This window comes from Notothenia rossii (assembly GCF_949606895.1).
Source record: "Notothenia rossii genome assembly, chromosome: 1".
Taxonomy (NCBI): Eukaryota; Metazoa; Chordata; class Actinopteri; order Perciformes; family Nototheniidae; genus Notothenia; species Notothenia rossii.
Genome location: NC_136912.1, coordinates 83403254 through 83475342, shown reverse-complemented (window position 1 = coordinate 83475342; position 72089 = coordinate 83403254). Strand labels below are relative to the sequence as shown.

Sequence of the window (72089 nt, the reverse complement as noted above, 5' to 3'; positions counted from 1 at the left end):
ACAGAAAGAAGAAGTTGGTGCACATTTCAGTAGTGTTTGCATGTTTAGAATTTAGTCCCTCGCCCGGATTTAGTGGTTAGAAGGGCTGCGTTTGGAATATACTTGAAGTTTTGTGTAGTCATTATTAATTATGATGTCTTTGTATCGCCCTCGCTCAGAAGGAGAGTCTTTTAGATTTGTAGTCTGGAGTACAGATGTGTAGAAGATAATGAGGATTTGTTGCATCACTTGCAGATTGTGCGGCACGTTGAATGGCTAATAGGCCCAAATGTTATGTACTGTAACCACGGTGATTTGCCTGGGACAAGCAGCCGCAGCCTTTTTTTTTCACCGCACTCTAGGTATAAGTGCCAGGGAGATTGTGGATGTGCCAATAATAACACATCTACTTCATGTGTTCAGTTGGGTTTTATTTAATGTTAATATATCATAAAACTACTGTAGGACCTCAGTTAAGTACAGTATGTAATGTCAATAGGGAGAAACGCAGTGTTATATGATTTGTAGTTTACTTGGCTCTGTGTACTACCCCCCCATTTGATAATACTAGACATTTAAAGACGGCAGTGTTTCAGCACACGGTGCATTCTCTAAGCCTGACTAACAAGTGTAGCAGCAATGCTACGCTAAATCTACTTAACCCCCCCCAATACACTGAACATCACAATGCCAAATGTCTTTTTTTGCCTGATTTCATTTGTGTTCAGATATTCAGTATTTTTTTCATTAAAAGGTGAGATTTTTTTATTTTACATAGCAATAAAAAGTTTAAACACATGCATTTCCTCTTTTTCTCATTTGTTTTCTTCAAGTAGACATTATTTGAACATAAAATTATTTTTAACCTGCAGAGAGTTTCGAATGAACAACTTGGTTGCTCTCTATTTTCATGATGCAACAACGGTCCCTACTGAAATTCAAATGGGTATGTTGTGGTGATGAAAACATAAAACTGCTTCAAAGGTCATGAGAGAAATCAATGCAGTACAGACTCAAGGTAATTGGTAATGGTGCTAAATTCTCCAAATCCATGATTTCTTTGACATTTCATTTTTAGCTCATGAATTGATTCGATTTAAAATAATATTTGTTCTGCACTGAAAGCTATAGTATGTCATAAGACTATTGAGTCTAATTTTGTAAACATTAAGGAGAATCATCACTTTTGCCTTTAATTTTAATGATAGGAATATAAAGCAAATTTGATAAATTATCATTTATTATGAAAATCGGGACAGACTATAATAGCCTATACATTTAGCCAATACAATTTATATCAATTTAAATTATTTATTAATATTCTTTGCAAAATGTGCAGCGTATAAGCAACAGTTTTTTTTTAACAAAAAATAAGGAGCACTTTCAACCTGTTTGATTAACAATTAATTATCTGAGAATCAATGAAAGTAGGAAATAATAAATAAATAATTGAGCTAAATCAAGTGGAACTAATTAGAACCATTGAATTTAATTGCTCTTGATTCAATGGTAATACAACTTCCTGTCCACATGATATTATTACTTGAGGAGCTCTCAGGCTATCTGGGTCAGCCTCTGAGTGATATCACATTTCACACCAGAGGGGCCTCAGTGGACAGGTGACACTCCTGAACTGTCACTCGCCTCCATAATGGAAGGGCTTCTGGGTACACACACTCATCTTGACCCCGAAAGCCTCCCTGCACGGAGGATCATGTGAGCCCCCACGCCTTTGCTCAAGAAGAACAGAGTGGGTTTTATTTAGACCTGGAACAGCAGCATGGGGTCCAGCTTCTGGTGACCTTTTCACCCCCCATCCCTCTCTCCGTCCCTCTTTCTGTCAGCAGAAGAGGTGCAGGGCCGTGACCTTGAGGCTCTCCGGCCTCTTCTATAGCCGCAGCCCCTGTAACCAAAGAGAGCGGAGGCTGACAGTCTGGCACTGCGACCCAGACGTGCTGTCCAAAAATATCTCCCCCAGCAACGGGGCTGCGCTGTTCTGTCCTGACCTTTCCACTCATCACTCTCCTCAGCCTCGTCGCCATCAATGGCTTCCCTCCTCCACCTGAGCGTGGTCCAGGCAGCGCTGCAGCCACAATCCAGCTTTTTACTTTTTTTTTCAACCCCAGGTGACCCAATTTCAGGGCCCTGAGCCGACCTCTTGGCTTGGAGAGTATAAAAGCGAGCGGGAGCTGTGTGAGAGAGGTGGATGGTTCAGATGAGATAAGGAAACACACATACACACACCCACACACAAGCTCTCGCAGCAAACACATGATGGCCGACCCTTAAAAAAAAAATGCAGTTTTTTTGTGTGCACTTAATCCACTATTTCAAATGACATGGAGGGAAAAGAGCAGTGTGATTTGTTCGGTAATTATGACTGGCTGACTGAGGTGTCCAGAGCCTCCTTTCCTTTTCTAGTGAAGCTCTAAAAGTGGAGCCTGTGGTGTTTTTTGTGCTTTCAAATAACAAAAATGACCTTTCTTATCAGACACATTTTGCCTGTGTACAGCCCGTGTATAAAAAAGGTGTGTATGTGCAGGATTATGTATCTCTCCTACCCACTGTGTGAAATGCCAGCATGTACCGTGCTGTATGTATATGTGTGTGTGTGTGTGTGTGTGTGTGTGTATAGCATGCTCACATATGTTCACTGCTGTGTTTTATTACTTTTCCGGGCCTCACACCTGTCTCTGTGCCTTGACATTTGTGTGTTTGTGTGTTCTATGTGTATTCTCAAAGGGACACATTCAATGACACCCGCTGCAATACATTATCTGCGGAGCCTCGTTGACAACATCTTTGCTCTCAGCAGGGGTCCTGCTTGTAACTGACACATAAACCAACAGATAAACACACACACACACACACACACACACACACACACACACACACACACACACACACACACACACACACACACACACACACACACACACACACACACACACACACACACACACACACACACACACACACACACACACACACACACACACACACGAGCCTGGATGGTCTTCACTCAGCCGGTCCCACTGGCTCGGGTTATTTACTGCAAACACATTTCTGTTTACTCTGCGACACATTTCATTTTCTCTTTAACTAAAATGAATTCTGCTGGACTGTTCAGGCAGGGAGTAAAACTATTAAAATCTCATTTTTGCTTGTTTGTTTATTTGTTTAATTCACATGGTGGTTGTAGATTATTTAAATACTCATAGAGTAACATCATTAGGGGATTCAGTTGTATACAACTAAACACTAATTCATTAGTAAATCATCACTAAACTAATAAAGAAGCCATTTTAATGAGTTTTCTAAGTCATTTTTCAAGTAAAAATGGAAAAAAAATAACATGATCATCTTTTCTCAAATAAGAACAGCGAGGGTTGCCACAGTGGATGTGAGTGGATGCATATAAAAGGGGTGCTAGAATATGACAAAAATCCCTTTAAATTGGAGCCATTTGTAAAGTATTGTTTAAACAAAGACACAAATGAAAAGTGTCACCATTGATAATTGATATACTAAATAATTAAAAGAACACTCCATACTAAAACTAAAGCAGATAAGTTAACAATGAAAAGTCATATTAATTACAGCCCGTTTGGACTTTCCAGCTCAATTCAACCTCTATCATGGAGATTTGATCATTTAGTTCAGAGATGAAAAACAGGGCCCATGAATGACGCTGACTGACAGATTTTTACCTATTAGAGAATGAGCTGCAGATTGTAATGGATTCCAGTCCTTTTTAAATCAAATCAATATCAATCAAATAAGAAAATATTTGCTGCCTCCAGCTTCTCAAATGGGAGGATTTGAAGCTCTTCTTTGCCATATATTATATTGAGATGAATACATTTTTATTTTGCCATTTTCTTTCAACAAAAAAACAAGTTGAATATGCTTTCTAGAGCTCTATGACATTTTATAGACAAAATTAGAAAATTAATAAATAATGAAAATAATTTAAACAGCTCTATTCTTTTCTGATTTGTAATACATTATTAAATTCAACTGTGATTCAAACATACGAGGTGCAGTTTAAGAGAAAGTCATATTTGCTAGATGGAATATGTTTGACATCCACACCGTCAGCTAATTGAACCAAGGTGACAGCCTTCGTCTCATTGTCTTAATTATTTACACCCACCCACCCACCCACCCACCCCCACCCACACACCCCCCCCCCCCACACACACACACACCCCCCCCCCCACACACACACACACACACACACACACACACACACACACACACACACACACACACACACACACACACACACACACACACACACACACACACACACACACACACACACACACACACACACACACACACACACACACACACACACACACACACACACACACACACACACACACACACACACACACACACACACACACTTCAAGGTAATGTGTCTTTAATCATAATCATGCAGAGGTCATCACACTTCAGGCTTTCTTCAACGAGCACAAAAGGCTACATTAATCAACACACTATAGAAAATATATAGTGTCCTTACACTTCTTTTGGAGATGTATTGGTAAGCTGGGGTTGGTCTGGTTGCCTCTATTTACCAGGGGGAGGGTTATGCTGAGTGTGCATGCTCTTTACTCTTCCAGATAAACACACTTTCACACCTGAGCAGCGAGTTCCTCATTCACCTTCCCTTCCAGACATTTAAACACACTCACACACATAAATATAAACCAGTGACCTTCTGCCTATTAACCCACTTCACTAACCTTTATGGACCTGTCGACCCTGTATCTCTCCGCAGAGCCGCTGGATCACACTGCACTGCACCAATTCAAAATGTTCACCTTGGTTTCAACACTCAAGGAGTCTACTGCACTTTGTTCCACCCACAGGGGGTTACAGATGAGCACATTTCTGCATATGGCCATCATTCACAGCCCTGGGCTCCCCCTGAGTGTGTGTCTTGAGTGTGTGTAACAAATGGAGCCGAGCAGTGAAGGTATTAATGTGAAGGAACGAGCCCTGTGGTGGAAGTGCAGTGGGAAGTCACTTTCTCTCCTATATGGCCCCTAACAAGATGGAGAGGAGCAGGCAGGTGTGAGCGGTGGTCCACACCTCCACTGGCTTGATTAGCACTTCTGATGGGAGAGAAGAGAGGAGGACGATCCTCGGCGTGAGGCTGTCATTCTCCTCTTCCTCGTACATCTCCTCTGCCCCTCACTCTGCAGAGAGTGTGAGAGGGGAGACTCAAAATGAGAATAAATGAGGTGTGGGGAAGGCGTTCGGGCAGTGGCTGTTTGTGTGAATGTATCTGGCTTCTATGGCGTTCAGATCTCTTCCTCTAGCTGCAGCTGTGGAGCCAAAAGACCGTCCGGGGACTCTTCGTGCAGGAGCTGCTGAACGCCCCGGGGGACGGATTGAGCAGGCTGGGATATTATCAATACAGCCCCTCCAGGCAGCCTGGGAGACTAAAGACAGAGCCATTGACTCGTTCTGCCTATTAGTCTACTGCTGAGCATCAGTGTTGGGAGAGTAGGGGGGCTCAGCCAACCAGACCTCCATCTTCGCCTCATCCATTCCTGCTCATGGTCTTTCTGAACCTCCTCCTTCTTTCGATTGTTTCCTTCTTCCACATCCTTAAATGTACTGTCCCTCCTCTGGCCTTACTCCATCTCTCACAGATCTTCTTTATAATTTTAACACCATTATTCCGCTTTTTTTCTTGCCCTTTCCCCTCCCAGCCGTCGACGGTGCCAAGGTGCGCCCACATTTGCAACGAGCTGCCCGCTGCTGTAATTACACGCGCCTCTTCTTAAGAGCTTTGCTTCTCGGGGAATGCTTTTTGAACCGCTCTCGTATCATTACTTTGTATTTCTAAATCCTCCATCTCTACTTTGCCTCACAGTTATTTGAAATTCCATTTGCGTAATGAGTTTGACCTTGTGTTTGTTGAACAGAAGCCAAAGAACTCGACATTCATTCTTTCTCTAAAATGGTTTGAAATTGTTGTTTTTTTATGAATGTATTTTCTGTCTTCTGAAAGATACAGATGTGTATAGATGAAAACACATCTCAACAGGCTTTATATGTAAAATATAGATCCAATATAGATTTACGGGGTAATAAATGTATCCCTCACTGAGGAACTGTCTAATGTTCAACGTATGGTCATTATTTCAGCTTTCCCCTCTCATTGCTGCCAGCTACACGAATGCCAAATCATTCCCAATCTTTCCTTTAACCTTGATGATTCACAGGGACAGCTCTCTGGCCGATCTGCTCTCAGCGCCTGCATGAAGGAAACTGGAGAAACCCTCAACAGAAACCACAGCTTGGTCTCTGGAGCCAGCAGCCATTTTGAATCCCCCTTAGATGGCTTAAACAGCCGTGTCTGTGACCTCATCGCTTGGAAGAAAAAAACAGGAGGAATACAAAAATGGTAACCCTGCGAACCCTCTTAAAAACTGAAAGCTTTTCCCCTCCCTACCTCTGTGCAATCCCTTTTGCCTTTCTGACTCCACTTCACAAGTCTCACTGTCTCTGTTATGACTCCCCAGTTCCATTTTGTCCAAGCCATTATCGTGCAGCAATAAGCCGACACAGGTCACCGGTGTTAATGACCTCTCTGGTGATCCTTTGGGTGCTCAGGTCCTCTCTGGTAAAGTGAAGACAAACATGTCTGGTGTGCTAAATATCCCAGAGTGACCCACAACTCTGCCAGAGAGTGATCCACATATCTTGTATATAATGTCCGCTGTCACATCGTGAGTCTGATTTGTTCGTTTGTGTAAGTCCTTAGAGGGGACATGTTGTGATGTTTTACTTCACAGCAGTTTTCTCACTTAAATAAATGCAGGACTTTCTTTTAAAAACGTGAGAGGCTAAACACGTGATGAGACTCCCTAGATTTAGTCAGATTTGTGTGTGCATTTATGTTTTGGAGTGTTTATATGTGTGTGTATGTGTGCTCACTGTGTTTATTTAAGCAAATCAGTGTTTGTGCTTCACTGGCAGTGTGATAATTTTGCATGAAATCACTTTAGTAAATATAGCTGTTATCTTGCTCCCATTATGTCTCAGAAAGCCACTCTTTGGAAGCTGACATTTTAAATGTACGTACCCACAGGAAGATGCGCACCACTCAAGGTCCCTCAAACTTTTGTTTTCTTTCAGCGGTGGGGAAACTGGTGTCGCAGCTGCTCGAAATACTTTAGAAGTTAAGGTAGTACATCAAAGTAGCTTACGTAAATGGGTGGCTAAAAAACAAACTTTCTTTCAAATGTAAGGCTGACGTTAATTAGCCTAGGTACTCAATGGGTGAAAATTGTTCTGGAGTATCTGCAGCTTTTCAGCAACTGAACAAGCTCAGCTTTGGATAATTAGTGGAGCATTCTCACAGCCTCTGAAACTGGAAATAATTGGCTTCGCAGACTGCCGGTGTGTCTGCAGCTCTCAGCCTGTACAGCTTCATCCTTGAACCCGATGCTTTTCCTGCGCAACGTCACTCCGATGATAACTGACATTATTTATCATGAAACAGCATGCACACTTACAAAGTTCAATACAATTACATAAAACACAGAAGTGTCATTAATTCAACGCCTTCTTAGCATGCCAATCACTAACGGGGGTGAAATGTAGCTTTGTCTCACTTGCTTGTAGATTTTCTTTTTGTTTTATTTACAGTGGTGGAATTTACTCAAGCTCTAAACTAGAAATAGAACAATTAGGATGTACTTTTACTTGTAGAGCTGCTCATATCAGCTATAACCACCAATCAGTCATATATCAGTATCAGTATATATATATTTTCTTTTTCCTGTCACACTTTGGGTTAGCGGACATTTAGATTAAAACCACTGACAACATGCATGTTGTTGTTGTTGAATAGTACACAAAGTACATCTTACTCAATGTTTTAGCATTTAACATAACACAGTAAATGTCACTCCTCACTGGTCGCTGTTCAGAAAAAGCCAGAAAATTCAGCCATAATTAGGAAAAGAAAGATTTCTCATTAATATGTATTTATTATAGTGCTCTTGCTACTATTACTTGAATACTGTACATTATCTGAATATGTATTCCAACAGAGTGGTTATTGATACTCTAATAGCCATTCGTTCGATTTAGCTAACATTTACACAAAAATAAATAATCAATAGATTTATTTTGGACTTTATAGCTGATCTTAAAAGCATTAACAACAGTGGAGCAGTGTTACTCTGCTTTCAGACATAATGGACACAGACTATAGTTCAGCCATCAAAAGACCCGTCACACACACTGAAACTTGTAATAATGATGATAAATTAAAAACATTGCTGTTTTGCTGAAGATCTTACACCACTTATATTGTGACACTACAGCTTAGTGAGAGCTAGTGCAGATAATCACATGATAAAGCATTAGAGGATAAAGACTGGGGATATATTTATATTTTTTGTCAACTAATCCCATGAAAAGACCAAATCCAACAATGATTTGATCCTACTATTAAGTATTTTCTGTGTAGTTAAAGCCTGATGTGGCTTATTCCTCTTTGCCATAGAGCTTAAATACATACTGTTGCACTAGGTGACATGTTCCCTCCTCATTACCATGAACAAACAGTTTATAATATGTGTAAATCCCACGTACACCACCTAAATACTTACTCAAGCACCACATTTGTATTCATCTGCAGTTGTAAATAGTCTTCAACAAATGCACTTTTAATATTACTATTTATCCCTGTTTAAGTAATGTTTGCCAGAATTTACTGGGCTTTTTTTTTTCTTTCTGCGTATGTCTTCAGTAGGATCATATCAGACATTATTGTGAGCCCTTTTGAATTGATATGTTAACATAAAAAAAAAGTATGAAAAAAACTACTGTAGACCTGGTTTTGCACATAGATGTGAAATAGGATAATTATTTTTGTTTTTGACAGAAAACTTGGGAACAAGACACTCAGATTTTCCCCCCAAACTAATTACAATAAAGGTGCAACATATTATTCTCGCAAGCCAATCAGAGCAGACTAGGCTTTTATGGGAGGGATTTCAAAGAGACGTGGGCTCTAACGGAGCGTTTCAGTCAGAGGGAGTACAGAACTTTATTAAGACAGACAGTATGAGGAAAAATAACGTGTTTTCTTACAATGAAAGCGTGTACATACAGTATGTTCTAGTAGTAGTCCTTAAAAAAAGAGAATACCTACTGTCAAGTATGTCCCCTTTAAAGTGGAGATATCATGCTATATTTGAAAAGTATACTGTAGGGCCATACCTATATAAACATGTCTGCGAAGTTTTTTTTTCAAAATACCAAACAGATCACCCATTGTATCCATGCCTCATACTGCTCAAACCCCTTTTTTGCCGCCCTGTTAGAGAAACGCGGATTTTGGGTCCTCAGCTTGAAAAAAAGAAAAGAAGAGGAGGCCGAGCTAATGCCTGATCAGAATTCTACCGGAGATAAAGTTAAATTAGGTTGTGAAAAAACGCCATCCTGTTTAAACCACGTCAAGGATTATTTCTGAAACAGTATGGAGCTCAAATGCCTTTTCTCTTGCAGGTTTATCACAAGGTGAGTTCTTTTTTTATTTCCTGCTTTTTAAAAACACATGCGCTCTTCAGTACAGGTTAGCTCTGAGTGTTAGCGAGGCTTTCTAATGTAAACAAAGACGAGATTACGTCCAAAACACGTGAGGCATTGTTTCAGAAACTTTCTGTGGGTCCGCCGCCGCTATGACTCGACAGCGGATGGACACGTCACATCGGATGGAAATCTGTATCCGCTCGTTGTACACCCATTTTTAAAAGATTTGGGTACGGAGGAAGAGAGAGAGGGTTTTATTTTCTGACGCTGCGTGAGTTCCCTGACGCACCGGGGACACATATTTATGTATAAAAGACATCACAAAGTGCATTTTGCATGATAGGTCCCCTTTAAGAAAACGTAAACAGATATATATTATTTAAAATATGAATACTACACAGCATTCCCATGAGTTTTTTGAAGGACAGTGAAGATGAGTAGGTGTTTAAATCTACTCAGTAATTTAGGAATCCACATGGATATGATGCCAGGCTAATGGGTAAGGGTGTCAGAACAACGATAGCCCGGGGTTACAGCTGTGGGTGCAGATCTCTTGCGTTAGCCTGTCACTGGGGGATGAATGACCGGATTAATAATCTATTTCTGTTCCTTTTTTGTCATCGAGGAATATATGCACTTAGGCTATAGGCTCTGCAGCTCTAGGAAGTGAAAGTCCTGGTTTTGTTAGCGTTGTTGCACCAGAGACGATAAGCATCTCTGCTGCAATGCGGGACTTTCAATGCAAACGAATGGGACAAAGTAAAGTCAAGCAAAGGGTACGTTTTTAACATGATATCTAAATGAGCATCCTTTGCTGTGCATTTATTTCCAAGGCCTTGCACAGATTGAAACTTCACAAATCACATGAGGTTTTCAAGGGCTTAAAACTCCATCAATAGTGGAAGGCAAAGAGAGAGAGCTGAATCTTGCATTACAAATGTGAGCAAGATCCTCTTCTGTCTCTTTATCCTTCTGAATGACCAACTGCTGTCAGTAGTAATGTAAGGCGGAAATGAAAAGTATCAGATAATGACACAGAGACACATAGCTGGCTCTCCCTGACAGACAGACCGAGAGACAGATGGGGAGCACAATATTTTTTGGGGGGAAGTAAACACGTCAATACACAAGTAACAAGCCTGCACCAGCACCAGACTGTACGCATAAAACACAACTTTAGTGTTTCATGTTTAAAAATCTAATTGTGTGAATAGCTCCATCTCCATCCTTACAACCAGTGTTAATCGCAGTCACCCGGGTAACAACCTAACAGAGCTCAAACAGAAAAAATGTTAGCTGCTGCCATGGCAACGTGACCAGCGCGAGGCATCCACTTCCTTTATGGTGGAGGACCGCTGCCACGTGTCATTTTGTGGGTTAGTGTGTGTACAGTACATCTGCAGAACATTACATATCATTTCTCTGTAGCATCGTGTACTGAGCATGTTGCTGACCTTCCACATGGTCAGTAAATCAGAGAAACAGAGAGACAAAAAGGTTTGAAAAGCTGTAGTAGGAGTCATTAGAGGCCATTGAGAAGGTACAGCAGAGCGCTTGTTACAATGATAACCAATTTTCTGAATTCAAGCTAATCTTCAAGCTAATCAAGCTAATCTCTTTTTCCATCCAGTGTTGTTTGTATATCTTCTATGTTGGCTGGCAGGTGCAAACACTTGCATGAGGGAAAACGTGCTGAACTTACAAAAACTATGTAAATATAAAAACACAAATGAGCCAAAACACATGCAAATGAACAAACATCTTCAGCAACTTAAAGGTAGGGTAGTTAAGAATGGAGAAACAAGCTCAAGTACGGTAGAATTTGAAAATACGCAGCCAAAAAAATTCTGCCCCTTCCTTCAGACTTCCTTACAGAGCCCCTCCTCCAACACACACAAACGCTTACATGACCAATGAGAGCACGAGATAAGTGTGTGCACAGATGGAAGGCTGACAGGCAGGTAGGCCATCAAGTTATTTTAGCCGGGCCGGCTCAGATGATTGGTCGTGCTTTTTACAGCGCCACGGCTTCCACAGATGACATTTTTGTATGTATTTATTGTCAAAGCATTTCATGTATTCATTGCTATTGAGATGTTAAGAGCATTGCATGGAATACAACAAAAAGTGTTTCTGAAGTAAATTACTTACCCCACCTTTAACAACAGGAAAGGAAACATTTGCCAACTAGACGAAACATGCGCAGGACTGGGACTAACTACAAGCACTGCATAAACGAAACGCTGCAAACACAAAACAGTGAAGCTTAAAACGCGCCGGGAACGGGGACTTTGGAAAGTGATGCACACAGCTAGGATTGGTGCGCTTGTTGCCGTTTCAAGGTTTAAAGTTGGCCAACTGTCACTGTTGCAGAGGTAGTCTGTTTCATAATTGTTAGTGTTTTGTCAGTATGAAGGTTAGCTAAGTTAGCTATCTAGCTGAAAGAAGATCTGAAATAATTGTTAGAAGACTTTATTTGCATGGTTTTTGAAACTGATGTTTGTTTCTTCAAATGAAAGTGTAAAGGGCCGTTGTAACAAGTTTGCTGCTGAGTGCAACCATATTCATCTGTTTGTTATTGTGCCATAAGATGTGGTCACTGCACATTTGTATTAAAGACTCATTTCAGGACACTTCAGTCCCAGCAGCTTTTTCTGTAGCTCTGGGATTATTATCACTGTACATTTCTTTTTCAAATGTATTCTATATTATCCTCAGTGTTACACATAAAAAAACACATCTACTGGATAATTACATTACATTTCATTTAGCTGACACTTTTATCCAAAGCGACTTACAATGACGAATTACAGGGACATTCTGCCTGGAGTAACCAGGGGCTAAGTGCCTTACTCAAGGGCACACTAGTGGTGGTGTTCCTGGCTGGATTTGAACTCACAACTTTCCGATCTTCAGCCCACCTCACTATCTATTAGACCACCACTACCCCAATAATCTAACAATACTTTAAGACAGTTTTAAATACTTCTCATAAGTTTGTGAGAAATCATTCCTTTGGCTTTAATTGGTTTGATTTTGATTAAATGTGAACAGTACCGTTGTCTTGAGAGATAAAGTTAAATCCTATTCTTCTTGTCAAACAAAACATCAGACTACTGTCTTGCCTTTGGCTTCATAAGTAGTGGGAAAGTGTGTCTCGACTTATATTGAATTTGCATCTAAGTACATGAGTGTGTGAGCTGTGTCACTGTATTTCAGTGTGAACAATGTGCCCTCTCAGAGCATCTCAAAGTGGATGAGCCCGAGGGGCCCGTAGGGGTTGGTAAAAATAGCCCCGAGGCTGATTAGGAGCGAGGCGGCGAGGGGATTTTAAAAACCTGCTCATTACAGCACCTGTAAGGCCTCTTTAAGTAGCCCTTCTGCAGAGCCCAGCTGCTCACATCTGCCAAGAGCTGTTCGCCATGCCCGTAAACTCCTCTCACACATCCTCCAGGGGCGGGACATCACAATGCAAGACGACGAGAATGCTGGGTAAAAACTCTGGCCTCAATACATCCCCCAACGCAAAAAGTAACTTCATCTGTGCTAAACTGGCGTGCTGCTTGAATTTTTAATAACATCCTCATTTTCCTATATCCTTTTTCCATATGGAACAGGAAAGTTTTACGTTAACCTTCAAATTAAAAACTATCTTCATCAGATTGTTCTCCGTTCCCCGTATTGAGGCCATACAGTAAATGTTGCAAGTTGTGGAAAGTTTTGAGGCATTCCCTTTACACCTAAATAAAATCTGACAGTCAAAAAACAACAGACATACTACTCCTTTAAAACAATAACACAAACAGCTCACCCATGGCTGATTAAAGTTGTCCTCTATAAAGGGTACACAAACTCCCCGACACCGTTATTGAACCAGCAATCTGTGGGGTCTGAAGAGGCTATGCCCCTCTGTCAAACTACTGCTCTGAAGTCTCAGCCTGCCCTGACCCCGGTTGACTCCCATCAAGCCTCCTGCTGGGACAGTAAAACAAACGAACCCCCCATAGACAGGCTGTTTAGAGATGCGCTGTACTGAAGCCTGTCCCTGAATGCCTTTTGGAGGGAGAAAGAAAGAAAAAGACAGGTACAGTGAGAAAACAAGACTGTGATAGCTGTGAGAAAATGCTAATTGTTTTTACCGGTGATTACAAATGTGATCAAACTATTCTTGTTATCAAAAATGTTTTCATGCAAGTGCGTTAGGATGATAGAAAGAGCAGTGTTTTTCCTGGGCTTGAATTACAGCACTTTGTAGCAACAATTTACCAGACATTTTCTGATGTTTGGATGTTGGTTGATGTCAGCTCTGTAAGTGACATAGCTGGTTATTTGGTTCCTGGCATGAGTTTTGGCAAACAACTCGGTTTGGATTCAGTTCAGGATGTGGTGGACGATTTGACGCTGCTGCCATGTTTTCTGCTGTTTGACTGTTCTTTCCAGGCATTTAAATGTTCCTTTTAATTATTACCATCCATGTGCTATCTGCATAAGGACATACACGCGCTGTTAAAGTAAGGATGAAGACGCATTTTAGCCTGCAAAACTTGCTTGGTCACATAAGTGTGTCTGTTTTTCTCAGTATGTCTCGGAGTGTGTGTATTTTCGGAACAATAGACGTTTGTTTTTGGGATAACAGCGTATCATTTATCCTTTTGTGTGGAACTGGCAGCTGTGAACTTTGGTTCCTTATAACACAGATCAATCTACGTTCACTGTATTCGGCAAAGCGTGACCCTCAGACTGTGAGAGTTCGGCACATTTCCAAAAACAATAACAGACCTACTAAATTTAGAGGGGAAATAGACTGTAATTTTGTTGTGCTGGAAATCATTACAAAGGCACATACTTGACTTTTGTACACACACTTACTAAATCCACACGTACACATGCATATTTTCTATAGTTTCATAGGTTTACAAACATCTGTATTCATCCTTTGAAGGACACTGCGCCTGGTTGCCCACATCATAAACACATATTTCCATTTAAACTTCCACACATTCATGACTGAAACCTGCCCAGTAAATTACAGTCATCTTCCGTTCGCTAGCAACTAACCTGTCACCCCTCCATATGTACACACACATAGCAAGAGTATGCATATACCTCCTTACATACAAATGTCAAACACAATCTTTCCATCCTTCAATCTGCCGCCCATCCTTTAATCTTTTGTATCCTTTTTTTCTAACCCACACCCACTCCAGCTTCAGCTAGGTTTTCACCCAGTCCCGCTGTCCTCTCGTGTTATAACAGCTCTGAACCCTAGCCCTCGGAGAGAGGGGGCTCGCCCACACCGTGTTTTCACAGACCGCAGCATCTGGGCCTGTAGACGTCACACCTACGGTGTCCTGTTTGGGGTCAAGGACACATTTTAGGATCAAAAAGGAGTCGACATATATCACTTGGTAAAGAAAATATACCTTGGTGAAGTGGATGAACGAGTGTTAACATAAGAAGATGTTGCTGTGAAGTATCTTATAGATTTCCTCAGGAGTTTTAGAAATAACACCTTCTTTCTTCTACCTAAATATTAATTCAGTTCCACACTAAGCTTATAAAAAAAACATGAAGTCTATATTGTGGAAATGACTTTCTCTCTAGTTGATCTTTGTAACTTATGAGCTGTTCCAGGTCCCTCTTGCCTTTTCCTCCAGTTTATTTGTCTTTTTATCTCCTTATTTCATTGCCTCCTCCATCTCCCACTCCCTCCTGGATCATCGCCCTCCTGACCTGCTGTGTCCAGAGCACACAAACATATTTTCTGTGATGTCTGCCAGCTGCCTGGCTTAACTTGGCTCACCCCAGCTCAGTCATGGCTCCAGTTTTTTCTGTTGGCCATTGCTGAACCATCCGGCCCCGTTGAAACAATCATATGTTCCCCAGCCTTTTCCAGGCATTTCCTGGGTCACCTGAGCAGCGTACAGCCCCCCCTCCCCTACTTCCTCCCGCTCCCTGCACCTCGCTGGCTCTTCCTGCCTGCTTGGGAAGGTCCTGAGAGGGGTCAGAGTGGCCTGGTGTGCAAGTGGGAGCCATACTGCGGATATTTATTATTTCATTTAAGTCCTCCCTTCGCTCTGGAGAGAAGAGGGACCACTGATGTCTAACGGAGGTTGAAGGATAGTTCACAAGGTGACCATGTGAACTGTTGAACCCCAGAAGCGGGGCTTTGGTTGTGTGTTTTCATATTTTGTGAGATTGTGTGTATCTGTGAGAGAATACAGCTCTTAAAAGGGGCCCCTGATGAGTTAAGCAACTATGGGTTTATGTGACATGATAAATTCAGAAGACAGCCTGTGAACGAGCGGCCACACACTAACAAAGACACACACATGGTCACAGCTGTGCAATTTGGGAGAGGGATGTGTAGTACATTTTAAGTAATTGGATCATTTAATTATTTTTGTTTGGCAACAGTAACATGTACACATTTACACCCACTCTATCCCCCCAATGTTTTTAAAAGGAAATTCCACTTTTATTAAAGAGGGTCTTATTTTCTTACATTTGGCCATCAATCCTATTTGTAATATGTTTATACTCACAAAGTTAACTGCTAAGGTCTGGAGACATAAAAAAGTTGGACAAGATGAGAAATATGAGCAGCCAAAGAAAAGACAGAAGAAAGGTGAACTGTAAAGTAATTCCCAAACTGTTCATTGTAAACATCCATCACGGTTTAGGCTGGAGTTAAAGTTTAATGTGTTAACCCAGAGTTTTATGGTAATGAGAGCTTTCTTATTTACAACCTGTCTGATCATCTGAATGCTCGTCTTTCTGGCTCTCTTAAACGTCCTAGTAGTAAGATAGCCAAAATGTTCCAAAATTTCAGCAATTAGTTTGGTAGGTACAGCGTTATCATTACCCCTGGTAACGACGGAAAAAGAAAATAAGACCAAAGACACAAACCAAAAAGTGTTATCCTTCTTTAATCCTATTTCAAACCCTTTAACAAGCAACAGTCGGTCATAACAAACTAATGCCGTGAAAAAAAAACGAAATTCAAACCAACAGAACTTTGCCCAAGTTTTTAAACATACGAAATATTTCAGGCAGAATTTGGGGAAATATTGTTTGGTGTGTGTGTGTGTGTGTGTGTGTGTGTGTGTGTGTGTGTGTGTGTGTGTGTGTGTGTGTGTGTGTGTGTGTGTGTGTGTGTGTGTGTGTGTGTGTGTGTGTGTGTGTGTGTGTGTGTGTGTGTGTGTGTGTGTGTGTGTGTGTGTGTGTGTATGTATGTGTGTGTGTGTGTGTGTGTGTGTGTGTGTGTGTGTGTGTGTGTGTGTGTGTGTGTGTGTGTGTGTGTGTGTGTGTGTGTGTGTGTGTGTGTGTGTGAACATGCATATTTTCATTGTGTGTGTCTGCAGTCTGGGGTTTAACCTGTTCGGGGTAGTTTCAATGCATCCGGTCCAATATCAGCTTCTTCCCCAAAGCCAAATGGATGTTGATTGGGGAGCCGGAGCGCAACAAACCAAAGCAGCCCAGAGTCCTAACATCATTATAGGGCTGAGAGAGGCAATAAAGCCGAGTCTTGGGAGATTTCCTCTGCTCCTGCCAGCGTACAAAGCCATTGCTTTCTGTTCTGTGCGTGTGATCTTTTTGTCTGGACTTGTGCGACAAAATGATAGATGATTTAGTCTCGAGGCTGCATGTGAACGCATCCTGGTTCTCATCACCTGGAGAAAACTCTGATGCCTTTATATGTCACAGCTTATTGCTAGTGCGTTCTACAACCTTGGGACAAAAGAGAAGAGTTTTTACAAGAGCGGCTACAGGCCTTAATTACAGATTGTAGCTTGTCAGCATAGATGTAAGCTGCCTCAGTACCAAGACACAACAGATGAAGGTATCGCTTAGCAGAACAAGACAGAGATGGATCCCATCTGCAACCAGTTGCTCCTTGGGAGGAATGAGATTAATGATTTTACAAACATGATGAATGGCTGATATCGGTGATGACAGGCTTTGAGTGACGGGTTACAGGTGGAGACCCTCCCAATTCCCAAAACTCTTAAACTCAAGCTCTCCAGACACTCCCCTTTTTTCTTCTTCTGAGGGAACAAGTGCGACAGCCGTTCTTGGTGGCGATCGCCTTGTCTTCGCAGCCAGCCGCGACGGCGTGCCCCGCCTGAGGTTATTAGGCAACGCATGACCTCTGACCCTGTGTAATAAACACGGTTAGCCAGGTCTATGAAGTCTGGCTGCCGGTAGTCACCAGCTGAATCCCTGGGTCTTTCCTGCTTGTTTGCTGCACTTAGTCTTGGCCAAGCAGAGAAACAGTTAAGCTGTCACACATCAGAGGAGACAAGTAGCAGCCTTTTGTGCACCACAGTACCAGTTGGTCTGATTGTTGGGAAGAAAAGGGAAATCAAAGGGCTGCGAAAACAGCTGCAGATGGGGTTAGAGTTACAAAATAAAGATGACGAGGACCAGGCCAGACTGTGGTCATTTGTGGGAGACTGACTGTCGAAGTCTAAAGCCATTGCAGAGGGACTGGTATTCAAGTTTTGACAAGATGTCACCTTTCACTAACTATTGCCGGCAAAATTGCTTCTGATCTGGAGAGGCATCAAAACTGAGGCGACGACTGAGCTTATTATGCACCCTGTCTTTTCATTTATTGTCATTCCTCAATGCAAACACTCCTGCTGTTTTGACTTCCTCTTTTCCCACATGTGTAACATTTCTTCATGCACATTCCTCAAGACTAATGGATTTTCTGGTATGATGGTTTGCTTTTACTTTGTGCTTAAACTAATGCTTTTCTATCTTGTAACCTGCCAAAACTTAATTCAGCTTGCAAATCCCTATTTCCTAAACTCTAAGTTGTCACCTTCAGAATGCTTATTTTGTCCGACGATCAGTCAGAAACCCAGATGCCCTCATTAAAAAAATAATAATGAATATTTCTGAGAGATTCTTTATCATGAACCATCGACAGTTTCGGTTACGTCTGGCATACGCGTGGTTGTGCCCTACATCCCTGATTGATAAGTCAATATGATAATTAATTGTCTTTTAAATCAAATCAAACCATGATGAAATAAAACAACAAAATATCATAATACACAAGTAAGTTGTCTAACTTCATAGTTACAAGCACACCGTAACTACAATTCAACAAAAATATTTTTCATACTCTTTGAGGAAATATTTGAAGATCGCATTTTTTATTTCAAATGCAATGTAATTTATGAACTGAACTTAAACTGGAATAATTACAGTTATTACATCTGCTCCAATTTGTTAGATGGAAATATTATTTACATTTCTCTCGCAGGTGTGGTATTGATCTGGCAGTGTAGTTCTTTATAAAATTAGGAAGAAATGTACTTTGAAATTGTATTGGAGTATAAAAAAACGGTCTACACAATTTAATGAATGACTTACCAGAAAACACGCAATATTTTGAGATATCATTATAAATAATATTCAATTACCCATTTCATGATAAAATATGTTGGTCATAAACGCCCAGTCTGTTCATTTGTATGGATAGGAGTCAGGAAGAGCTTAAGGTAAAAAAAAAGCTGAGAAGGGTCAGCGGAATGGACAAATGAAGGGATCACATAGAAGTGGAAAAGATGTTCTTCTCTTATGAATTCCCATGTAATGATCCTCGACACATGCCACACTTTCCCCATTGAGTCGAAATGAAAGGCAGCACCAGCAGGGGGGCACGCAGGCCTGAGTCTCAGCACCCTGTAAACTGACCTGAACATCTCTGATATCCCTTCATCTCCCTCTCCCCCTGAAAGGCCCTCTCTTTCCCCCCCGCTCACTCAGTCTCTCTTCGTTCTTCTGTCGGAGGCCCTGCAGTGCGCAGAGGCCGCTCAGTGGCAACTCTTTTGGAACGTTTGTCTTGCATCCAGATATTCAGAATGTTCAAATTACCAAGTTCTCAAAAGATCACATTGCCAACGGTGAAAGACACGTTTTAAGAACAACCTTTTCATATGTCCAAAGGTTGTTAAGAAAGAAAGTTGCTCTTCCTTCTAACTTCCTCTGCTTCTTTTCTTCCATCTACCTTTCTGCATTCATAATGACCAGCAGACAGTGAGTAATATGTTGGGGAATTACACAGAAATGTCCATATCTCTCACGTTAGAGGATACACTTTGTGGAAAGTAGAACGCTGGTGATCAGAAGTGCCCCCACCCACTCTTAGAAAGGAAAAAGAAACGGCAGCGGTCACCTTACCCTCCAATTTTCTTTAGCAATCACACAAACTCGTACGGACACTGGCACACAAACCTGCAAACACACTCACTCACAAAGACTTGCCCTAACTCAAATATACTTTCTTTCTCTATCCTGCAGGCGCACACACCAACTGATACACACACCAACTGGGGGGCTTTGCAGAGCGCTCGACTCCATGTCCAACCTCGCTGCGCAGAGCTCATGAAATCTGGCTGTCACGCGTCCGCCTGACAGGTATCCTTGACAAAGCAAATCCCAATCTATATGCAGCGTGGCAGGCGGGGACCCTGTCAAATGCTAATGCCAGGGACACTTTAGAGGTTGATGCCCTCTGTGGCTATTTTCTCAAACATCTCCCTGCTATTGGTGGAGTAGTACTGGAGCAGACCAGCTGGTGGCGGTGTCTGCACTCGCTTCATCAATCACTCGCTTTCTCTCCCTCTGCCCTCTCTTCTTGTTATTCATTAAAGCGCATCGGAATAATAAGTCCCCAAGAAACTGGGAACATGTGATGAAGTCGTAGTTAATAATGTATACGCCATCCTCCCCCACCTTCCCCCTCCGTCTTTTTATCCCCACTTCTCCCTCTGCCTCTCTCCCCATTCAGCCCCCTTCCACCACACTCAATGTGCCCGTGCCCTTGTGGTGAATGGGGGTAAAGATGCATTAACATATTTAGATCTTAAGCCCCAATCTGAAAAAAATGGTGACAACAACGCCAATGTAAATGGGCTCATTTGAAAGCTTTGAGAAGACAACTCCTTTCACACTTCGACACCGCTCTTTAATTATGCCCTCTTAATGTGCCGGTGAACCCTAACGCGCCCGAAGTCTGCTCCAGGAACGGTCACTTGGATGTTTTGGCTGCTGTGGTTGTCATGTAGAGAGGTCCTACTGTGTACACACACTCAGTGTCTCGCCTTGTGGATGGAGATTAAGGTGCTGTGATCTGTCACACAGGCCCTGATGCGCTCCTCTATGATGCGCCAAGTGACGTAGCGATTGGTGCATTTGTGCACTCCATTTTATGTTGAATTTTGCACACGACTCATACAGATTGCACCCCACTTCCACATGCAAGCATAGAAACGAACACTGGCGTAAAATGGGTTTAAACCATCAAGGCAGTTTTAGATTTTTCTTCTTCCCATCATTTTCTCCACTGAATCCTGAAATAAACCAGGTTGTAATGAGCATTCAGGCCCCGTGGTTTAAGGGGGCAGGCCCAGGGACTGTCCTATGGTCTTAGTAATCATCCATAGATGTTGTGCCGATGCCATGGTGAGCGTCACGCATGCCTCCCGTACCTACAGGCCGCTGCTATTCCCCCCTGTGCAGGACTTAAGGGAGATGTGCTTTTAACGGCTTCAACGGGAACAATGGCGACGTCATTGTTCTGCATTGGCGGCTCAATTATTGGAGCCCAAGAATCGATAGCGAAGCTCCGGAGTATTTTTATAAGGAGCTGAGTAATGCATACTGCTCATGACACTGTCACAGGAAATGGAGGATAATACTGTGTACACTGTGGAAAAAGCTGGCTCAGGAGAATCCAAATCGATTTAATTCAATTTGGGTCAGCCTGTCTTATTTCAAGCTGGGTTTTTTTTTTTTCACTCACGGGCAAGAAAAAGAGAATCTGGACAAAGTGTCTCTTACACTCTCCCGCCTGTATCCCCCCCCTCCCTTTTTATTATTCTCTGCTCTCTTCCTTTTTTTGTTCTGTAAAGAAATGGCTTTGGTTACAGGATAAATTGTTATATATTTTTTTAATTGACTGTTTCCTTCATGCTTCTCTCTCATTCTCTTTCTGTCTTACTATGTCTCATAAGCTCCAGATGCAAATGTGACTGTGTCCCTTCCCTATAAATAGCAGCCGCCAGAGGGTTTCTTCCAGGAGTCAGCCACAGTTTCTGTACCATACGAAAATAACCAGGGGAGGGGAGAGTGTGAGAGCAACTCTGTGGCAATACAGACATCCTCGCATTCAGTCAGAAAACTCTATCAGCATAGAGATAAGTAAGGAGGGGGGAATGAAGAGAGAAAGAAAGTTTAGAGTGATTCATCAGCATGACCCGGAGAAGGCTCCTGATTGGATGCCTGATGTCAGTGCTCTGTCCTGATTGGATCTTACAACCTGCTCCAATTTGGTGCATATCTTTCCCTCACGGTTAGAGACTTGAGTTTAATGAATCTCAAAACTGTCCATGGTGTTGATAATAAGAACTTTACAATTATCCTTTAAATGATGCTCTTGTGTATTGAAGTGTTATAAATACAGAGGCTTGCAGCGTTATTAGCACCCTGATGATGAGCTAAAGAGAGGCAAATTGAGAAAATTGAGAATATTTCATCTTGTTCATTTATGATTGCTCGGTAAATGTATTTTAATGTATTATTGTTTTGCACAGCGAGAACATTTGTTATTCTGAAAATGTGTCAATTATTGCTTCTATGTTCAAGTTGTATCTCCTGGGCGTCTCTGTCATGCTATCACTGCAGGATTATTCAATCATTTTGGTGGGCTTTCAGGTATATGGAGGTCTGCCGTTAATGTTCCCACAGCAGCGACCACACGGCTGAATACATAATGTCAAGCTGCCATGATACGGAGAGAGAAGAAGAAACAGGAACTACCTTACTGTTACCAGTACGGAAATACAGGTGGTTTGTTTCCTCCGATTGCTTTTCTATTGATTATAATGAGAAATATTTAAAGTGAGATCTTCAATTGAAGTAGTTTAATAGTAAGATAAACAATGTAGTTATTAATGTTTATCACATAATTTCTATATTCGCTAATGAAAATGAAATCTAAATTGTTAGAGATGATTTTAATTTTAAATGCATCAACAGAGTTCACTGCACAGATAGCTATGCTTAGTAAATAATCATACAATAAATGTTTATTTAATTCAAGAAGAACAAAGTATTAGGATAGAAGATTAAATAATTGTCGCCAATTTTGTTCTAAATACTGATCATCCTAAATAAGGACTGAAATAGAATTGAATTGGCAGAATTTCCTAATTGACAAGGGCTCACTGGAAGATGTTACATCATTATTAATATTTATTAAAATTGTATTATAATTATTTTTTCTATCCAGCCAAAAGTAAATATTAATTAATATTATAGTCACAACCCTATTACACACACACACACACACACACACACACACACACACACACACACACACACACACACACACACACACACACACACACACACACACACACACACACACACACACACACACACACACACACACACACACACACACACACACACACACACACACACACACACACACACACACACACACACACACACACACACACACACACACACACACACACACGTAATGCAGGTACATGAGTATGCACAGTCCCTGCCTCTCTGTCCTCATTAGGGAGGCTGTATTGTCTCACAGCTGATTGTGAAGACTGCACAAAGTGATCCTGATGAAGTCTTTATTTTCCATCCAAGCTAACTAATCAATTTCATATTCTCTTTTCCCCACGTCCCCTCTGTCTAACCCGCCTCTTTCCCTCTGTCTCTCTTCCTAAAAGCCTGACACAGAGCCAGAAGTGAGACAAATACCCGTGGAAATAATTTCAATAAAGACTGCCACCATATATCCATGATGCTAACGGTGTGATAGCAGGATTCCTGGCGATTCAATTAACTAAAAAGGAATAGGGGGAGGAAACGTCTCTTCCTGCTAATATTCGCTTTACTCGCTGAGCTTTGCATCAAAAAGCAAAGACAAACGTACGAGAAAAACTAGCCTTTCAAGTGAAAAACAAGTTATTTATGTGCTTCTAGTTTTGGGGATCTTGCAGGCATGTGATTGCATGTGTTTATTCATACATTCAAATATGTTTAAGGGTGCTACAAAGAATAGAGGTAGGGTCACTTTCATGGAATACAATTGGATGAATGAGGATAAAAAAGAGTGAAGGAAAATAAATGCACGGAGTAAATAATTTTCTCATGTAACCAGAGCGCAGCCATACACAGCCTAAACATTGACCATACAGAACAATCTAAATAAATGGCTGCCTCCTTGATACTTAATGTATTCAAACCAACCTGAATTCCCTGTGAATTATCTCACTGTTGAAAATGCATGAACACTTGTTCACAGTCCCAACCTTTCAGAGTCTGCAGTGGCTCGTCCCTGAGGACTCTGTACTCTTGAATTGTTTAAATCTATTCCCCCACCACGACACAGCCATGGGACCCGTGTCGCCAAGGAGTCAAGCCGCCTGAATCCTGAGACAACGGGCTCTAATCCAGTGGTTTTTTCAAAGGAAGATGAAGGGGCAATGGAGTGCACACAAGTGCAGATTTTAGTGGAGCAGCTAAGCTATGGTAAAATATTTGGACCCAGCAGAGCACGGATTTAGCTTCTAAAACAGCACGCTCCACTCCACTAGACGCCATTTTTAGGGTGTGTGAATATATGGATGAAACTGGCTTTTGTCAAATTGGGTTCGGGGTCATTTTGAATATTTTGCCTGTTATGGAGAATGTAAGGAAACCCTACACATAGAGATGCAACGTTGTTAACGAAATAACTAAAAGGTATCAAAACTCTAAATGCACCCCTTTAACATTTTATTTACAATAAACATTTATTAAATTAAAACATTGCGACAAATGAATAATTATGAAAAATTATTTAAAAGAAAATACAGTATGATTGTCCGATCAACTAATATTATTATGAATTAGCTACAGTTGATAATAATAATAATAACAACATTTATATTTTTAATTACTATAATATAATAATTGAAGTTTGTTTCTGTAATATTTTCCTTGCTGATACTAAATTAAATGGATATCTAAATCCCTCTTGCCCACAGAGCACGCTGCGCGCTGCCTGCCACTCGCAGGCCTCAGAAGCTCCATTAGCTTGGTGAGCTCCAGCTATGGTTCCTCCCGGGACAGCAAATAACAGCTCTGCTGAAGGCACTTTGAAAATGACCGATTGTACATTTGCAGGAGAAAGCTTACCGCCTAAAAAGAATTCCATTGTGTTTGTCCACATTCATCGAAACTGAGGCTTATTCTTTCCCCTTTTGACTTCTGCGCCATATTTGCAAGTGATGAAAATGAGATTGTGAACTCCAAAGGATATTTCTGTTGAGACGAGGGCGATATTTATCTCTCTGGGTCTGTTTACCTTTTTTCACCGGCAGGAATATTAACAGGAATCCAACATTTAGTGCTGCCGTAATCCCGGTGATTAAGACCTGCTGACAGTTGAAGGTAAAGTTTATTGTAACTCTGAGACCCAGGGTGCGCTGCCATATTAAAAACTGGCTCTGCATGCAGAGCTGGCCGTGAAAGTAGACACAAGAGACGCTGCAAGATCAAAGGGCTGCCCGGTGAGGACCTCAACACTACAGTGGTACTGTTCAGCTGGGGAATGTGTGTGTGTGTGTGTGTGTGTGTGTGTGTGTGTGTGTGTGTGTGTGTGTGTGTGTGTGTGTGTGTGTGTGTGTGTGTGTGTGTGTGTGTGTGTGTGTGTGTGTGTGTGTGTGTGTGTGTTATGAGAGATTTGTACATTTAAATAGACTCAGTTGGAAAACAAATAGCACTGTGTTAGCAACAATTGCGGAGAGGGAAATAAAGATAAAATATGACCTTCAGTTGGTCATATTAGGACATCCCAACAATAATATATAAATACAAATAAAAAAGCCTTAAAAGATATCTTAAATCTCATGATGTTTGTGTTCTTCAGGCCTGCGTATTTCTGTAGTTTACCTGTGAATTTATGTCATAATAAAATGGTGAGCAAAATAATTATTTATAATTAATTAAGGGGTAAACTCGTTGTTGGTTATTCAGTCCGTCCTGTGTGCATAATAGAAAAAGCTGCCCAAATACTTACACAAGAAGTACTTGAGATCTCACCTTGGCAACATTTAAGACAAATACAAAGTAACAACATAAGAAAAAAAGAAAAAGAAATAACTGGTTCGAGGGCATAGAAACAGGACCCACACAGTGCAATCCAATTGCACATTGAACATAAAAAAAAAAGAAAAAGCACAAGATCCATTTTTTTTGCCTCTTCCACCCAATGTCCAATCAGATGCTCAGGATGGAAGATGAAAATGCCACTTCTCCTGCAGGCAGCCCGAGGCATGTCATTAGGAGAGGAATTTGATGCCCTGTACAAGCGCCTAGAACTATCAAGTGCAGTAAAAGTGAAAACTCATCAGTTTTCTCCAAATTTCCCCGTGTCCTTGACTCAAGTGTTCGTGGGAGAGAGGGAGAGGGCCTATAGGATTAGGCCTTTAGGTGTCACTGTACTTTCAAGAATCTGTCCTGCCCCCTTGCACAAACACATACACTCACACACTGTAGCAAAATGGTGTCACGTTGGGGCATCTATTGTTCAAGAACGCTGGGTTTGGCTTTCAGTCTGTCGTGCAGCACAGAGAGGGCCCTGTGCTCCGCTGAGTTCCCCTCTCCAGGGACGGGTGATTAATGGCCGAAGCAACAACTTTGGAGTTGTTCACAAAATCAAATTTCTCACCGAGACGTCAATACGGACCAACTTTGACTGCCACAGACTTTTGTTGTCCGCAGTGGACAAATGCAGCTTTTAAAACAAATCTTTCTCCTTTTTTTCTTTTTAACTAACTCCAAATGTTCCGCATTCTCACAACCGCAGGGAATCTACTAGAGTCCGGGATATACCGAGCAGCGACTAGGTTTATAAGGTGTAATTGCGACAAATTATTCTAGCGTTTACTTGTAATATACCTTGTAATTCCATTCTCGCCAAGTGAAATGCCTTTTTGAAAACGCAGAAGGAAAGCAGGAAAAAAAAGAAGAGATGAAAAGAGGCTTTTTAAAGTCTCAACATTACACATTCAACACTGCAAGAACAAAGCCCTGCCATAAATACGTCCATATGCTTTCTGTTTGTGGCTATGCATATTTCTATTCAAGGAAAAACATGCGGTTTTATGCTGAAAGACTTACTATTCAGAAAATAACCTTTGTAGATGAGAAGATTTGAAACAGTTTTTCCCTCCCTTCCTCCCTCTTTCCCCCCTTCCCTGCTTCCTCTCTCTCTCTACTTCTCCCATGTATGATTTGTAATGCTGTATCACCCAGATAGAGATCTGCCGTCTATGCATGCGTTCAATACTAATCAGCCTTAGCATTGTTGTTAATATTCAGACAACCCTCTGCCAAAAAAACAACAGGCATAATCACAGGGCCTGAGCAACAGCAGTGACAACAGCCCTGATGACTACGATCACCGACCGTAAACACATGCTCATAAACACAACGCAGACTGTTTTGAGTCAGTGATCCAGGGCAGGGGGGTGAGACGTAGTTAAAAGAGGTCTCTAAAAAACACATTTGTTTATATATTTGTTGGAGCAGCTCATATCGAGGAAACGTCACCTCAGGCGGCTGCTGTTGTCATGGTGTACTTCTCACCTCGTTAGAATTCGTAACGGGCCGCCCTTTGTGTAGCTGAGAGCTGCCTGTGAAAGCTGCAAATGGAGCTAAAGCACCCGTAAGAGTCTCACCGGGGAACATTAACAATATAACAAGGGGTTACTACCGGGCGGGATGGACATGCGCTGTCTGACATGCTCGATAAACAATCAAATCTCGAACACACTGTACCGAGTGCAGCTGGTAATTCCCAACACGTTGATTACATGAATGACTTTTAACCCTTTCAAACTGCCTTTTGAATCAGTGTTGCAATGTTTTCTTTATCAGAGAAAAAAAGCCAATGTTGTTTTGGGACAAACGGCTCTGCCTGCTGAGCTGAAACAGACACTCCTGACACCTTTTGGGTAAAGTAAGGACATTGTTCTCTGAGCTGCTCTGTTTCTGATTTTAGTACGAGCCCTAAAAAACCTTTAGAAAAGATGGGTAAGCAGCAAGCGGAAACAGCGGTTTTCTCCCTTTGCATCCTCTCTCTCCCTCCCTCCTTTTCCCACTGTGTTTTTTCTCTTTCTATTTCATGCTTCCGTTAGAAATTAGCTGGAAGACAAAGAAGCCATGTGTTGCGACATGGCATGCTAACTGTACCGATGTGGTTGGGATTTCCGGTGCACGACCTTCCAGGCATGGCTGCACAGGTAATTAAAGCTAATTTGGATTCTTTCTACATATCAGCTGACAGGGCTTTTTGGGCGCGAGACTCCGGGAGACAAAGGTAACGGGGCCGATGTGACTCCATAGGAGCATGTTTGGGAGAGAATGAGCAAAGGAAGAGCGAAAGAATACGGAGGTTCTTGGAGGTGTGTGTGTGTGTGTGTGTGTGTGTGTGTGTGTGTGTGTGTGTGTGTGTGTGTGTGTGTGTGTGTGTGTGTGTGTGTGTGTGTGTGTGTGTGTGTGTGTGTGTGTGTGTGTGTGTGTGTGTGTGTGTGTGTGTGTATAGAGTAGTCAGGAGAGTTTAGGGGGCAGTGTGTTTAAGCAGAGATAGGCAGCAGCCTGTACAGGAGGCTTTGTGACCTACATTGAGAAGGGAAGGGGTGATAAACAGATAAAAGGAGTGAGAGACACGGCAAGCAGCGGAGGGAGGTTGGGGAACAACAAACTGAGAAAGAAGTAAGTGATAAAGAGGAGAGAGATGGAAGTGAGAAAATGAATGAAATGGAAGGAAGGAAGGAAGGAATGAAGGAAGGAGGGAGGGAGGGAGGAAGGAGGGGAGAGGGAGGCAGGGGGACAGCAGAAAACCTAAAGAAAGAAAAAGGAAGCAGGCGATAAAGTGTTGGGTTTCAAATCCAGCGCTCCCGACAGTGGCATGCCAGATGACCTTGGGCATGTCACGCTGCCATCTGTTCCCTCTGTCTGGCCTGTCAACATACCTCTAACTCCAGTTAAAACATGACATTCCAGCTTCCTTACACACGAGGGCCAGCCTTCGTCACCCAGAGCGAGTGCGATAGAGAAACACAGAGAGACAGAGAGAGAGAGAGAGAGAGAGAGGGAGTGACAGGGAAATGAGACCCAGCGAGGGGAGAGGGAGATACAGTACACGTAAGAAAGGGAGTGACCTTTTCTTCAACGGCCCGTCTTTATGAGCTGATATTGTTATCAATGTATTACTCCCTGGATGGCCACTAGAGCTACAATAACGCCATTGAACAGACAGTCCATCATCATAGGACAAAGAGGGGCGCTAACACTGACATCCTATGGGGCATTGGGTTGCAACTGATTGCACTCATAAATGAGCATGGCTCTCATAAAATCATGTGGTAACTGCTTAGCGGTGCACAGGGTGATGGCTTTTGTTATCAACAGCTCGAGTGCCACGCAGCCTGCTGCCTGCTTGTTGCAGCGTCTGGGCGGCCGGGTCGCGCTTTCAGACGAGAAGTTAATCATGCATCCATTGATATGTGTTTTTGCAACACAGACCATCAGAGGAAGAAGGAAAGCATTTGTTTTTCTTTGCATTTATTTCATGGTTTATTTGCATGGGAGAATTTTAGCCACTTCAATTTTTTCTCTTATTTTGTTTATGGCACACACACTGCGGGATTAGCACTTTTCAAAAAAGTGTAGGCAGCGCTGGGCGCTCACGTCAAGATTTATTCTGGCAGCTGGAAAGAACAGAGCTCTGATGGGTTTCGATCTGAGCAGGGCAGCGGCTGCCCGAGCGACAGAGCACGAAACTATCCCTGGATACGGGTTTATCTTTTTTTTTTACATGTGCCAATAAATACTTCTTAATTGTTAATGACATGGGCTGGGTGTGTGCACAGTAAAACGTAAGGTTTCTGCCGGAGCATTAAATGCTGTAGCACATTTGGAAATAAACTGAAATAAATATGAAAGAATATCAATGGAGGTTTCATGGCTCTTGATGTTTCTTTTCTGCCCTTGGATAACTTTTCTTGAATATAAAGAAATGTTCCTTACTATGCCCTATTGCTTAGAGTCGTTCCTGCTCCAGATATTGATTGAGTCGTGTTAGACCACAGGTTTGGAATATCTGAATGCTTTTGCATTTCCTTATCAAGAAATTAAATACATAAATATATATTAAATGTATATATAAATATTTAGTTCATATTAATCATGGAGAGACCACCAATAACTTTTGGTTTTTTGCCACTAGTGGCAGTACATCTATGCCTTTCAGCAAATGTTTTGAGGCTGCGGAATGACAGTAAAAGTTATATTTAGCGTAGATTTTTATGATGGTGAATCATCACAGAAATTTACCTAGGTTTTTTTTTTTTTTTTAGCAACGACCAGTCTCAATGAATGTAGAGTATGTTTGGACTGCTACCTTTTTTATGTGATTCAAAAGTGAACCAGAAAGAAGAGGTGAGCTGAAAAGAGACAGAGAGATGAGGGGTATTTGGGTCAAGTAAAAACTTGAAAAAAAATCAAAAGATCAGTAATATAATCCCTTCTACCGCAAGCTACTTAAATCATTATTGAGCTCTTTTTCGGGGCAACGTTTTACTTCCACCCTTAATGTATTCACTTTCAGTTCCTGAGCAAAGTATCCCAGTTCACTTAGTGCTGCCAAGTGAGGTGAGGTGACGTGCTGACGTTAGAGAACAACTTAACGGAAAGCATCAGGGACCGTGCCAATTATCAGAAAGATAATGACACCTGTGAGGACATTTCCCACCCATTATGAATAGAATAATTACATTCAAAGTTGCAGGCTGGAAAATACAGTCTATGTAGCTTTCACATTTTCTCCTCACATGACCTCTGCCAAACAAATGCATACTTTCCTCGCAGTACTGACACTCTGGGGATTAGGGGAGGTTATTCTACAAAGACCATGCATTGCGCTCTCCCCCTCATTCTTAGTGACTGATACGTAAGGGAAGTGGGACCCTGACCCACTCCTGACTTAGGGAAATTGCTGTGACCTCTCTGTGCTTTTGGGAGGAAGCCAGACCTGGCACATACGGGCTGGGGTGTTGCGGCAGCCTGTCCTGACCCCAAGGACCTTTTTGCTGGCCTACCCCCTTCGGCCATTAATTCAGACACACACCACGGCTCTTGCTGGATGGATTGGGTTACCCCTTAGAAGCGATCGCTGCCTCTGTTTTGCATCCTCTCACCATTTTCATCCAGGGACCAGAGGAATGCCCCAGTCATTAACACCAGCAGCCTGCCTGCACTGGCAGCTAAAAGGTCCGCATTCATGAGAGCCGCCCTGGAAACCAGATGTGCTCGTTCTGTGAGAGTTTGTGTGTATTTGTGTGTGTATATGCGCTGGCCAGGGTGAAAGTGTTTAGGAGCAACAGATCAGGCCATGTGTTTGCCTGAGCCCCCAGGGCCTTAGTGGTGCACAGGTCAACTAAGAAAGAGTGGAGTGGGGAGGAGGATCACACACACACTCCGACACACTCCTGGGAAAACAGCTATATGCATTTAACATTTCATCTGACTAATATGAACCTCCCAAAAAGGGTTACAGATCGGGTGACCTTGCTTTGTATTTTTTTCTAGGATTTACTTTATCTTTTATCTATAGACAGTATGTTCAAGTCTCCATTTCTCTTGCATGCTGTTTTTTCTATATACATATTGGGAAAAATTCATAAATTAATAAAAAATACAAAAAACACATTTCCCCAGTTTACCAAGAGGTATTCTAGACTTTTTTTTCTTTCCAAAGATTTGAGATACCAATATTTGTTACATGGATGAAAACTAGTGAGAGCTGGGTCTATGATTATACCGAGTATATAAATATAAAACGAGATTCCTGAAGAGAAATATTGTTGATTACATTTTCGTCCTGGGTATGAGATGGGTATTTTGGTGTAAGAAAATGCAAATTAGCCAACAGACATGACTATTTTTTGACCGTGTTGGAGTTAATAATCTAATACCGGCAGTCTTTTGCCGTCAGACTTTGACTATTGGCGTCCCAGGGTGTGAAATATTCAAATATTTTCAACCGATATGATTTCCCTAAATTAAATCTGTGTCAAGTTTACAGGGTAATTTTCACTAGTTAGAAATCATACCTGGGAAATACAGCTGAACGGAAGTAATTAAACACACGATAGGACGTCTTGAAAAAAATGTCAACAGCTCTAATTAGGGGATTTACATTTTTGTCTTTAATTCACTTTCCCAACAAGACTGAAATACCAAAGCTGCCAACTAATCTTTGCCACCCACAGAATAACAACACCGCTGCCAGAACTAAAACAAAATGAAAACACATTGAATAAGTTTCAGAGTCAATTAGCGACCAGCCTTTCTTCCAGTGAGAGCCTTGCTAACACTGGGCAGAACAGTCCCATTTTGAAGTGGCAATCCATTTTGGCTAAGTGATGTCATGCAGCCTGTCACGTTAGTCTGTGTGAAGCAGTAGGCCTATTCCTCATCTCATGGTGGGGACAAACAACATTTCTTTCTCATTTGGAAAGAAATCACGGGGCCAGAAAATGCACTGGCAGCCAAACTGAAACTGCGCCCAGAACTACACTCAACCAAGGACGCCAGCCAGTATTTGTTTGTTTTTTAATCTTTTTCTATCTTTTTTTAATAACAGCTGTGTGTTCTTTAATATTCCTGGGGTTGTTATCACTTTTTGGGTTAGTCTTAGTAGAAGCCATTTGTATGCAGCAACTGGGCAGACTACTGGACACAACAGAAACAGTAGCCGTAACTTTGGTTGGGGAATAGCAAACCCCTTAGCCCATTTAGGTCGGCACAGTCACATATATATCCTCTCTATTCCAATTTTCATGTCCTGCACACGGAAATCCTGACGCTAGATCCATTATTATCGTCCTTTGCACAGAGCTTGATGGCAGGATATTGCGTAGAGAAGCATAGAACAGCCAAGCAATTTGAGTAGGGTAGCAGAGCATGCAGGTATTGCAATTTTAATTCCTTTCTCAATTCCCACTTCCCTGTACAGTGGGCTGTTGTTCTTCTCAAACAAGTTTGAGATAACATTTCTTTAAAATTGCTCTGAGTGCTGAAACTGGGGTTTATGGAGTAGCGGGTGATGTGATTTCACATAGCATTTTCTTCAAATTATAAACCACTTAGTCCGCTCCTGATTTTCACTCTACACAATTTTAAGCATACTTATGCTGTCAAACTCATCACAGATTTAATGTGAGAAAAAAATGAATTAAAACAAATACCTGCAGAGTATACACTTTGAAAAAAATTATGATTTTGCAACAAGGCACCAATGCACTGCAGAATTGACCAAAGTAGACCCACTAAGAAGTGTGAAGCAAGCATTACAACAAATCTAAGCTCTTTCTTTTTTTTTTATCTCAAGTATCTCGAGTTCAAATACATGATAGCTTCTGCTTCCATCACCACATTTGTGGAGTAAAATGCCTCCCTGTTATCCTCCATCTAAATGGCCATTAGCTGCACTAACCCAATTAGCGGAACAAGATCTAACACAGCCTTCCATTGTCCTTCCATCACAGGAAACAGTAGAGGTTTGCTTCATTCTGATCAAATGTATGGTGATTAATGACCGCGCTCTCACTATGTTGACAGGCTGCAACAGTTTCAAAATTCAGCCCCACATTGGCGCTACACATATTTGTCGGTAAATCTGACAATTGAATGAATAAATTGGGCAATAGCTCCATCACCAATCTGACTACCTACACCGACATTTTTTTTCTCCCAATGAACAATAGGAGTGAGATGCTGTCAGGCCCTCATTTCCTCATTGACATGCCACATCTGTACATCGGGAATAATGACCAGGCTAAAAATATTAGAAACTCTGCAGCAAATTGCTTAAAGGTTGTTTTAATTATACGGATGGGCTGTCGAGCAGTCACGCTTGACAGGAAATGGAAACAAATATTGTAATGGCTGAATGAGGAAGTACCATTTGCCGATACCTCAGTTAGCAACCACAGGAAGCTACTGGGTGAGATGAAATAAGTAAGGGAAATGTATGAGAAATATATTCTGTCCAAAAATTCAGACCTACATCAAAGTTTTTTTTCACACTTGGAAAAAAGACCAAAAGTTCTGAGAGAGTTGTTAAAATCTGAGGCAAGTGGGTGAAATGGATTAAAAGCACAGCGGGAGAGCATGTCTGTGTATGCAGGTCATTTTTTTGGCCTCAAACATATTTTATTTACAGTTCTCTCTACTCAAAAACATTTGTGCGCTGTTACTATAGTGCTGTGAGAGACAATTTTTCAAAAGCAAGAACACATGAGCTTCTGAACATGACTACAAAGCTGCAAGAACTGAGATTGAATTGCCTTCGAATCTGTCGAGGTACAGATTCGGCCACTATGTTACAGATGGCAGGGAATAAAACCTTGGCTAAAATAAAAGAAGAAGAGCAAAAACCAGAGCAACACGGCAAGACTGAGAGAAACATACGAACAGAAAGAAAAAGAGAAACGGAGAAAAAAATCCATCTGCCTGTGTGTAGGTGTATTTAAATTATCCCCATTTGAAAAAAAAGGAAAAGTTTCAGGCACTTATCAAGCCATAAATCTCTAGCCCGGGAATTAAAAAAAGTGAAAAAGAAATAACAAACACCAAACGTCATGCTGCTTTGAATGTCTGCCGTCTTTCCCCCACACCGCAGGAGTTCAAAAGAATAATAACTTTGCCCTCACTCATCACCACCCAGAGAAGCGTTAGGGCAGCTCATAATATTGTTTTTTTTTCCTTCTCCTTTTTTTTTTTTTAATTAGTACCTCTTATCTGATCATCAGGGGCAGAACAAAATCAGCATAGCTATAGTACAACTGTGAACACTGCTAGTAATTGAAGTGACAGCGGCGTGGTAGTTAGAAAACTCACATCTGTCTGATGACACTTTCTGCCATCTCTACTAGATTACATGCTGTGACCGGGAGGCAAAAAGGGACGTTTATTGACCAACATGGTGCAAGAGGGAGAGAAAGTGCGAGTGCCGGATCGATAAATTGTGTTTTATAGGTGTTTTAATTTAGCTTCAGGAGGAAATAGCTTGAAAACACAGACTGAAATTGAGGGTTAAAGTGTCTGCCCTTGCTAGATTTAACACATCCTGTTAAAAAGTTAAAAAAATACCAGACAGGGAAATATCTAGAAACTGAAAACGAGGGGAGGTTAGGAGACACTGAGATTGATCGCCAGAAGGGAAGAGGATGGAGGGTGGATAGTGGCAGAGCGCTGGAGTGGTACTGTAAGGCCGCTGATGGAGAACAGATGGATGGGGCATGGGGTAGTGATTAGAGCTACATGGGGACCAGGCCTCCGCAGTGCTTAGTGTCTAGTGGCGGTTGGCCCTTAGGCGGCGTCCTCAGCACTCATTCCCCTCCCAGGGAACCACCGCTACTGCCCTGAAAATCCCAGCATGCCTGCCTGTTCTTCCATCCACCCTGCGCTGTGCAACACCAAAACCATTTCTCAACATTCTCATTCTGGCATAAACAAGACATCCCGTTGGCATGAAAGTGTTCCTCAAGGAATTACACGGTTGGTCTCATCGTTTTACATCTCCTCCATGCTGGATGAGTCCGAAATTTACACGGAGAATGCGTTTATTATGATGCTGCGCGTTTGTCACATCATTACCACAGATATTGCCTTTGTTTTGCATTTTTATGTGTCTATTTCTTTTATTATTATGATTTTTTCCTTTCCACACCCGATCCAGTGCTGACCCCCCCTGGCAGCTTCAATTCGACCATCACTCAGCGCAGCACAATTTCAGCCGGAGCCTCAGCCGGCCGAATTAGGGTAACTTGAGCTGCTCCAGATTGTAATCAAAGCGAAAATAATGAGTGCCGGACAAAGACCGGCGCTATTACTCTAGCTGGCTTAACATTTCTCTCCCTTGCTTTTTTTTTCCCTTTCTTCTTTCTGTCTCTTTCTCCTCCCTCCGAGTCCAGAGAAACATAAACAAACAGCAGAACAGAGCGGAGAAAGAGGATGGAGGCAGCGAGGCTGGTCGCAAAAGAACAAGACAGAAACATAATAAGGGCAGAGAGAGGCAGCGAGAGAGGCAGCGAGTGGGGCAGCGGGCCTGTACTAGCCTCCACAGCCGGGGACTTGCAAATGAACTAATCACCTGAGGGGATTCTTCTCAGCTTACTTAAACAACCAGTAAGTTAAACACACATGCTTCACAGCCATCGCTGCGTAGGTCTGTGTGTGTGTGTCGTTGTCTGTGAGTGTGTGTGCCCATGTGTCCTTGCGAGTATGTCAGCATTTGTGACCCGCTGCCCAACTGACTGAGGCAAGCAGCAGGCCGTCAAAATAAAAAGGCATCTGTTCCAGCAAATCCTGGCAGAGGCAGAGACAGTTAGTGAGATGAACTGGGAGGGGGGCCGGAGCCAGGGATGAGATCAGAGTACGGTGGCCCCCCCATTTGAGGTTTTCTGATTGTTTTTCTTAGCAATAATACAGGGAAACTAAATGATATGTGACTGCAATTTGTAAAGAAAACATGGGGCCTGCTGCAAATTAGGCATGCTGCAGCACTTCCACCTCTTTTGCCATGTAAATATAAGTGGCTTTGGGTTGTGACAAGGAGTCAGAAAAGGAAAACAGGGTAAAGAGGAGTAAAGGAGAAAAAGTGAAGTACTGAAATGGTTTTTACATGCTCATTCTTGATTCTTGCCACTTCTTATTTTGCAGTTATGGCTGATTTTAAAGTGTTTGAAAAGTAAATGTTCTTTTGTTCTATTAACTACAAAGACAGACGTACAAAAGTTATCGAAACAATAGAAATAATCAAAATAATTAAATCAGCCAGTGTGTTCACTGAAGTCAAAATCAAAACTCAATGTCACCAACCAACTCTTTGTTGCATTGTAATATTTTGTACAAAAGCTGGCAAAACATAACATCTGAATTCTCCCACTGCCTCTATCCAGCCCTTAAATCTTCTCCCAGAGCCAGTCTGACAATACCGATGAGATAGCAAAGAGGCAGCTGCACAACTAACATGAGAAATTCTGTAAATGTAACTCTGCTGCCTGCCGAAAAACCCTGGGCCCAGATTTGGTTATTTTGCCTCTCGAGTCTCATTCCAAGCTTCCCCCTGCTGTCCCCATGCAAAGGAACCTTTTCCTGCTGCAGCCCCGTTTGGATGCACTTCCCAGAAGAAGAAAAAACATGAAGTCACTGACTATATGGTCATTTCAAACAAGTCGGAACAAGCTCAAATCTCTGGCACTCTGCAATCTTCGTTATACTCTGAGAAGCCATGAGGAAACCAATTACAAGATGTGACTAAAGAGAAACAGCAGTTGGGGAAAGAAAAAAAAAAAGAGAAAAGAAAAGCAATCATGGATCTAGAGCCATTGTAAGGAAATATTATTCTCTTAGCAATGATAGGTGTTATCATAATATATGTGGAGGCCAGAAAGATTGGGGCTCTGCGAATATTATTAAAAGATCTATTATTGCACAGGCCTTATCTGAGGGACTTCAGTATTCACATATAGGTGCCTGATGGGTTGTCATCTGCTGGACTGCTAATCTGATTTTCTTTTTTTTGTTTCTGTCTCCTGCGATGACATCTCTAATAGAGAAATGGTTTGAAAATGTTTTTGCCAAGAAAAACCCAGGACCTCCCTTTCATTCCATCTGGCCAGCATTTACTTAAGAGATGAGCTGCCGACACTATCAGGGGATTGATGTGAGTTCTGATGGTCCAATGCAGAGGCAATGTATTGATGGGAAATAGACGTCCTGAGTCAAGCAATTTAAAAAGGTCTTTCCCTTTGCGCTATGGGAAAAAGTTAAGTGAATCTCAATAAGCGCTGTGGTATGCAGAGCTTCCAGCTGGGGCCCCACTGCTTCTGAAGGACTGTTTACAAATGCTTGTTTTAGATACAAAGATGACGTATTAACTGTGTTAAATGTACTGGAAATGCATAAAGCAGCAATATAATTGTTTGGAGATGTTATGCATTTATGTGCAATAAATGAATTAATAAAAAAGGTATAATAATGAGCTAATCAATGAGGGTGTGAGAAATAAATATAACAATGAAAGGACGTATATTCCAGCTCTCAAAGTGTGTGCGCATGTGTGTATTTTTTTGCTTGCCCTTTTTTTCTATCCACCATTAAAGTGAAATAAATACCAAGTTTTTCCAACCAAGCTTCGAGATTTTTTGCCTTTTTACAGCACAAGCATTTTCCTACTGTACAATTTTCAAGTACAAGGAAACCACTAAACATGGCATCCCACAATTGAATTACCTCTCTATTTCCCAGTCATTGGGGAGTTAATAGCTGGTTACATGTTACCTCTACATGTTGTATGACATATTTATTGTGCCAATGGTTGCAAGACTGCAAAAAACACACACCATTTCTTAAAACCTGGATGGTCGCCAAGCCACTGGAACAGCACTTTAAATTAAAGGTGGATTACATTTTCACTTCACCCTAAAAATTATTTAACAGTGAGAAAAAGGGCAATCTAAGCTAAATCTGAGCAGCTTTAAAAATAGAAATGAATTATCTTTAACTAATCTAAATAAAAAAAGGTAGGAAATATTGGCAAAGCAAACATACAACTTTTTTTTAAAACAATATTATACATTGCCACACTGAATGACAATTGTTTGTTTTGCAAAATTCACGAACCTTCTGGTTTCTTTTGGATGACGGCAGCATCTTGTAAGGGCAGCCAGTGGGCTTCAATCAGGAGCTGGATTTGTTTTGCAGCATCCCAGTAATTAACTGATTGATAATTTCTGGGTTGGTTTCCCTTAATTATGGGGCTGATTGTAAATGAACATGGTGATCCAGTGAATTGGAAGCCACCTACACATAGTGGAACACCTCTTTCAGATTTCTGCCATGTCTGGTCACCGCCCACTCACTGTTGTGGCTGCAAAATGACGGTGAAGAAATCTTCCCCTGCCTGGCCCCCTACACCACACTCATATTATCCTGTTAGAGATACAAGGCAAGCTGGAATTTATTTAGCCATCTAAATGTCATGGATAATTATACACTGTTACATTTTATAATTAAAACATGTAAATCTTGATTTGATTTATGAATTTAGTAACATTTTCTTTATATCCTTAATATGTTTATACCAAATGTTTTTTAGGCTGGCTTTGTCAGTTTAATGAGAGCAAAGCAAATCAAAAATGGAATCTATATTTGTAACACTGTAAATCCCTGTGTAAGCACAGCCTGTCGACATTTTTACAGCAGCCGGAGACACCCTGCTGTCATGGACTGCGGCTTAAATAAGACATGATGCTCTGTCTAACAGGTAAACGTGAAAACATTTGTGTTTTTTTCAGCCTGTATAAAGAGAGATAAGCAAGTTCACTGTATATTTCTACCCTCAACCTTGATGCCGTCTCTCCTTTGGGTGATTTGAAAGAAATAGCTTAGCAATTGACCGCCTTGAATTTAAAAATAATATTGTTTTTTGGATAAAAAAAAAAAAAGTGAAACAAATCAAAAGCAACTAACAATTATAAAGTAATTGTATATATGATTAATATAATAATTACATTATACATTTCCATTTCGGCTGAATTTCAAAGAGGTAAAACAACATTAGCACTTTATGTAACAGATCAGAAAGCTATTATCCTGTGTCATGGGAGAACATTTCGTTTTTAAATTTTAAGTGCTTGACATTATAGTTTCACTTGGTATGTTTAAGGAGTGGCGGGTCTACAAGTGATATATACATGACAAAGTGGTCTGATGGGATGGCAGGTTGTATATGAGCCAGACAGATGATTGAGGGAGTTCAAGAGCCATGCTGCAATGTGGAGGAGTGTTCTGCAGCAGCTGCAATCAAGGCCTTTATGGCGGCCATTACCCTCAGTCGATGGGGAACGCGGAACCTCCTCATTATGGCTGCCTGACAGGGATCAAGGCCAGAAGAACCTCTACAACCTCTGAGCTAGTCACTCGCCTTGCAGTGACATTAACTCCACGACAAGTGATAGAGGTGAGGGAGAAAAACAAAATAAGGCATTCTCTGAGTATTTCCTCTTAATCCCCAAAAATGAGAAGCAGTTGTGAAGCAACATTGTTTGTAATGGCTGGTAATAGAAATATCCATTTCAGCACTTATAGTTCTTCTGAGGAATGAAGCTCCTTTTGTCTGGGGATTGCTTCGTTGCAAAGCACGGGTGAGCTATGCTTCACAGGATTTCTTTTTGTCTTTATTTTAACATCCGCTGGAAAGGTATGTGGAAAATCTTTCGATAAACAGAGCTGAGAAGGGGGGGGGGGGTAACTCAAATTCAGACCAGGAGAGTGTACAATGAAGCATATGTCTGCAATTCAGATTTAAGTCCAGATGAAGTCACAATGGAGTTTTGTTTACTGTATCATCAACATTGGAGCATGCTTTGGCAAAGCTTGCACATTTGCAGAGCGATCACATAATCTGTTTGCATGTGAAAGTGTTTTTTATATATCTTCACAGGGGGAAATTGTACAAATGACTCATTGTTTATTGTTTAAAATAATGAGTCAAGAGCTAAGTAAGATTTCAGACAACCTATATATGCTTTATCTCTTAAGATGCAAAGGTTGAGATGAATAGAGTCAGCATGTTGTGGTAATAGAGTTGGCATGAGTGGCCCCAAATGCCCAGAAATGTAAGAAACTCTGAAGTTGAAAAGGTTTTTTCAGACAGCACAGCAGGGACCAAATACATTTACTGTAAACCTGTATCTTCTAGAGCTGCTGCCTTAATCTAAAAAAGAAAAAACTTCCACTGCCTCTCTATTCTAGGAGAGACTAAGGAGCCATCCATCACTATTTTCCACAGTGCTTTATAGTCCAAACTGCTCTCTCAACATAGGAATAAGCATTGTGGGTCGGAGCAGAGGTCTCTGGCTTATGGAAAAACTCGACACACGCAGCGAGGTATACTCAACATCAATTATTGTTTTTAGATTAGATTTTTTTTAGACAGATAAAAACAATTCATTACATTTTATGTAAATCTTAAATGCATGGCGTTTTATTTATTATTAAAAATATATATATATATATATATATATATATATGATTAGTCTTGCAAATGAAAGAAAAAAGTATTTCACTACCAGATCTGTCATTTGGAAATGGTGTGATTAAATAAACGCGCTTCATGTGAAACAGAATGGATTAGATTTAATTTGAATGATAAAAGAAGCCAAATAAAACAAAACAAACAAACCCCCAAAAAATCCCTTAATTTTGTATTCATAACATCAAACCCTCATAGGTTAAGTCTCGGTCAACATGCTCTCCTTTCAGCTTTAACAGAATCAACAGTAAATTATACATGAGAAGCAAGGTTCTACCTAACCCATTAAAAAACAGCCTAACCTGCAGGTCAGGCAGCAGACAGCAATAACAGAATCTACCATCGCACCTTTCCTCGTCATGTCAACTGAGATAATAAGGGCCTCGGCTGGGGGCATGACATGAACACATTCTGATACTGCAGCGGAACAAAAGCGGGGCCACTGAGCGTCCCTGTCAACTGCCAAAGAATAGAAATACAGTCGTTGAATAGCCATGCAGCCAAATCCAGCACCGCTGTGCCTTCAGACAATAGGTGCGGTGCTAATCCCCCTTCATGGGGCCTGCATCCCCTGTCAGGCCCAGTGGTGAACCATGCTGAGACGCTGCGTTGGTAACTGACACCTCCACAAAAGCTGCGACCCGGGCCACTGTTGGGCCTGTGTGCTCTGCACTGCTGTGCATGGAATCTGCATTGGGGGGAATAAAAGAGATGAGCAATGTGTTAAACAAAAAGCTGCCCGGGTGCTGCGACCCCCGTCAGGAGGCTCGGTGTGGCCACCCATCAGAAACCCTTGAGCCCGGCGTTGGAGGCTGGCAGACAGAACGGCCCACCCTTCTGCCATCCACCCCTATCAGTCTGGTATCTGGGACGGGCCTGCTCTCTGTCCTCTGCTCTGCTCCGGTGGATCTGACAGCCGTTACCAGGGAAGGTTATTCACTCAGCGCATCTCTTCATACACACACAATGACCCCATAGCCCCCGCCTGTCTTGCCAACCAGCCCTTACGCTCCACGACCAACAGACAAGGTGGAGAAAACGAGCTGACAGTGTCACTCGTCCGCCACTTGCATTTCACGCTACATATGTGCCCGGAGACGGCTCTTTTTCGCCCCCAAATAACTGAGCTGACTGAAATACAGTGACGCCGTTTGTATATTTTCTTTAACACAAAGAAGGCAAGATGGCAGAAAAATAGGTCAAACACCATGCAGATGTGGTTAAATTGAAAATGGCTGCTGTGGAGGGTGTGTTATCACAATGAACGGCTGCAATAGCACCGAGCAGACATGGGCGGCGCTCTAACTTTACCCACAGCCCGTCAACATTTTATAATAACAGCATCCTTCTGGTTTATTTTGATAAAAAGAGGGGGCTAATTTCTTTATTCCTGAATGAACATTAACTTTATCAATAATATCCATCCTTTTCAGCTCAGTATTGGTATTTATTTAGTTCTATTTCTTAAGGATTTCCGTCTTTTATATATATATATATATATATATATATATATATATATATATATATATATATATATATATATATATATATATATATCACCATGCCTTCAACTTGAAACCTTGGAAGGAATGTGCTTCCTTTAACTTAGATCTCTCCGTTCAAACCACAAAACCATTACTTTCCTAATTCACAGTGACAAGACTAACCAGCCTGTTGCCATTATAGAGATTGAAACAGGCAGGGTCATGCCATCACAGGGTTTTTCTGTTGCTCTCTTTCTTACATGTCATGTTTTAAGCCACGCTTAAAAACGGAAACGGAATTAATGCTACTAATTCAGATATTCCTTTATTTTCTATTTGGATTTCTAGCCTTGGATGGCTCTTGGTTGGGGCTAACATAGCTTTCATTATCTTTAATGCATTTTATCCTAGCTCACTGAAATGGTTTCACGTGCTGTGCACTCACAATGATCCTTCCTTTGTGAAGTATTTCAGTGCTTAGTATTGGGTTTCTTTTTATTTACAGATAAGAGAGGAGATGTATTTATGGTATGGCACAGTAGTAGATATTTCTGTGCTGTGTTGATGTAGTGTACAGTTTGCTAATTGGAAAATAATGAGGGTAATAATGGCTCACCACTCATTAAAATTCATCTGTTGAGCCTGCTTTTTTTCAATTTAGTATAGAGTGTGAATGCAATAACATGGAGAAAGAAGATATTAAAATACTATCTCATTATATTGACACACTTAATTAAAAGAAAAAAGCCACTATTGGAGTATGACTTCAATATCTATATACTTAATGAGCATGCAACAATTCCCTCACACAACCAAATTGTCGCTTTGCCATGCTGGCTAAAAATACATTGGTGAAAAACAGTTAAGTGTACCAGGACCACGCATGGACCAACACTGATTACATGCAATACACTGTTTCTAGATATGTAAAGTATTCTACAGAAAGGGCTGCTATATGTGACCTTGTGATGAACATATTTAATGAGTAATCATGCTTTTGACAGACCTACTTTTCTGACTTTACAACGCACACTACATATAAACTAGAAAATATATGTTTAGTGTATTTATATAAATAATGCATAGAGACTGTTCTGTTATTTGAGTATTGCATATTCTGTTTTTTTTCATGTTTTTCTCTCATGAAAACCAATGCATAAAATGTATTCACGCATCCATACACTATGTGAACACTATTTACACTGTCTATGTACGTTTGAAGCAGTAAATATCAATGTGTTTATATAGAAAAATGACTAATCAATATTCACAGCCATCCAATCATGTTATCATGCAAACATCATTACCACATTCCGTTTTTTTATCACAGTCAGTTTAGCAGGCAACCACACACACACAGTAAATAGCCAGCGCGTTATAGCATACATACATACAGCCATAAAACACACATAGCCTTCTCTTCAAAGTGGCTGCACATGGCTCTCTGTGACCCTCTCCCTGAGGGCAGAGCTGCACTGTCAGTTTACCTTGCCCCAGGACATCCACAGGACATCCACAGGACAGCCTATCAGCATTCTCCCCACTGCCAAAGAAAGGTAGTCCTGTTTATCACCTAATTGACTCTCAGAGGAAGACTAAGATTGACAACGGTGCTACCACATCACTTAAGTCCTTTTTAGCCAAACAACTCCCTGCACGCCGTCACCTGTTAATAATACATTGCTGCAGACTTAATTTACTGATTCACCGCCTCAACTCACACTTTAGTCAAATACAGCCGAGAGGAAAGTCGTTAGAAGCCAATCACGTCTTCCCGTGTGAGGAGATTACTTTCTCTGACACTTTTTCTTCCAAGTCCTGTCTCACATCTACGATCGGAAGACTCAGACCCCATTAGAGTGTCTAGCGAGAGCATCATGTCCTGACAAACCAAAAAAACAGGCCTGGGGTTTCTCTTGTTTTGTATTCACTCCAGTAGAGCTCAAATGAAGCAGCGCATATTTTGTCCAGCGTGGCAGGACAATTACTGAGGGCCGCTGCTGCCAACAGTTGACAAAAGTGTGAGATAACATTTATTGTACAGCATATTTATTATGCGTTGATGGATGGGAAGACGGACTGGAGCTGTTATAACAACTCTAAACAGGAACGACGGGATTGATTGAGACTAATTGACAGCATGAGAAAGTAGTGATGAGAAAAAGAATTCAGGGTGATGGGTTTAATTTCTCCTCCCCTGCCACGTACTTGTCATCCCCTGACAGGAAGCAACTTTCCTTTTGGCGATACACGCTGTGCATTTGACACCTCTCTGAAAGCCCAGCCTGCCTCTCGTCGTGGCAGAGGATGGGGGAAAAGGCATCGGGTGGGAGTGCGAGCCAAGATGGCCCTTGTCCTCGTCTGTCGGAGATTATTTTGTGGGTCGCGACTGGCATGCTGGCGGTTTGTCACGCGCCACTTGCTGTGATGTCACCGAGGCCACACTGGCAGAACTTCGGCCAGCTGGGTGCCGTCACCGAGCCTCATCACGTCTTAACTAAGCAGTCCATGACTTTTTAAAACCCTGCGGGGAGAGGGATATTAATAGAGCTGCATAGTTACATAATCAGCAAGGATATATAAAAAATGGTTGCATTAGAGGGTCTGATCTGAAACAGGTAAACAAACTACCCCGGCCTCTCAGATAAAAAGCCTGGCTGTCAGGACGAGACAGAAAGAGGGATAGTTGGCGTTTAATCCAGGTTTTCATGTGAGCTTCTCGCATGCACAGGACTGAATCACCTCCCTTTTATCACTTGTTTGATATCCCTTTACACTTTGTCTTTGCTCCCAAGGGTCTTGGGTTGTCTTCCAAGTTTGCAACAAGCCTGCATGTGTCCTTTGTTGTAACTCATATCACTAGAAGCAAATCAAAGCCCCTTGCTCTTCCCTATGATACTTCGGTTTTTCAGTGAAACATGGCGTTTTTCATCCTGGAATTATTACAGAGGCTGAAACTCTTTGTAGGCGCCGTCCTCACATGTCTGGAGCCTAGTGAACATATAACTCAGATCTTCCGCATGTCACCTCATAATAGGAGCGATCGCTGCACAAGAGAACTATCAAGACCTGGTGACAAACTGTGGGGGTACCAAAAGGCTTTATTAATTCTCTTAGCCAGCTTGGTTGAGCTCTACTTGACTTCAAACATGTATAGACATAGGACTCACCTGGGGAGAAGAAAGGTTGTCTGCAGCTGAGAGAATCTGATTTCCACCCTGTTGTTGTATCCATCTCCTTAAGCCATCACTTATTGAGGAAATCCACCTCACTGCCCAAAGTACTTCAGCTCATTATGCTCTAATGATCTGTCTGCTTTTTCCAAGTGTCCACTTTGATTATACAAGTACAGACACAAACTTCTTTGCACAGAACACAGTTAAAGTACATAAGAATTAGTTTTCTCTTGCGACAAAGATCTAGTTTCTCACTGGGAGGGAGAACAGGAATCAAGCCAAAGAACATTTTAAGGAGACCTTCAAAAAGAGCCACAAGATTTTCCCCACGCTGGAAATGAAGTAGAATATGTAAAAGGTATCCTGCTGCATCATTCACACACAGATACACACACTCACAGCAGAAGACATTAGCCTGACCTAGTGCAGTTTCTTCCCTTAATTTCTGATGTTGTTCCCTCACTCTGGTAGAGCTACAATGGCAGTGTGACACTAAAGTGGGGGTTTTTGAGTGATTGTGTGTGCTTGTTCATGTGCATGTGTGTGTGTGTGCCAAGTGTGGAGGTGTGAGTGTCCGTTGGAAGGGGAGAGGGTAATCTCATTTTCCTTTTCAATCTAGTAATTAACTTGACAGCATGACAAATGGACACGAGCAGCTGTCTGCCTCCATAGGACACAAATATGCCGTATTAGACGCTTCTATGTGGGAATCCACAAAAAAAAAGAAGACATTAGAGAAAAGCAGCTCCAATGGAATTAGTTTGAGTGGAGTTTTGCCTGATATTAAGAGTTGCATCCGTGTTAAAAAGAAAGAAGATGGTAGAAATTATTCATGTGTACAAAGACAAACATACAGTGGTAGATGCTCCTGTTTATTTGACAGCAGTCCGCTCTTTTACTCCTACACTTTGGCTCTCCCACAGGCGGCCCCCTCTGTTAGGCCTAATGGCACGGAGGAGTCGACTTGTCTAAGTAGAGCCTACTGTATATCACTGCACTGTCTCTCCCCATATCTGTCCCTCCCACCCCTCTGCTCTCTCTCCATCCCCTGTGCCATTAATCTATCCCTCCATCCCTCTATCTTGAATACCTGATTTGGCTGAGAGCTTTGCACTTCACTACACTTCTGCCCTTTCCTGAGACTTAGTGCACGGTGGTTCACAGTGCACCAACTTAAAAACACATACGCATTATTGGAAACTTATTCAATTATACACACACAAACAGAACACACAAGAAGAAGCTTTAAAAGCATGAACTGACCTGTGGTGGCTTTCTGTCTAATAGCAAATGTGGTGTTTCTCATTCATATCCCATTTTGGGGCCCTGTAGCATACAATAGGTCCCTGTAGTGGCTGTGTCTCATCACATGTATTTCGTGTCACAATGAGGAAGACATGAAAACCCCAGGTAGCTAATTTAATTTAGTTAGGCGCAGCTCTACATTAATAATTCGACATCATAGCATTCAGAGACAGCATCTCCTGATAATAGAATGTATGAGATATCGTCTGGAAAAGATATTTCTTGAAAACATTACAACCAAATAAATACACAAAATAACCCCTTCCTGGCACAGCAGGCGTGCTCCGGTTACTGATATTTACACAGTACAAAATAATAACAATGCTAATGTCAATAGAAACACAATAATGTCCTAATCTGATTACAGAACCCGTGTGTGTATGACGAGTAGAAAATTAAATTTGAAATTTGAGAACTTGCCTTTGTCTGTAATGTATTATGGTGGGGACTGGGTGGTGGCGGTGGTGGTGGTGGTGGTGGAGGGGGTGGAATTTAATAAACCCTCCCAAAAAATTTAAAATGCATATTGGCCCGAGATAAGGTGGAGACTGTCCTTTTTTTCTAAAGCAATTATGAGATTTTATTCATTTCTGTCATTACTCAAACTGGCAGCTGGTCCCTGCAGGCCGGACTTGTCCTATTCTCCCGCTCACCTATCAGGGAAGGAACCCCATAATGAATGTTTACAACACACAGGTAACAGAGTAAATATTGGAGTCATCAATTATGGAAGGTGAGGGAACTGGCAATCAAATCCCATGATTATTGTTACTGTCGGGGCAACATGAGCCCTGACAGTGGTTGGTGGTCACACAGGGCCCTCAGTGCACAAGTACACACACAAAAACACTTACACAACCACATGCACACACACACACTGAGAGAGATAATAGACACACACCACACATAGACACCCTCTGACCTTGTCATTTTGTGGAGTTGTCTCACCCACATCAGATAGGGCAGAATAGGAGCTTGTTAACATTGTGTTGCAGGAAAAAGGAGCGAACAGAGTGAGATAATGGGAAAGAGAAAACAAGGAGAAATGGAGAGAAAAGACATTTAAATTATACTGTTATCATCAAGGGCAGCTGCTCTAAAAGCAAAGGTTGGAAAAAATTGATATGGTCTACATTTCCAAAAAGAGGTAGAAATATGTATTACCTCCACTGTGCCTTGGTGAGCAATGATTACTTTCAAAATAAATGACAAACAAGGGCCGTTGGTTCCTTTGTCAATGATGGTTTGGTCCTGCGCTGTAAAACTTAGTCAATCAACAAGCTAGAGAAAAATAACTTGTGTTGCTGTTGTGACTGACTCAGTAAGTGTGTGTGTTTTTGTTTGCTTTTTATAGTATATAATAGTCTAGAGACTTCATTTGTGTGGCGCTCAAAAGAACTGCATGTCTAGGCATGTTGACATGGATTCCCTCTCTCTAACTTTTTGCTGATGTCTGCGCCTATTGTGTTTTGACAGCACCTATCTCCCGCTACTCCACGTTTTGGACAGCAGGACCCACAACTCAGAGACGGCAAACTGACACCATATCCCAATTTTCCCCAACCCTCCCTCATTACAGCAAAGGACTGCTGATGGGGCTTTGAAACCAGCCATTGGTTCAGACACGTTGGAGATGTTTGTCCAGGCGCTTCCCTGTGCCGGTTGATTTTTTGCTTGGTCAATTAAAATGTTTCAGTGTGAGCAAAACCTGCAGGTGCTTATGGACATTGATACCAAGCCTAATTGTGCTTTTTGTTTTGTTTTGCTCCCGAAACACAGTGAACATGTCTTGCAGATTGCATTTTGCAGGCTAAGTGTCCCCGAGCATCTGGTTTGGCCTCTAAAGAAAGCTGAAGGAAGTTGGGAGCGGAGCAGGTGCCGGCAGTATGTAAACCTTATCAGTATGTTCCTCCGCGATTTGAGCCTTGATCAGGCGGCTCCTACTCTCCTCGACACACAGCTGAATACAGGAGGGGGGTCATTAACATGTAATTACACACAACCAAGTATTCACACACACAGAGAAAACTACAGCACTGACAGCACTGCAGCATATACTCAAACTCCCCCTCCCAGAGGGACCAATCTATGTTTTATATTGAACACCTGTTACCTACTGTGCATGTATTGCATGGTCAGAGCGGTACACGCAAACCAGGCCAAACAAGTGAGGTAACCCCACTGCTTCAGGCTAATTTAACCTAAAAAGGTTTAAGAAAAAACGTCAATTTTGTAAATTAGCTGGAGGCACACCGTGGATGGCCATAATGAAACCATATTAGGATAGCGGTACAGCTGTGCCTCTGCCATTGAGTTTGCAAAGCCGCCAAGGGCTGGGAACACACACTCTCACACTCACACATGCATAGAAAGCTAATAAATTGCCCTGACACGCCCTTTGGCAGCAGCACAACCCACCACAACCACATCCTTCTCGCCCACAACCCGTCCAACTCCAAATTTAGCTGTTTTAAAAGTGAGACAGACTCCCCCATGCAGACTCCTTTTCTAAGACAGGAAACAGGAGCTGGGAAGAGAAGGAGGATTGTCATCAAGTAGTTTGGAGGATCTGGAAGTTGGATTAAACTCTTTGCACATTTGGAAAGCTTATTTGGCCTTAGCTACTGGGAGAGGCTCTGAAAGAGGCTGGAGGATGTCACGTAGCAAAAACCGGAATGTACGGCTCCAAAGAAATGAAGCAAAGAGCTCATATATCTGATTTGTACCTTGGTTAACCTGCCATAATGTGAGCCAGGTTTACTTTTATACATTTGGCTTTCTTCAGTTTGACAACTTTGCAAAATGGAAAAAACAAGTGCTCCACTGCTTATAAACATTAAGAAAGATTGGCAGTCTTTCAGCAAGTTAACTTCAACATGTAAGTTGCCAGATGGCTGATGTTTATCAAATTGGGAAAAAACCATGGTGTAAAGAAGTTGCCTCTTCCATTTTACCAGCACTGAGGAGCCCTAAAGCAAAGAACTGGCTGCTTGGCAGTTTATTCAGTCATTTTACAGGGCGGCGTGAAGGTGTGGAAAGGGTTCAGCACGCTTAAACAAATGAGTTCATAGTCCAGGTCGTACGACCACATCTAACAGCAAAGATTAATAAACCTATTATGAGAGGCCCCCCTCGAAGTATTCCTGCTTGAAATTCCATCCTTGAGTCCACTAACTTCCACAAGCTACGTGTGAACTGTTTGTATGTTTTTGCTGAAAAGAATATTCAGTATTTAGGGTTGTCATGGAAATGTGTGTCTTAACGTTTGCTTATAAAACAGTTGTGCATCTCAAAGCGCAGGAAGGTTCTGGCTGCCTTCGCTGATACATTGCTGCATTCAGCATAGAGGCTATATAAAGTGAAGCTGTGAGGCATTAGTTTTATTAAATTCAACAAAGGTTTAATATTCTTTTTGAGGAATTCCTGTTGGTAAAGTCAAGTCATGTGTATAAAAAGGCAAGTAGAACTTTTAAGAGCCAAAGTCCCTGCATCACCTGTTTTAAGTACTTCGCAAACAGCGTTCACATCTGTTGACACTGGCTCTACATCTGTGAGATCCTGTGGCACCGTTAGAGGGAGCAGGGCAGCGCATGGAGAGGAATTAACCCCTGAGGATGTAAAACTGAGGTGAAACTAGTGAGGCGTGAGGCTACCCTGAACAAAGTCTGCCTGAATTGAGATTCATATCTTATTTTTCTCAGACTCTCCGTCTCTCCTCTCTCTCACGTAAACTTATACACTCACTTGCAATTCTTTGTTTAGTACGTAAAGGTAGGCTGACCGTGAACAAGGGGGCAATTAAAGTCAAGTGTAGCTGGCCTGGGTGCAGCTGTTCTAGTCTGAAAGAGTTAACAAGGAAGGAGGTCATTGAGTCACCCTTCATTCTGGGGCATTGACACACTCAGCAAGGCAGTATGGAAGACGTCCACGCTCTTGAAATGCCAGTTTTGACACACTCATTATAAAGCACCACTGGTCTATATGTTACCATTAATATCGCTTCACCTCAGTGTTGGCCATGGTGTCATAACTCAACAGAGTGATGTCAAATTATAGCACTACAGTTAAGGGTTATTTGAAGGCCAACTGTGTCTTGAAGATTGGAATAAAGCATGATCAGACTCATACACGTAAGCAGAAAAACACGTTAAGTACCCTTTTTCTTTATTTGAAGCGACAGCTGGGTAAGCAACGCCACCAGCAGCGTTGAAATCACAATGAGATCCAGACCTCATGGGCACCATCATGTCTAATAAGTTTATCATTAATTGCAGCCTTTGGGGACGTTTGTTCTTAAATTAATTAGTCTTCAACCACTCAGGGCTCCGAAAATGTGAGGAAACACAACTCACTTAGCAAGGTATAATGGCCTGTCGTTTAGTTGCAGTTTCTTTACTTAACAGACATCAATGTTTCACTGTCATCAATCTGCACACTGGCTTCATAGAAACTCCCCAGTGAACTGAGCAGAATGACAGGCAATGTTCTCTTATGATGTAACACGGTAGTCTTTGATCACTTGTGAATTGATTCATATTTGGAATATTTTTGGTTGCAGACAGAAAAAGAAAGATGTAGGGTAACTATAGCCCAAGTCAAATATTATGCTTTTGCTGTCGAGGATACTTTTTTTGTGGACTAATAACTTAGTTGATTTATTCAACAGTTCTCTAAAACCAAGTTTCTTCACACAGAATCAATTAAAAGCGCTTTTTACCATAGTCTTCCCGGGAAAAAACAGTAATAGCCAGATAGCAAAAAACTCTGGTTACAATACACAACATTTAAATAGTTGTTCTCAGTCCAAATAAATGAGAGATTTAGTTTTATTAATTCCTTCGATTATTTAAAAAATTACTTAGTAGTGGTCCATGGGTTATTGAATGAACCAGCTGAATTGATAGAGTAAAGGCAGCCCAGAGAACCTCACAAACTCTACAGCAGTCCATTTGCTGGCCTTCAGTCCCCATTTAAGATGAATTTGCCGGGGGCTTTGAGTTGGTGTTTTAGCTTGCATTACACTGTTTTGGTTGGAAAAACAGCAGCTGCTATAGGCCCCCCAAAAGAGTGTCAAGTGGCCTTTAAAAAAAGGAGGCTAACCAGAGACCTGCTGTAGCGAGATAGCTAACTACATTTGATATTGTTTTTGTTAGGATTTGACACAATGCTAAGTACTCCCTGAGATGAGGTACAGTTTCTCACGCTGTACAGAATACAGAAACCTCAAGGCAATTCATCACGAGTTCATTCAAAAGGAAAATCTTTTTCACATCAGTTGACCTTACAAAACGCATAAGGTCATGCACCCCTTACAGTAGTTTTACTCATTCATTTATCTAAATTTGATTTTTTTTTTTTTTTTAAATGAATTAATATACTAACAACTGTATGAGGTGCATACCTATATAATTCCGATAAAATTATAAGTCTCTCAGTCCATTATAGACAATGTTTTGGGAATTATCTCACAAGAGGACAACAAATCCTTAAATTCAGTGGCATTTTGTTGCTGATAGTATTATAAGCAGTATTTATGGTGTATATATATTTTGCAGCAAGGTGGTTTATACCCTTTAAACCAAACACTTGACACAACATACCAGGCACTGACGTCAAGCTTTAAAAAAAGATATAGTCTCATGACCATACTGACGAGATGACCACAAGATAAGGATAGACAACTTCACTTCATGTGGACAACTCGTTCTGCAACCAATTCTTTTTAGCAGGGAAGTTTGACATTTGTGACAAGTGTACAAGAAAAAGCAGACTTGTATCAGAGACCCTGGCAGAAACAAGCAGTTCAAGGGGAGAATAATAATGGAGAAAAAGATGGAAAGTCAAGTCGGATGTGAAAGTTTCCTTCCTCACCTCTGTTCAGCACAACCACTCGGGGCGATCACCTGCTGAATTCATGCTCAGTCGACTTTGAATCGCCAGTCGCGTCCGTCCTTTAAAAACCAGCACGCCAAACATTGCTATCAGCTTTCCTTCAGCTTCTGTCTATCAATGTCATACTGGATCAACAATGCAGAACCTTTCCTGACTCTCTGCTCCCCAGTTGCACAACTGCAACCCCTCCACCCCTGCACGCGTCTCTCTGTAAACTCACTCAGTGTTGTCAAGGCCAGGTTGTAAACTGCAGTATAGCAGAGTTATTAGGGCCGGAGCACCAACGGAGTCAGAGCGACGGACCTATGGAAATCCCTAGGCTTATTATTATTCCTATAAATGAGTCACATTTTTCAGGTTCTTAATGTGCTTAAAAAGCAGGATCTTTTTGGTTCACTTGTCAGGATCGATGAAAAATGTGATATTTTAGGGGTTTCCTTTATTTCTCTAATATTCTACTGCAAAAATAACGCCATACTCTCAAGGGACAGATTATGGCAGAAAGGCTTGGCAATTCTCATCTACGCCTTCTTACTGGTTTTTTCACATCTCATACAGTACACTCACGATAATTAAGAGACAACAGACAAATAGCTTACCAATGCAAATAACTAGTGGACCAAATAGACATACAGCACAAAATAATATACATTTATGCTGCACAAATAATAAAGACTTTTCTAGAAAACCATGGATCCAGTTCCAAGTATATTAGGTATATCTATATAAAGCTAATGTTATCCAAGACAATGAATCTTCACAAGGGTTATGTTAAGGTTTTTCAAGGTTGGTTCTGAAGCTGTTCGTGGTGTTGTTGAAATGTTTTTCTTTATTTTCATTTCCAACTCAAGAGTCACACTATATTCCAAAAATCTCTAGCACTCAATTTAAATGACATTCAAATCAAACCGCCTTACAGCTTCTAACTGAGTGAGCACAAAGCACATTATTCTGTTATAACAATGTGGGTCTTGTCATATAGAAAGTCAAACCTGATCCAGATTGCCCACTTTGGAGGAAGCACTGTCAGCCTAACTAACACAGACATGACAAACACACATTTCTTGACACTTGAGGGTGCGGTTTATATATTATATTTATACAATCCTGCGAGAGAAACTGCATTCTGATTAGCAATTCCTACTCTCTAGTTTCCAAACTTTGCCCCCCCCCCCCCCCCTCTCCACCCCAAAAAAACAGATGCAGTGCTTTTCACAAAACAATTTCTTCCCTGTCTTAATATAAAATTGAAATACAACTTGTTCTGACCTTGACACTTCTGTCGTTGCAGTTTTTGTGCAACAGTGGAATGCAAAAAAAACCTAATTAAAAGATAGCCCAAGCCAATCATTAAACTCTACAATGCATTTTTAAATGTAGTGAAGAAAAATGCGGAACAGCAGCCACAATAGAACGGTTCTGCTGTTTTATTGGGAAATTAATTTTTGTACTATAAATCGTACATGTATTGACTTGATGTTGACTCGAAGTATGAAAACATTGGAGTTATGAAGAGTGTTTTTTTTTTTTACCACAAATACTCAAGGATTTATAGGGTTCATTTATATTTCCCCATGATAAAGATGTAGAGATGTCATAAAAAAAAGTCCTTCCAAACCACCCCACTCCAGCTCCATCTTCAAGTGTCCATTTTGTAGCAAATGTCACCAACAATGTTTGAACAATAACCGTTTTATTGACGAGGTTATTTAGATATGAGACTTTACGCGTAAGAGAAACACACATCTCGCGTCTGGAAGCTGAAAAGTAATTTTGCTCTCCTTGATACCATGGGAGTCCATACACTCATATCAAAGTTTAAATTGGCCACTGGGAATACAGTTGCCATCACTGTGACCCCACGGCCCCTCCATCTCCCATTTTGCAGGAACGCCTCTCAGTTTCACTTAGAGAGCAACCCCCATAAAGAATGGGCTCCATCATCACCAAGGACGACAGGCCAATATGTTGGACACCATTCTCACCGGAGAGAAGCACCGGTTCCGGAACGACCCATAACAATACCCTCCAAAAACAACGAATTCTGAAGGGACGGCATTTAAGAGGGGAGCTGACTCTCTTCAAAGCTCTTATTACACTTTTACATTAAATCTCAACTTGAGTGTCAGATGAGTTTCCAGCCCTCTCCTGACACAGCAGGATAGTGTGCAGCAAAGAAAGAGGGGTAGTGAAATTGACTGAATAGGTGTCAAAACAGAAGAAGAAAAAAATGGCAAAAGAAATTATCTAGCAACCATAATATTTTGGAAAAGCCACTGGCACACTCTACCATCTTTATAAATGGGGCCGTGCAGAAGAGTTATCCCTCTGCCCAAGCCCTTTGCTTTGACAGGAAAGGAACGTTATTTTACACTTAATTGCAACTGTCAGCAGCTAACATCACTTCTGAAATAACAGTAATGTGACATGACTACAAAATAAACTCATTTCCCCCCATCCTTTGAAGGACATCTGTAAGGGTCCATTAACATAGTGTATGGTAAGCAGTGGAGCAAGCGGCTGGGAGTATAGTGCCTGCAGGGCCACCTTTGAAAAAGACAAACAAAATATATTGCCTGCGCTGACGAGGGATGGTAGGTGCACAGAGAAGCATGTGTAGTAGTTAATGGTATGTCACTGACGGGGAGGAGAGGTCAGACCAAACAACTGCACAGGGAAGCTTACAGCCTTACAGTAAACACACCCCCCCACAACAAAGCCTGGTGTATGTCATCATGTTAGAGAGTGTGGAATAAATACACTGGTGGCCTGAATGCCCGTAGCTGAGCCTGGTCAGAAGGAAAAAAAACAGTCTCAGTGAATCCATAAATAAAACCTGCTGGCTGGTCTTTTTTCCTCTCCTTTCATCAACTACTGGGTTATGTACATGTTGCCTTTGAAAATGAGGCACAACAAAGAGAAAAGAAAAAAAAAGGAGAATGTGAACCGAATGTATTCCCTCCCTACTACATCATTAACTGCTGGAACAGCAAACAAGGGATGAACTTCCACTGAATACTGCAAACAGAACAAATAAAAAGGAGCTGAAATGAAAGTTTGCTGTGTTGTAAATGTGTCGGTGTCACTACATCAATTCCATTCCTGCATGAAAGACTATTCAAGTCCGATAATGTCTCAGTTGTTAGAGCCGTTTATGGCTTCAGTCATCAACCTTACAGAGGGGAAATCTGTGGCGTTGCAACTCTGCCCAGAACAATAGCCTTATTATTTGCCCTGATTTCCCAGGGTTCCACATTTCTCTCCTCTGATGACTCCAAATCACAGTAGCCACCCATGGCATGTGTTAAGTCAGGGTTGAAGTCTTCATCTGACTGCTTAAGCATTTTAACAATGACTGCCCATCTGTGGGATTTCACTCATTAGCACATTTGCCTTCACAGAGACAGGGAGAATGTGTTGAGAGATCCTGAAGATTATAATAGAGGGAGTGTGACTTTTGTCTTCTCAAGATGGATGAAACAGTATCCCACAAGAAAGAACCATAATATATCTTTCCCTCTCAGACAACCCGGTTTCGGCCTCTTAAACGTAGCTTTGGAAACAGTGACAATAAAGGGGGGAGCGGTACACAAAATTCACAGTTGGGTGTGTGCTTTTTTACTATTTATATAAAAGGAATTCCTGTGGAGTTGCCTTTTCCCAAGCTTTGTCTGAGCAAAGGGCCGCAGACACAGACTTTCTAACCCCCTGTTCACCCCCTGAAGCTGCAGAGCTGTGGGAAGAAGGACTCACCTTTCGGTCTATTATTGTTTCATTCTGCTAAAGGACACATTTACGTTATGCCTCCGCAAATTAATGTTTTAATATTTTTTATCCACAGACAAACCTGCCAGCAAAACCCATGTCAGCATACAGTTTGACACAATGTGTTGTCAACTGAGCTTTGCTAACTCAAGCCAATTACCATATTACAGCTGATAGCGGGTGTGAATAACTGGTGCACCGAAAAAACTCTCCTGACAAAAATCTGCACTCTTAAGATTGTAAGATAAGATAAGATGAACCTTTATTAATCCCGAGAGGAAATTCAGTTGTACAAAGCAGCAACAGGGTAAGCGTGAAAAAAGAGGACAGCAAAGATTCACACACATTAATAAAATCAAAAATCAAGAAATCTTTTTAAATGATAATAATAATAATAAAAGACTATGAGTAAAAATAAGTGTAAAATAACTGTCAGCATATGTACATATTTGGTCATCCAAGTTATAAAGTACGGAATAAGTTAAAGTGAAAAGTGAAAATGGACATCTGTACACAGTGACATATCTATCTACCTATTTGGTCTACAACTAATAATGTAGTGTACAGTACAGGATGTTCCTAGAAAAAGTTTTAAAGTGCATACCTTGTACTATTTCAAACCCTCACATGAGCCGTGGAAGATCTTCCACACTGTAGGGCCAAGAATGTGCAGCAAACAGCATTATACAAATGTTCCAGATTCACTTATCGTGGCGTTAAAGATACTGCACCATCATTTAAATCTCTCCAGAAAGGAAATGTATATTTACATTACACTATTATATTTATTTATTTTTCACACCCACATCCATGACTTTACATAAATGTGTTTTACTCCGGTATCAGACCTGATGCATGACTCTACAGTGTATGGCAGTGATCCATTGTTTAGCTAACAGTGTCGCCTAGCAACACCATCTACATTTGTTGTTTGTATGATTTACGTGGCCTTCTTTTCCATTTGCATACGAAAGGAAAAACACCAACAACCTGTTTTTCAAAATTCCTGTATTTCCAAAATGGCACACAAATTAACAATGTTTTTATTATGAAATGTATGTTTGTACCTTTTTTAATTTTTTACAATAGTTCAAAAGTAATGTGAAACCTAAACGTCCATGTAAAAGAAAAGGAAGAAAAAGAAAAAAACATTTTGAGAGAAGTTTTCCCATAAGCCATCGTCAAGTCACAATGATTATGAATACATGCATTTGTATTTATAAGATAAAAAGAGGAAAAAACAACAAGAAAGGGTCAACGACACAGTAGTCACATTAAATCTGTCTGATCAGAGGAGCCATACATTTATGAGTATACTTTGCTACACATTATTTTACTGATAGTCTTCTGCAGAGATCAGTTATGCTCAACAAGAACATGCCTTCGGACATTGTTGTTGACTGGCATTAAAAGGGTAGGACTCACACTTCTAGACTGACACATTTACTTATCATCTCAAACTGGGTAGGTGGATTGTGATTTCTGTCTTGTTAGCTTCCTTGTTTCTCCACCCAGAGGAGGCCATTGACTTCCACAGCAGCGTACACCTCCTGCTGCACTCGGTGACTGCGGGCCATCTGGCCTCAGTTCAAAGCCTCACAGATAGATGAGAGTCTCTTCCAGAGGGCCTGTACTGCACAATGTGCAACAGCCATGTCTTAATATCACTAAACCCCAGAAGGACAGGTGCTTCTGCAGCTCCAGGCTGAGTCAAATAAAGATACAGTCACTTAGAGTATGTGGAAGAATTAAGAATCATTTAGAGACAGTTACTTTAATAGTTTGAAATATATCAGTGACAAACAGAGTGTGTTTAAACAATAAATGTAGAGGTTAAGTATTTCTACGATGGATGAACTTCACAAAATGAATGGCAACATAAAATGTGCAACATAAAATGCATTGTGCTGCCATGTATTTGTTCAATAAACAGTGTTACCGAGTGTAAGTCTCTCTAAGAGAAGACGGAGGGGAGTGCTGATGGTCATGCAGCACATTCACAGACAGATGTACTTTCCATTGTCTGAAGCAGCCACACGCTGATAAGGTCTTGGATTGCACTCTGGTTCAAGTGAACCACAAAATGCTTCCTTCCTCTGCTCTCCAACCTCCCACAGTGAAATGAGAAGACCAGTAGACGGTTGAAATAGAGGGAGGAATTCTGGGAAGGGACAGAGTGGAGAGGTTCACAGGAGGCGGACCGCCTACTTGTGAGCAGCAGATAGTCGCAGACATGCAGCAACAAGTCTGCTCCGAGGTTTTCTTGCATGTGGTCATGTCTGCCTAGAGGGCCATATGTGGACAGGGCAGCAGCAGTTTGAGGCTTCACAACTTATTATGGTTTAGTGTTAGATCACATTATAATTAAGCTGTTTAAAAATCTCACTGACACTATCAACATTACAAAATAACGTTCAGAAAGCTTAATAAAAGACAACTTTTATGTCGTTCTCTTTTACCTTAAAATGTAGTTTTTATTTTTCTGGTCACTTCTTTTTTGATAAACCCAAGGTCCTTTCTTTATGTGTTAATAATATGAATAGGGCAGTAACTAATGATTATTTTTGTTATCGATTTATCTGCCACTCATTATCTCGAGTCATTCATTATTAACGTGTGTTATAAAATGTAAGATAACAGAAAGTTACATAATTTAAATATCTTGTTTTGTTGTTTAATTCAGTTATATAAGACTAATATATATATCATAAGAGCAGTTGAAAACATAAGATTTTTTTTTATTTAAAAAAGAGAATTTCTCTATACATTCTACAGTTCATTTATTGAAAAAAAGGACCAAGTGAAAGTAACAATGTATGGCCTTTTTCAACCTGAATAACATTTAACATTTACTTCCCTGCCCCTCATAATATTTGCACAGCCCCTTACACTATTGACTTTAACAGGGATCCATCCCACAGATGTGAGGAACATGACCTTAAATCTCCCCCTTCTAAAAGTACCCTACCTTGGGGTTTATGAAATCTCTTGTTTACACATGAACTTGTGGTTGAACAAATGCATTTTCCATACAGTCATGTTAAAATACACAATATCTCCAATGATGGGTGTGAGGCCAAGTCCTTGAACAGCTTCCAACCCCTCACTTCTTTTATCATAGTCATCAAAAGAAAACACCTATTTTATGGTAGCTAATGGAAAGGCCATTTTTAGGCTTCCTTTCTGAGAGGTAAGCGCTTTCTGAGAGAACTGAGGCAATGATAGATCAAGACGATTTGCAACCGCAGACTCAGTCGCATATACAAGGCCCTATAAATAAATGACAGTTATGGTATTTAAAGAGAAAAAAACCAAGGAAAGGTTTATGGTGAGCTTCCAAACCAAGGAGGTAGCACAAGTAGTACACAGCATCCATTGCATCAAGCCTTCAAACACAAAGAAGCATAGCAATGCTCCAACAATGGCAGAGAGAAAGACAAGAACAAGCTGTAAACAATTTGAAATATTCAAGAGCAATTGCTCTGCAAATGTTTTGTTAAAATGTAAATGCCTTCAATGTTTTTTTTCATGCCTCAAGGTTCCACACAATGCGCCTCGTTTAGTAACACTGAATGTAAACATAACTGTTAACAAGAAAGCGCTACAGGCCACCTTTAATGACAAATCCCTGCGACAAGGCTATAAAGCAACCTCCAGAAAAAACAACTCATGGGCCTCTGTATTAGGTGGAGCTCTGCAATCAAAAGCAAATCTCTGCTAAATGTTTACGGATATAATCAGTTTTTGGGTAAAATTGTCTGAAATGAATTCAGGTCAGATTGTAGAGCTCATTTACAGGCAACCCCATATCAAAGTGTGCATAATTGTTTTCCTCTTTACATATACTTTATTGAGTGTAGTCTACACACAAATGTAAGAACTAATTAAATTGCAAATAGTTCAAATGTTCTCTATATGTATATTCATATACGTAACTGTACATCTTTCTAGTAAATGTCATAATGTTTTCCTTTTAAATTCTATATTAAGTGCATCTCATTGTGCATCCTGTTTTCTATAAGGCTAATGAACCTTGAAGTTCGCAATTCATTTAATGCAAATGGAGAAACTTTGTTGAAGACCTACTTTTTTCTGTTTTCTTTCTACAGAATAAAAGCACACAGCTATATGAAAGTAGTGGGAAGGTGATGCCTGAGCAAGTCATATACATCTATAGTATATGTTTGTTCTGGTCTTGCTGAATACCTTCATGACCTATAGCTTGCCAACTGAAAAGAAGAGTCTTTAGGGAACTACTATAGGTTATGGAAATTAATATTTTATGGCAAGATGAAAGGTTATTTGACAAATTACTATTGCCCTGACATTTCTCACCAAGTTTAACCATTATGTAACTGTAATGAACCTTCAAAAACTCAAAGCTATAGTTAAGTAGCTGCTTTCCAAATACAACAGTCTCCATGAGAGGCATCATTAGGAAGAATAAGTCAATACAATTGTTTAAAGATTGTTTGTGGAACATTACATTATGGAGTATATCATGTTTTTCAAGCAGGAGCATGTGGAACAAACATGTGGCAAACTTAACGCTGTCTCTAGTGCTGTGTGACTACATTAAAACAACAACATTAAATGCAATGAGAGGAAATGCATTGGACTCTGGTTCCCAAACATGCTCAATTTGCACAAATGGGGCATTCAAGACGCTTTGTAAGGAGGAAATAGTTGCTCAGAAAAACAGAAGAAAAACATTGAAGTGCAGTAGGAACAATTTTACAAGTATGTGCCTTGGTCCGTGGACCGTAAATGTATTGAACTAAAAGAGTGTGGTATCAGGCTCACCATGGCTGATTACATAGCTTAATGGTCTTGGCTTCACCTCATGTTTTACAAGCCCAAATGGTCCCAGTGGTCTGATAAATCATCGGCATATCGAGTCAGATTGCTCCAACGAACTGTTGCCATTCCCATGTTCCTGACTAGAGGAGCAGACTATACTGCAGGCCAATGTAAATAACCGTTAATCCCCTACAAGTTTATTTTCTCTCCTTTATTACTGTTGAGACTTGTAAAACAGAGTTGTCAGCTGAAATGTTGTGCCTTCTTGCTGGAATCTTAAAACAGCCGAAATGAAAAGGCATGATGGTTCTACCTTGAATCTTTAATAAAGCCCAAAAAATATCCACCGCTCTACAGGTGGTCTGTGTGAGGGGGGGAGCTGTGAAAAGGTTACTGCTGACAACTCAACACACTGCTCATTATGTGGGTCCCTGCCTGAGTGCTCCTCTCATGCTACAAGCTATCAGGGAATGTAAACATCTTGTGCTGTAGATATTGCACATGATATTATTGGCTTTATTCAAATACGTTTGAAATTAGGGAATAAAAATACAACATTCTGAAACTATGAATTGTAAAAAAAATCTGGTTTTATTGAGAAGGCGGAATCCATGTTACCAATATAAATAAAAGCACCTTAACCTGTTAAGCCCGAGAGCCCCCGGTAGAGGGGGCTGCAGGTTTTTTTTTCACGAAACTGTGTCTCAGGGCTTCCTACTATTTAAAAACGTATTAATGTGTCATACCAGATTAACGGGAAGAAATTTAGCTAACTGACAATACGAACCATTTTTACCAAAACAAAACACAAGCCTCATAAGAAGCGTCTAAATGGCCGGAACGAAATTAGCACAGAACTCAAGGTAAAAATAGCCTTATCACTTATCGTAACTGCACATACAAGATATCAGATTAAAACTGAGATTGCAGATTATATAGGTATTAGTATCATCACTGAGCTTTCAGAACTCACGACAGGGGAAGCAAACACAGACATCACAACACGTAGCATTACGCAGCAAACACGGGAGATTGTCTCACCTTAGCTCAGGGCTGTCAAACTCAATTTCTTCACGGGCCACATTAGCATGACGGTTTCACTCAAAGGGCCGGTTGTAACTTTAAGACTATATATAAAAATACATATATAAATATTTTATATATATAAAATAATGTATTATATTACATTATTGCCTCTGCATTGGATTATTATCGGATGTGGTAATAACTTCATAATTAACTGCGTCTGAAAGCAGAAGTCTAGGGCAAATCATTGGAAGTCTATTCACTGAGAATGTTACAAAATGATTTAAAAAATAATCAAATTCTGAGAAAAAGGCATATTCTAAGAAAAAATGAATATTTTGAAGAAAATAAGTGAAATTCTGAGAAAAAAACTTGATCTGAGAAAAAAAGTTAAATTCTGAGAAAAAAGTCAAATTTGAGATGCATTGTGGGATATGTAGTTTATGGGCAACGTGCTTCTGTAAATCGGCATGTAACGTATAATAAACATATTATATTCTTTGCAAGCTCTTGTGGGGCCACATGAAATGAAGTCGCGGGTCGGATTTGGCCCCCGGGCCTTGAGTTTGACACCCCTGCCTTAGCTGTTATACTGATCAAAAGTCGTGTTCAATGGCAATAAAACGATAAAAACGCGGCTGAAGGTTAATCCATTGTGTCTGTCACTTTGAAAAAAGTATTTATAATCCATAATTACATTTTTATGTAAACATTTGAGATTTTATATTAGCTGCTAATGGTAGCCATATATATCTATGATGGTAGCCACCAGAGTGTATCGCAGCTTCCGCTTTTGGGCATTCTGGCTACGCATCACTCATTCACCAATGGGTAATGTTTACATGGGTTTTAGGAACATCCCCTCGATTTTATTGGCTCTAACGGTTAAAAAGAGATGTCAATCATCAAAATCGAACGAGGGGGGCCAGAGATATGGAAAAAGCACCCAAATTACCCCAGAAGTGTTTTTTTCTTTCTAAATCTCTCTAAAAAGGTCAAACTTCACTTGTTTTGCATCAATCTTGATACAGGGTGCTTATATGTTATAGTTTGGATTCCTAAAGCTTTTAGTCTACTATCCCATCATTCAAGGGTGGTTTTCACTATAAGTATTTATTTTTTTTGGACGGAAACTATAATTTACATTTTTTTACTATGTTCAATCTGAATTTACTTTAATCATCTACATTCATTCTGACACTTCTACATCCAACTCACAGATGTAACCTTGCTTTGAGAAAAAATATTATTAATGTACCCCTTTTAGAAGTGAAGATATGGTCATTTGTTCTGGGAATGTCATTTTCAAGCCTGAGACCCGAAAAAAAGCTGATTATATCCTGAAAAAAACAACTATAACTTACTAATGTAAGTGTGAAACTAACTAAAGAATCTCCGATGTCCCCATTTTTGAAAAAAATGACAGTGAACCACCATTGACATCAATCTTTGTTGTTCTATCTCTTACATATTATGATAATCTGTTTTATATTACTACAGTTAATCTTAAACCAAACTAAAAAGCTGGATTTAATTCAATATAAAACTTGACTACAAAACAATATTTATGTCTGTTGAAATACAATACTTTACTAATGCGGCTAAAAGTATTTTTTATTAAAAACAATTTTGTTTAAAGAAATGCCTGCTCCATTATTTTACACATTCTATATAAAAGAACAATACAAATGTATGTATTAACGTGAATGCTAAAGAGAAACTTAGATGGCCACTTCCCTGGCCAAGTAGGAATTGACAAAAATAAATGTTCCTATTTCTAAACATAACATAGTCTGATTCCTGCAACATAATTTAACATATAAAATAATGTTTAAAGTAAGATGTTAAACCATATATTAACACATTGAATCTAATGCGGTTTTAAAAGTGTTGTTTTATTAAAAACAATTTTGTTTAAAGAAATGCCTGCTCCATTATTTTACACATTCTATATAAAAGAACAATACAAATGCATGTATTAACGTGAATGCTAAAGAGAAACTTAGATGGCCACTTCCCTGGCCAAGCAGGACTTGACAAAAATAAATGTTCCTATGTCTAAACATAACATAGTCTGATTCCTGCAACATAATTTAACATATAAAATAATGTTTAAAGTAAGATGTTAAACCATTGAATCCCTACTAGGCTAAAAAAAACAAAAAACTGAAATGAGCATATAAACCTTGGGAACATCTGGTTCATGTATCATATATAAACAACCAGTAGGCAAAACATTGAAAACAAAATAACAATGCCCAGTTAAGACTTACTGCCTAATGAGGTTTTCATTATGAGTCACTTATTTGACATCCTCGAAAAAGGAAAGGGACTTGAATAAGTAACGAGTCATCAGCAATCACCAAATCATCTTCATTTCTGAGGCACTGTTGCCCTAATTACTTTCAGGGGTTTAAGTCCCATTACTACCACTGCCAGTAATGTTTTTAACTGGTTTGATTAATTATTCAATATTATATATCTGGAGGACTTCAAAAATGATGTCAATGTATGTATAGGTAAGTATGAAAAGGTTGCATTTGTAAAGCGGCTTCTAAAATAAAAAGGAAGAATAACTGACTAATAATACCGTTATGAAGTTACTGTTAAACCAGAACACGTAATCAATTTCAAACCACGATGATAATATTTCACAATATAACCCGTTGCGCTCAGCTGGGTCTCATGGATGTGAACACAGTACAATTATAAAAGGCCTTTGTAATGAGCCACAATAGGGCCCTTGGATAGCAGAGGTATTTCCATGCAGAATATTCTGGAATCATTTGATATGGATTAGCGGCCATGCAGAACCCTTAGAGGTCACCAGTTCCTCCCCCTGCTCATTTCAGCGAGTCAGATGTGAACTCCACTGCTGGCAGCCGACTTCAAAGAATTTTGGCAAGTCAAGGAAAGGGATTTAAAGACAACCATGATTCTGCTTCAAGCTCCAATAGTGTAAACAGAGTGTTCCCAAGCTGAAAGTAGTATGAAATACAAGCCTCCATTTAACATGTGTTTCCCAGATACGTGGTCAAACTGAGCTTGACAAGTTTTGCATTTGAAACGATTAACCTTATTTTGCTCACAGTTTCTCCCTATCCACATTAATAGTGCAAGTTAACTACTAAAAAAGCACATTTCTGAGAGATTAGGTAATTTAAAACAATAAAAAAAATAAGACTAGGTGTAAAGTACAGACACATACAGAAAAAAGTATGACATTATGAATTAAAATGCCAGTGAAAACAATTGTGTTTCAAGCCACAGGAAAACATTAGTGTAATCATGGAGGCCATGAGAAATCACATTGGTGGAGGAAGCAAAGTAATATAAATGTGTTGAATGGCCAAAGGCAAAGAAAGCAGGAATGTGCAGTCTAATTCTGAGCTTAAATCTCACAGAATCAAGACCAATTTTAATGATATGTAATTAAGGCCTAAACAAATTTTCCCTAAAGGAGACGATTAATGGGGAACTTATTACAGCCTATGGCACCCAAGGGGGTAATACATTCATACTAATCTCATGGCTGTCAGCCTAGGGGCTTCATTGCAAGTGAAATGCCTTCATATTAAGGGTAAGAGTAGACAGGAGGTAGAGAGTCCAGGGAGTTAAAATTAGAGGTACGATAAATTAGCAGCTCTGTTGCTTTACAGTGAAAACTAATGACAGTCAGGAATTATACAACAACATGCAAAAGCTGCATTTTAATTATATGTACTATGAAGTTAAACGGAAAAACTCAGACAAGGAGGTTAAATGTGTTTTAAGAGGGTCAATTCAGCCTTATATTGCTTTACATAAAAGACACCACAGATGAAGACAGATTTCGGTAAGCAACGCGTACTGTATTACAGGAAACAGTGCTACATCTGTGTATTTTTTTGCTTGTGTCTCTTTGACTGGGAATGTGGAAATGGGAGTACCGGGCAGGACCATAAGAAACCCAAGGACAGAATCACAACATCAACCATGGCTGGGCAGTTTAGCAGAGTTACATTCCATATAATGATTATGTATCACCGGCGTATGACAAATCACCACTTTTGGCATTGTGGTTGCATTAATTGCTTGCACACAACCAGCTCCATTACCCCAGCTGGGCGGAGTTAAAAGCGTGCAAATAAAAAAGGCCTCTCAAATCTTTCAGTCTGCAGACAAACTGGAGACAGTGGCATTGACAAAAAAGTTAATGTCAGAAGAGGGCCAGTGATTGATGACTCTTTACCTGAAAGCTTCAAGTGCGTCTATAGCACAGAAACACTCTTCACATGCGGAAAGCACACAGATCATAATTGGATATTGAGAATAAATGGTTTGCATGTTTGATTCTGCGGCTCGATCGAGGCGGAAGCACCTCAAACAAGAGTGTACAGGATCTTTAATCTCAAATGCAAATCCATTATAATGCCACAATAACACAATCATCTGGTCACTTAAGACAAGTTGCAACTGTCTTTATTTATTGTTTATCAGAAAACCTGCATTGAAAAGAGTTGATCGTAAAATCCATTTACACTATTCCACTGCCTCTGTTGAGTGGATACAATTGCAGAAAAACCCTTCAGTTTAATAAACCCTTAGTAAGGTCTCAAATTCAAAGTGCAATAATTCGGATCAATTCCTTTAAAGCTAGCATGATTTCATTAAAATGTTAATTGACTGGAGTGTAGGCAGTAGTTGGCAGGAATATTTTTAAGAAAAGTGTTTTATTTGGTAAACGGAAAGAGCAGACGATAATAATAATTACAAACAGCAATTAATGGTGCCATGTCAATGACTAGATGCATTTTAGTTGCCAGTTATGTTCGTCCATTTCTTACTTCAAATCACCCAGAACAGTTTTCTGGGTCTTTTTTTTCTTTTTTTTAAATGTAAATGACATTATAATTACTTCAGTTGTTAAAAAGATGAAAACAAGATGTTTAAATTGTCATAAGTGCTTTTGTATGCGGCTATGTTATATAACCCATGCCAATACGTTTGTAAGTTGACTTCCATCAAACAATCACAGTAAAAAAAAAATGTCTATGGCCAAAGGGTCTGGAAACCACTAATAGTGAATGGTCTTGATAAACTGGATTATAAGAGCTGATTTTTAAAAAGATCTGTTTGCAAAAGTATAAAACCATACTCTAAGAGGGGATCATTTAGAGAGCCTCTGTCTTGGGGTAACTGAATACACACAGGCTGTAGTAACTTAAAACAATAGTTCAATGGAAAAAGTACCTTACTAATTACAGAGCTTACAGTGTTGAACATAACCTGGCCAATTAACCTTGTGGAAATCTCTGTAAATGTTTCCTCGTGCTCAATGAGCATTAGCACAATCCCTCCATACATCCTGTTGTTTGCATTATTTTCATAAGTGCTCCGTTTCCAACACAGAGAAAAACTGCTTGGATTATTAACAAACAAATGACCCCTCAGTTCCATAAAGGTGGAGAATAGCTGCATATGGTTTAGTTAGCCTCCTAAACATCAAGCTAAGGGGCTAAATTGCTTTCAGATTGAATGACCAGCATTACATGTCGGAAGAGAAAAGAAACTGGAAAGATGAGATAATGGTTTGAATTTGTTAGAGTGTTATAAAACTATTATACAGGTACAACTCTGTAGGAAGTGAAAAAGCCAACATGCAGTATAGTGTCAGTCTTCAATGTGAGAATGTGGTTCTCAGCTCAACAAGAAATAATACTGGCCAGGTTCTGGAATAATAGGAAAAACACTTGCAAGCACACCAAAGGAATGAGAATATCTGCTGATGTATACTTTAGTGTGTTTGTAATCCTCTGAGAACTGCCTGTGGGGGTGGGAGAACATCTGAGGCACACTGGGACGATACTGTATATCCCCGCTTTTCTTTACTTGTCTTATTGCTAAAGATATAGTGAGGGAAAAGCTGCAAACGTTAAAGGCCCTGACACAGCAAACTGACACCAAAGAACATGTCCCGACGGACCAGACTGTTGTTTCGCCTCACGTCTCCTGCGTCTTGGCCAAAAAAGTCACACTTGAACACAGCACAAAGACTTCAGCCGGCGGCCAAGTAGCACGTACGCACTGCGCATGCGTGAGTGGCAATAACTCTCCATAACAGCAGGCGGTCATAGTGTGTATTCGTCATTCAAAAGAGGCAACCGGAAGACAGACTGCGTGATATATACAAACAACAAATAGCGTGTGGGTTCCATTTTCACTCTCATCCATCACAGACTGTTTCACATAGCGACTTATAATCGAAAACATGTTAAGTGCGGTCCTGGAAAATGAAAAATAATAATAGCCTTCTGTGTGTGCCTTCTTAACGGTTTGTTTGCGTACCTCACTTCCGTTTCGCTTCTCATGCACTGATTCGCTAATCTGAACAGTCAATCAGAGTGATTTATTTTGCCAGGAGCGTAAGGTGTCAGCACGGCCGAAAAGACACGAAAGTGCGGGACACAGCAATCTGAGTAGGGCGACAGGACGCTCATCGACGGCCAGACATCTATCGAAGGCCGAAATCGGCTTGGTGTGTCAGGGCCTAGAGTTTTTGGTGGTATTTCATTGCTCAGAAATGTGGAGTGGAGAAAAAAGGCATCTGGATTCTGTTTTCTTAGAAGTTACTTTTTTTTGTGGTAGAGGAACCTCCCGGAGCTTGACAAGGGGATCAACACCAAGCATCATCTTCCAAAACAAATAATGAATATCATTCTTTTAAAGCCGCACCAATTATTAGAGAGTGTCCAGCAACATATGCTTTCAGTCCAGTGATTCCATAATCACACAAGCAAGCGGTACTTTCGGGACTAAAGAAAACGAGGGAATGGTATGGAGACAAATCAAGAGGCATCCTTTGGTGGTTAAACCACAATCCTCAAACAGCTTTGTCTTTGGGTGAAAGGACATGCTGGCTTTTCCATCGCTTAATGTGTTTTCCACTGCTTTGTGACAGACCCAGCATCTGTGTCAAATTATGTCTACAAAAGCAAAGCAGTAGCGGCATTGTATTTAAGATGGTGGTTTACTTGCCAAAGCACTTTGCATATTCCCATGAAGCCCGTAGAGTGAACCATGCAGCCGATGCAAGCCCAATCAGAAAACACCTAATAACATTCACTGACAGTAATCAGAAGGATATGTTGCAATCACTGCTACACAGCAAGAGTCCTGCTCACAGTGAACAGCATGGGTTCTAGCTATCGCACAGCAAGAAGCTCACCCTCCACTGTCAAAATCAATGCTTTTTGACTTACTTATTAATAAACATGGCCAATTAAGATGCAAAAACTATTTGCCAACACTTTGTAACAAGTTGCTCTGACTGTGCACTAACATTGCAGTTGTTTCAACACATCTTAGAATCAAAATAATAATCATATTATTTAATCACACCATTTTTAAATCAATATTGAAGGGCAGAAGAAATTGATTTGTCATGCCATGTTTTCTAAACAACGGTTAAAGTTGGCCTCCTCTCCGCTTCAATGAAGGTTTAGGACAGGTGCTTGCCAGCCAGCCCCAATTTGATCTTGTTAAAGAACAATAATTTAGTAAGTAACTTCCTCTTGGATGTGAGCTTAGGATCTGGCAACAATTGCTGTGTTAAAATTTGACGGCAGTTAACCTACAGGTATGTATCTGTTTTTTGCCATTCATTTTTGGGGTCTAAGTTAGGGGTTATAATTTTCTTCATTTTCATGAATTGGATAGTAGGAAACTTCCCTGTTTCAGTGACACTATTTACTTTTCATTAAAAAAGTAATTAAACCGTTCACTGGAGTTGGGTACAATAAGAGAAACATTTGTTTATCATTGTTCCCCTCTGACTCAGAGGAATGTTTGTCCCTGAGTTGTACCTTTAAACTCCGCTCTTAATATTTCCATCCAGTCTCCCAAAGGTGAAGAGCGGCAAGAAAACACACACAAAAGGTACTGGCATAGGCAGCAGTGCTTTATAAGCCTTCTGCCTTTCTATTGAGGCAGACAGGCTCATCTGTCTCTCACCAGATCATTTTCCAGTACCAGCAGAGAGGAATAACAAGCAGTTAAGTATTTTCTTCTGCTTGACCCATGACATGTAGCTTGCAGGCTGCAAAAATGAAGGCATAGAAGAAGAAAATCTCAAGGCCAGAGCACCAAAACATTGCCCTGTCAGCACAACGGTTGTCTGAGAAGTCCCTGGCTTGTCAGCATGGGCTTTGGGAGCTGCTGATGTACTCTCTACTTTAAAGGAGATTTTTGTTGGTGATCTTCGGACCCTGACAGACATGGTTCATTGTCTGCAGTGAAGAACATTTTTCAGGGATATACCCACAGATAACCAGTTTTGTCTGCTTAAAAATGTATATTGTTACACATTGGTGGTTGTAAATTACATCGTGATTCTGTTGTACCATCTTAGTCAAATTGTCTGCCTTTATGCACAAATGTTGCCTTGTTAGAGAAATAAAAAGGTATTGTTTAGGTTTGAATTGCTGCAATTAAACTCAAAATGATGTACATAGTGTACCTGTCCCTTTCTTCCAGTTCTATAAACTCAGTCATAATGGGTCTTTGTACTATAAAAAGCAGCTATCGAAATAGCTCCGCTTACAAGAAATGTGTTAAATGTATTACTTGGGATGGATGAAATCGTTTTTACACAACTGTCAATTTCAATCAGGATTAAAAGCCTCAATTAAAAAGGTAAATAAAGCAAATCTGTGCTGTGTAATGCTTTTCCAATGTGTAAAATAGGTTACCAACAGACCTGGTACACAAACAACGATAGCTATGATTCAGTCTCAGAGGATAATTGCTACAGCATGTCTTAGTTTTATTAATTTACCCCTTTCTGATTTATTTGAAGAAAGGAAACAATTAAATTATCTTTTTTTACAAGACTATGTATTATTTCAAGCCGTGTCACAGCTACTCCTTTTCATGAAAAAGACACAGTAATTCACTACAAATGCCATATTTTTTCACATGATAGTTACCGGAGAAGTAGCAGAATTAGTTTAAGAAAGATACATGCAGCACAACTCAAAATCAAAATGTATAGTAGACAAATAAAAGGTTCACAATTTGATGTAATTTGATGTCTGTATTTAAGAGTTTTGGCTCACTAAAATGTTTATTAAAATGGATTACGTGCCAACTTTAGAATTCAATGCATAATATTACAATTACATTTTTCAATTGTACAAAACCAAACAAACGCCAAATACAAATAAGATTTGTTGTTGAATGTATTTGCTGCACTCTTCCTTAACACCTTAAAGTTAGTAAGGAAATATAAAGCAATGAAAAACTACAGCTCAATTTTCTGTGCGACAAAAACTTTCAGACCTATACTTTATGGATGGAAGCTTTCTAGTAATGTGGAAAGCTTATGAGGCAAATCAGGAAGGTACCTGCCATGCTTGTAATATACAGGAGTGTGCAGCGCCTGGTGATGTCACAGTATGACTATTCATAAGGGGAAAACACACCGGCAGGCTCCGAAACGTAGCGTACTGTCATGAGACGCCTGTAGCACACACTCGACACGGCGTGGAGACAGAATAATACTCTCTGCATAATAACCAGGATGTGTGCATCTAGGAAGTGAACGTGATGAAATGACTATTATTTTGAGCGTCGATGCATAGTGACACTAGGAAATAAGAGTATGTTGATGCGGCGAAACAAAACAACCTGCGATGGCACACGTCGTGACGTCACTAGAAATCAGAAGATGTTGTTGTTTTGACACGTCCTACTCTGCCCAGAATATGTTGCCCTTCAGAAGCAGCCACAATATTACATATTCCTCCATATTGTGATACTGGATAAGGAATCAACAACCAAAATTAGGTTTGAGAGATACTCACAATTTCAAGAGAAGTGGAGCAAGAAATTGAGGATTGCAGATTTTTC

General features: G+C 40.6%; 1 protein-coding gene and 1 long non-coding RNA gene across 2 annotated transcripts in view; both read left to right on the top strand.

The window, feature by feature from the left end:
- Positions 1-777, top strand: part of ttll7 (tubulin tyrosine ligase-like family, member 7) — a 69253-nt gene extending 68476 nt beyond the window's left edge. The window contains exon 20 of the mRNA XM_079650710.1: positions 1-777. This exon is cut by the window's left edge and continues 923 nt beyond it. The gene's annotated coding sequence lies outside the window, so the exon portion shown is untranslated.
- Positions 778-27770: 26993 nt separating this feature from the next.
- On the top strand, positions 27771-37791 carry LOC307018678. Its single transcript, XR_013802473.1, has 3 exons — positions 27771-27887; positions 35393-35475; positions 35628-37791. It is a non-coding gene; the product is annotated as an uncharacterized lncRNA (long non-coding RNA).
- The last annotated feature ends 34298 nt before the right edge of the window (positions 37792-72089 follow it).